General features: G+C 40.2%; 3 protein-coding genes and 1 pseudogene across 6 annotated transcripts in view; 2 read left to right on the top strand and 2 right to left on the bottom strand.

Moving 5' to 3' along the window:
- LOC308386835 (rho GTPase-activating protein 24-like) overlaps positions 1–2405 on the top strand; it is a 10286-nt pseudogene extending 7881 nt beyond the window's left edge. The window contains exons 8-9 of the transcript XR_013974731.1: positions 1–871; positions 1128–2405. The exon at positions 1–871 is cut by the window's left edge and continues 74 nt beyond it. The product of XR_013974731.1 is annotated as a rho GTPase-activating protein 24-like (transcript). The remainder of the gene's footprint in view (positions 872–1127) is intronic.
- A 2299-nt stretch (positions 2406–4704) lies between these two features.
- kiaa1191 (KIAA1191 ortholog) lies at positions 4705–13830 on the bottom strand. 2 transcript variants are annotated; one of them, XM_080866469.1, is made up of 9 exons: positions 13683–13830; positions 12373–12496; positions 12192–12258; positions 9147–9322; positions 8962–9073; positions 8535–8662; positions 6862–6965; positions 6559–6746; positions 4705–5525 (listed from the first exon to the last, which is right to left on the bottom strand). In XM_080866469.1, the coding sequence occupies exons 3-9, from the start codon at positions 12214–12216 to the stop codon at positions 5314–5316; spliced, it is 945 nt and encodes a 314-aa protein (XP_080722595.1). In that variant the 5' UTR covers positions 12217–12258; positions 12373–12496; positions 13683–13830; the 3' UTR covers positions 4705–5313. The 2 variants fall into 2 exon arrangements, with proteins under 2 accessions (XP_080722595.1, XP_080722596.1); XM_080866470.1 differs by having other exon boundaries at positions 4705–5522.
- A 1987-nt stretch (positions 13831–15817) lies between these two features.
- On the bottom strand, positions 15818–17185 carry LOC308387508 (general transcription factor II-I repeat domain-containing protein 2B-like; the record flags this gene model as incomplete). The annotated part of the gene is made up of 1 exon (XM_080867614.1): positions 15818–17185. The coding sequence occupies one exon, from the start codon at positions 17183–17185 to the stop codon at positions 15818–15820; it is 1368 nt and encodes a 455-aa protein (XP_080723740.1).
- A 1448-nt stretch (positions 17186–18633) lies between these two features.
- Positions 18634–56594, top strand: pof1b (POF1B actin binding protein). Of its 2 annotated transcripts, none has more exons than XM_080867762.1 (13): positions 18634–19232; positions 23855–23935; positions 37213–37481; positions 41186–41219; positions 41940–42020; positions 42609–42701; positions 43643–43756; positions 46484–46636; positions 46757–46876; positions 47723–47854; positions 50033–50103; positions 50739–50853; positions 51831–56594. In XM_080867762.1, exons 1-13 carry the CDS (start codon positions 18849–18851, stop codon positions 51849–51851), a joined length of 1668 nt encoding a protein of 555 aa, XP_080723888.1. In that variant the 5' UTR covers positions 18634–18848; the 3' UTR covers positions 51852–56594. The 2 variants fall into 2 exon arrangements, with proteins under 2 accessions (XP_080723888.1, XP_080723889.1); XM_080867763.1 differs by having other exon boundaries at positions 18635–19232; positions 51876–56593.
- Positions 56595–71851: the final 15257 nt, after the last annotated feature.

Here is a 71851-nt window from a genome sequence, read left to right as displayed (position 1 = left end):
CCTCCCACCCGGGGAACTGTTTCTACCCCACACCCTCCTCCAGTCAGCCCACTCAGCACCACTCTGACAGACATAACGTCGACTGTCACCAACATAACACTCACCAAATAGCACCCAGTGGAAATGTTCAAGCCTCTGAAACCAGCTTCCAGGTGCCAGAAAATTCTAAGCCCAGACCAGAGCTCATGGGCTGGACCAAAGTTTGGCCAGGCCCAGGAGAGGCCAGCTCTGCTTTCTGGAGCTCTGCTGGTGCTGAGGAAGAGGGTGCAGTGCCAGAAACAGCCAGTGGGGGCAGCAGTGAGGGTCAGGAGGAGAGCACCCCTTCCGCCTATGACAATCTGAGCAAAGTGTCTCTACACCCACCAATGATGGATGTCACTGATGGACATTTGAAAATGAACTCTTCCGGAGGCCACATTGGAACTGGTGAAGATGAGGCAGAGCTTGAAGAAGTGGAGCGCACGAGGGATTCCTCTTCATGGTCTTCCTGCGAGGTTTTACCATTGGATGAAAGCAGTGATGATGTCGGTGTAGTTAGTCCAGTCAGAAATGGAGGGTTGCCTTCAAATCAGGAAGCAGAGAAGGAAAACAGTGACAAAGACGATCATGAAGATAGCAACGAGGATGATGATGAAAACAGTGATAACGACCATGACGACCACACCCACCACCCAAACTCTCCAGCCTCGGGTTCAGTACGCAGTGGCAGCCCTCTTAGTACAGGCAGCTCAGATGTCTTCCTTCCCTCAGGTTCTCCTGATCTCCAGGGGGCTGAAGATCATCTACAACCCAGGGACACCCACTCACTCCTGGATGAGCTGCGGCAAAGGATGGCCCAGCAGAAGTCTGAGTACCAGACCAGGATACAGAGGTGAGACACCTTCAGTGTATTCAATTCAGTTTATCTATATAGTGCCAAATCATGTTGCCTGAAAGCACTTTAAGATGAAGAGCCAACAATAATGGAAATCACAACAATCAGACAACCACCTATGAGAAAGCACTCGTCGACAGTGGCAAGGAAAAACTCCCTTGTAATAGAATCAGCATAAATGATCCTATATAATGTGTGGCGTGCCACCAGTGTTTGCTTAAAGCCTTCACCACGTTTTATGGTGTCTCTGCAGGTTGGAGCGCTGCAATGACGTCCTTGAGAGGCAGGTTGCAGTCCTGCGGGCCAGCCTGGAGCAGCAGAAGCGCAGCCAAAGTGTTGCTGAAATCAAGATTCGCAAGATGGAGCGAGCCAAAGCAGACGCCGACCGCCGAAACACCAAACTGCAGAGAGACATGGAGCTGTTTTTCCAGATGTATGGAGATATCAGGAGAAGTGAAGAAGACAAAAAAGGGAGAGTAGGAGGGAGTATCTGAAGATGTGTATTGACAGATCTGGATAAGCCTGCAATGGAGGGCACTAAACAGTGTGAAAGGAGGAGGGGGAGAAAGACGCTCTCAGCATGGACGTCGACCTTCTCCAAGTTGAAAACGTCACAGATGACCCACACATCTGAGATGCTTGGATTACGATGTGTTATGACCACATGTCAGAGAATTCCAGCTTTGTTCACTTTTTGTGTCCATGTAGTAGAGGGAACACTAATGCTGGTCTTCTCTAAAACTATGCTTAGGTGGACTGCTCGATCTATCGCTGCCCAGTTACTCGACTTTCTTCTTGGATTTTCAGGCTGCTGCAGAGTCACAGATACACCTCAGAGATATTCTAACACGAGCTTCCTGACGTGGATTATGACCTGACATATGAGGAATATGTCAGGATATTCAGAAAGACAGAACTCAGGTGACCAGATCCCAACAAACAAATGTAGGACAAAGACTGTTTGTGTGGAACAATGTGGGACGCATAATCTAAAATTTTGATATTGATTTGACTTTCCCAGCGTTTCCTGCTGAGTAAACAGTAACCATAAAGAGAAGCTAAAGTGGTTTTTCAGTGATCATCTCTAGGTTGTTGTTGGCATGCATCCATAAACCACATAGATCTTTTTGAACAAGCTCACATGCACTTTCATATTTTTCATCCTACAAAATTAAAAAACCTTTCACCAAAATGTCTTTCATCAAAGTGAGCCGGTATCAACTTTGTTGTCCTAAATGGAAAGACTGGTTTGAAATAACATTTGTTTCACAGGTCAAATCATCAGAGCAGTCTGGGTTACTTTGTAAAGATCTCTGAGTCAGGTGGACCAACACTGGCTGACAGACTGTTTTACGTCATGTACGGACTGGATGTGGTTAAACATGACTTCTGTTTTTTAGGGAACTAGACTGACACACGCTGCAGGAAATCTCTGAGGCTCGAGATGCACTGCAACAGAAGCAGAGGGGAAATGTTTTTCTTTCTACAGTGTAGTGTGCCAAATAACTTGAAGACTGCATGATGATGCATTTCCAAATAACAATAAAAAAAAAACAAACTTGTTAAAATAAAAACTTGATTTTTTTTTTTTCTTTGTTGCCCGTCAGTCAGCCACAGACTTTCTATAAAAGGAAGATGTAGCACTTCTTCAGAACTTTAAAGATGTCAACTGAAACAGAGTGGATGTTAACTGAACCTAAACCCAAACCTTAGATGGGTTACAAGTTGGCATCCTAACATCCACCAGCTAACAAAAAGCACCAACAACAGCTGTATATAAAAGACCGTAGTTGTTTCTGGATCTATAAAAATTAAGCTAAATTAAATTCATAGTTATAAAACAGGAGACCACTATAACTGTAAATGGATCTATAATTGCAATAAACACTGCTGTTGAGTGTATCGTCTCAATCAGGAGTTTAAAGTCTGCAAAATGTTCATTTTAGAAATTATGGTAACATTTAGAGCTTAAAAGCACGATAAAGCAGAATGTGGGAGATAAACAACTATTAAGTGATGTCACTGTGCGTATATAACTGTTTTTATTTTAGATATAAAATGAACAGATAAATGTAACTGTTCTGGCAGGAGGGTCCGTTTAAAATGTTTGACGAAACAGATTTTAAACACACACAATGAACACTTGACTCCTGTGTGGCTGATGAGAGTTTAACATTTATTCAGGAAATCCAGGAAAACTTCTTTGAACCATTAATTGGTAAAAAACAAAACAAAAAACCAAACAAACATTACTTCAGTCACTACTACAGAGTCACATGTACATACAGAGGAGGTTCGGTTCTGATGCTTCGGTCTGGAGGAAGATTCAAAGGGTCACACTTTAAACACAAAGCACTTGTGAACATAAAAATAACAGCAAAAAAACAAAAAAATAGCTACACATTTAACAACAGTGTGGCGTTTGCTTTTGTGTCCAGGGTTGTTCACACAGGACCAAAAGGAAACAACATGTGACTAAACACCACAGCAGAGTTACAGGTGGCAGATGACATGGACTTTGAACTTTCCACTTCATGAAATCGTCCACTGCTGTGTTACAAAACACGCCAAATCTATTCCCAACAAAGGGACCGTTTCCACTTCATAACAAGAGTGCATCATCAGTAACTCCAACCAGGATCTACCTTTTCATTTAGCGGTGGAACTACAGCGCCCAGTATTTTCTAAGAAGCATAGCATGCATCATCCTGCAGAGACTTTGCATATAACATCGATAATTACCAGTAAGCTAGCATTGTAGGACCACTAAGAGAAGTAAAATAAAACCTTGCATTACATTTACTTCCTTGTATATTAAGGCCTTTTAGAGATGAAGAACATTTGTTTGCACACTGTTGCAACTGGGGAGAACACCCCCCCCAACAAAAAAAACTGCCAAAAGCAGAAAGAGCATCGGTGAAGGTTTCTGCAGGATGCTCACTGGGCACACATCAGCTAATAAGCACTAACTACAAACAGGAATTCTTCCCATCGTTTAGCTTTTCTTCCTAAATTTACTAAGATAGTTTTTTCTCATACCCAAAAAGGGAATAAAATCTTTTGCAAAAGAGGAAGTGGAAAAAAAACAAGCAAACTTCAATCTATACATTAAATATCCCACAAAACAAAACAAAAACCATTTTCTGCAAAAGAAATAACTGGAACGTTTGAGGAGCCTGACAATTTTCCTGAGACAAAACTTGTTACAATATAATTAGAGAATCGTTGTCTGTTTATTTTGTCTGATACTGAACTGCACCCGAGAAATTTATTATTTATTCATCCCAAAATGGAAGAAAAATATTTTAGTGACAGGCAGAACATATCAGAGGAAGCTTTAGCATCGTTACCCTGGAGGGCTGCGTGACAGCAGAGGGTCTGGGGTTGAGTTAGAAGTTATGATGAGGATAAAGTGCGTTAGTATATGATACTTATAAACTTGGATCGCAACCATCTTCAGTTTCAGCTTCAGCTTCACCAACATAAGCTCCTCACTTCATTGTGGGGTGATTCATGCTGACCTGGTTGGTCAATGCGTTTGATTTTACATCCAAGAAACACTGAATATGCATCACGGTTTTCTTTTTTGTTTTTCAAATGTATATACCATGTTTGTTTTTAAATGGGAAAGATGGTGGACAGCACAGTGGTTATCTTAAGTGGTTAGAGCTGCTGTTAAAAGGTCCCATGAAATAGTTTAAGTTCCACAGTTGATATTTCAAAAATATTTACATAAAGCTGCTCACCCCCAAATCTATGGAGGAATGGGAAAAGTCATTACCAGCATAATTTCAGGTCAGAGACGTTTAAGCCTTTGGATAACCGGGGGGGGGGGGGGGGGGGGGGGGGGGGGGGGGGGGGGATCTAAATTGAAACATGATTGCAAGAGTTCTTCTCTGGCAGGTCAGATGATAATCAGTCAGTTAGTCAGATTTACTGGTTCACTTTTATTTTGAGGCAAAACCACAAGCTTGGATTAACTGACCAAAAACCAGATTATTACAGTAATTAAAGGTCAAACGTGATTAGGAGGTCTGTCTGTAAATTGTGATGTTTGACCGTCAGTTTGGGTGCTTAGCTTACAGCTCAGCCACCCTGCCACCTAAATTAGACTAAGTGGAGGTTTGTTTACAACGTTCTCCATCAAACTCCTGTGTGGCAAATAGTGTTGCACTTGCAGATCCAAGGCAGGTACTTGGTGGGTTAAATTATGGCTTAACGACAGAAATTTATACAGGACTGTTTAGGCAGTGCAAAATCTGTTGGATTTATATTTGGAAGAGTAACCGGACCTCGTTAATAACCTAAATACGGTAACATTTGAAAAGATTTGGACTTAAAAAAAGAAAACAAGGAGAACTGGAATACACTGAACTAAGCACGAGGACGTCATCATTTCATGGGACCTGTGGTGTCTGTGCGTCAGGCAGCTTGCGTTCTCAGAAGCCGGAGGGCGTCAGGATGTTCATATCTCTCGGTTTGAGCTTGTGTGTTCGGGTTCCATGCCGCCGACCCTCCACCGTGGGAATCTCCATTGTTGGTGGAGACACCTTCTGAATGGAAGCGCTGTCGGCCAGTCGAGCCTGCGTCTTCATCACCTCCATCGGGGTCGGCTTCTGAGCGCCACGGTACGCCTGCAGAGCAAAGCCTGCTGGGAAAAAAAGATGATAATACAACTTGCAAGAGGCTCAGAAGGTGGTTGATATAAAGTGACAATATTTTAAAAAATAAAAAAATAAAAATCAATACATTTTAAACATTTTACAACATGTGTCCATAAATAACGGTTTCTTTTTAAATTATTATCTCTTTGAATTCATTGTCAGAGCCAATTAATAAAAATAAATAATTCCCATTATAACACAGACACACAACCCACACCACCAAAACCCCCAAAATAAAACAAACACACCCAAAACTACTTCTCCATCTTCAAGAAAACCCCCTCAGCCTAATTTAATCTCTTACCCCCCCCCCCCCAAACAAAAAATAACAATAGTAGTAATAATAATAATAATAATAATAATAAAGAATCTGATTCTCCCACCACACTATAAATATAAAGCAGCTGTCTGTTTTTTTGTTTTTTTTAACAAACTCTATAAAAGTTGTGAAATTCTGAAAGAAACGTCTTTTGAAAGAAAAAAATTCTTTAAGCTGTAAAAAATCTCATTCACTCAGGTCCCTGCAAACATTACTTTTCTCGGGTTACCTACCGAAAGTCATCCTGGGAAGAAGATTTTAAAAGTCTCTGATTCAAACTGAACATCCCACATGTAAAGACCTAAACGCAGTTTCTCAAAAGTCATCGGTAAGCTGTAGTTTTATATCAATGCGATGAAGAAATCTCAGCTCGCCATTGCTAAAAGTCAATGACTGATCAGTCTCTCAGGGTTGTCAGCCCTGAATGTTGTTCAGTGTTTACTGTCAGTCTGAAGTTCTTTCAATCACCCATTAACCCCACTCCTGGACTGAACTGGTCATATGGGCCTTTGTTCTTCCATAGTGAGGGGTTATTTTAGTTTCTTACCGCAGCGCTTCATGTTTGTACTCTTTATTTTGTTTATTGAATTGAACACGTCTCATGGGAATTCTGAGGAGAACCTTTTTCGAGTTTTGTTTACACAAGACAAGCAAACAGTCAAGTCATTTCCACAGGCTTCAAACTGAGGCTGTGCTGTTACCTGCAGTTGTGGAGTCTGATCCCAGGTCAGAGGTCGACTTATGGACAGGTGGTCGCGGTCCGAAGACACCCCATCGTTCCACTACACCTCCTCCTCCTCCTCCCCCGACGTCTACTCCAGCCATGTCCAAACTGCTGTTGGAGGAAGAGGCAATACTGAGCTCTGAACTCGAACTGCCGAACCAGCCTCTTCACAAACACACAAAGTGTAAACATGGTTAGGTTTTTAGCATTTATCACATTGTTGGGTTTAGATGGGCAGGCTGATAACCTGAGGACACTGAGTGTAAGTGTGTGGTTGTACCTGCGCTGTGATTTAGGGGAGCTGTGTGGTGTGTTGGATGGAGTGGAGTGGGCGGAGGAGCTCTGGCGCTCTTCCTTGGCCTCCATGCTCTGGATCTGGAGTTTCTACAATAGAAATAACAAAACACACTGTAAACCTTTGACCTCTGTGAAAATGTAACAGTTACTTTACTCACTTTGAAACAAACATGCTGCTTGCAGGGCAAATGCTTTTATTTGTATTGTATTTATTTTTATACCAGGGACAACACATAAATAACACTGCATTTAAACAAAAATGCAACCGACACAGTATATGTAGGACTTCTAGCCACAGCTAATTTGCAGACTATGACCCTGGTTAGGCTTTTTAAGGATTTGTAATAACAAGCAACTAAGGCAGAACACCCTGAAGCACGGGAAATTGAAGAGAAAGAGGAAGTGTTTGAAACAGCAGTTCCTCCAAAGGCAACGTCAGGTCATCATTGGATCCTTGCTAAATCCAGAATCAATATTTAAAATCCTCCTCCTCACATATAAGTACTTGAATAATCCTTCCCCATCTTATCTTAAAGACCTTGTAGTACAGCATCACTCCAACAGAGCACTTCTCTACAGTGTTTAAAAGTAGAATGGGAGGCAGAGCCTTCAGCTATTAGGCCTTCTATTCTGAGGAAACGGCTCCCAGTTTAATTTGGGAAACAAACACCGTCTCTACTTTTAAGATAAGGCTTTTGTTAAAGCATATAGTTGGGGCTGGATCCAGTGACCCTGAATCCTGTCTTAGTGACGCTGCAATAGGTCTAGGCTGAAAGAGGTTTCCCATGATGCACTTCACTCGCCTCTTTCACTCACTAAGTGTTTATACACCTCTCTGCATTTAATGATTAGTGATTATTAATTTCCACCTCACTCCTACAGTGTCACTTTTGTCCCGTCTTCCTCCCATCATTCCCAACTGGTCGTGGCAGATTGCTGCCACTCTCCGAGCTTGGTTCTGCAGGAGTTTTTTTCCTGTTAAAAGGGAGTTTTTCCTTCCCACTGTTGCCAACTGCTTGCTCATAGTGGGTTGTCTGATTGTTGAGGTTGTCCTCTCTGTTATTGTAACAATATAAAGCACCTTGAGGTGACTGTTGTTTTAATGTGGCATTATATAAAAAAAATTAAATAGAAGTTTTATTGTTATTTTCTTCCAAATATTATGGTCTCCTGCACGTGTGCATGCGCATTGGCTTCCTTTGTTAGTTTTCGGTTCCCTGCTGGGTATCATCTATGTGCAGTCTATTGTAATATCATTCTAAAAACAGCTGGAGCCCTTTGATAATAAACTCCCACTAAAACAGTAGAACTGGTGAGCCAAACAAGAATTAAATGATACAGCCTAAAACCAGTAACAACAGGTGCAGCAGCTTACTTCTGATGATCACGAATGGAGCATTGGATACGGCCATAAATGATTTTTTTTTGGTTTAATGCATATTTGCTGATGACTGGCACTGGTCTTTTCTCAGTGGGAATTTATGGATTCTGTTCCACATTGCACATTTAATTGGTGGAAACAGTTATGCGAGCAATCTCGTTAGCCATCAACCAGGTTGGTGGCATAAAGTAAAAATTCAATTCAAGGCTGATTTAGCAACCATGAGAAATAATCAGCTGCATTTTGGGTGCACACGGAATACACGTGTGTCTGACCTGGATTGTTTCGGGCACGCGATGGGGATGTCTCGTTTCCTCAGCAGTGAGGCCTTTGTGGGGTGTGTAGCCGGTGTCAGAGAGCCCTGCCGTCTGCTCAAACTTATATACGCTATCCTGAGTTTGCTCTGAAACAGAGAAAAGCAGTTTGATTCTAATGTGAATGCATTTTCATGCACAATTATTATAAATTCAAACAATGAGTAAACAAGCTACTTTGTACCAGAACTTTTTCTGTAAGTTTGCACATTTTCTTCTTCCAAATTAATCCTAAAGTATTTAATTAAATTACATTGTCTGTACCACTTCGTCCAGTCCATGATGTAAAATTATTTCTGCTATAGTATTTGATCAAACTTGTCAAGAACACTCACTCAGATAAATGCACCCTTAATACAGAATATCATCATTAACAGGAGTAACATACTGTTGATGAGAGAATTCATGATGATGGAAGAAGCCTTGGTTTTCACCACAGCTTGTGGTCTAGAGGCTCCAGTGTCCTGCGCTGCAGACTGACTCGCATCACTCTCATCCTCCTGGTGAGAAAACATCATCAGCACCCACGCACTGAAAATACGGGCAGTTTAATAGTAAAGCAGCGTGTGTCACCTCAGCCAGGTGTGTGAACTTCCTTTCGGGTATGATTGGTCGTTTCCACAGGTTGTTGATACTGATGTCATGAGGCGGTGTGGACATGGGGGCCTCCAGATTATCGTCATAGCTGATGGCACGCCGGGTCATTCCGACAGGAAGCTTCATCCCACCCATCCCAGATCCCTCGATGGCTGCAAACACAAAAAATAATCCCAATGGGGACTAAACACCAGCTCTCCCTCGTCTAGTGCAGTCTCCAAAATCATTCTGAGATGCGTTTTAGCAGGATTTCCCACATTCACTGCTTGAGATTGTGGTTCAATCTTCATATTGTGTCAGACTGTAGCCCTGAAGCTTACCTACAGGTTCATGACAATGCATGTCCCCTACATGGTCAGTTCAGACATAAGCTGACCTTTTACCTGCTCAGAACACGTCGTGTTAGACTGTGCAGTTGTGGAAACGCCACAGCTAATTATCTATCATGTACCCTGCCTTCTGCCCTCTCCACCATGCCTAAAACACATGGATTATTTAAAATACTATAAATATTGCTAAGGCAGAAAATCCTGCTGTGTGAGAAAAGACACCTGTGGATACACCCTGACCCAATTCTCCCAATCCCCCCCCCCCAAAAAAAAAACCAAACAAAAAACAAACCCAAAAAACATGTTTGGTATATAAACCTTAGAACAGTGCGTATTTATAGGTTTTCTAATGTTTACATCATATTGATTGACTGTTGAGAAATATCTGCTACTGCTGGAAGTTCCAGTTTCAGGCAAATGTTGTGATAAGCATCTGTTTTGTTAATGTTCGTGTCAGGAACAATAATAAACCATAGTACATACAGATATTAATAGTTGATGAACGTGTGTGATTCAGCGTGGGACTCACTATAAATGTGTTAACTTGAAATCTGCTCAGCTGCGTTTGGTGGGGAAGACAAAACAATGTGTGCAATCCTTTTATATGTGAACAGGAAAATGCTGAACTTTTTGCACATTAACATGCAACTGAGAATTAATCATACGGCATCCTGGCAGTTACCCTATTCACTTCATCCCAGTGATGTGAAATGAGTGGGGAAACTATTTTGGACCTACAGAAGTTACAGTCTATTACATCAATTTACTAATAAATCAGTATCTCAGTATATTTGTATATGTGTCTGTTCTTTGCCTACTTCGACAATCATTTAGCTTATCAGCTTCAGATAGAGAATGTGGTTGCCGAGGGGGGCTGAGCATGGTTGTTTGGATGAGCTGCTGTAAGCTGTTCTGTTACCAGAGATATCTGGAGAGCAACTGCTCAATGCACCACTCTGTGTGCAGGGCATTGACTCCCAAACTGTAGGGTGGGCGTGAAGCCACTGTGAGTGCCTTCATATGGACAATGAAGTGGAAAACATGGAAGTGAAACAAAGGCAAATTATTTGATCATTTTTTAATTCTCTCCCTGTAAGGATGAGAGATGCCAAAATTATGCAATTTTTCTCAGCAATATGCTGCAAAGACAAGCGTGCTGATTAGATATTCAACTTCATTTTATTCAATTAAGCATCTGTGAAGTATGGTTTGCTGCTACAAATCGAAGCTTAAAATATGCCACATTTCTCCCCAAGTTTCATTTATTCTGCATGACTCATTTATAAAAAATATCATGCTTTAAACTAAACTCTGTAGAAAAACAAAAACAACTCCTGATCTCTTAACCACAACTAAGAAACCATGACTGGCAACAGTCACATGCCAACAATTTGCATTGGGAGGAAAACTTGAACATATGCAAAAAATAAAATAATGAAACAAAGCTCAAAAACTGTATAAAGAGGAGAAAGTTACGAACGGGTTGTTAAAATGTAACTTTCAGGAGCAATGACGTCAGAAAGCCCGTCATTACCCGCAGCAATTTTCACACCTTAAAAAAAACGAAAAAAACAAACAAAAACAAAACACTTTCGTAAACATAGTTAATGTTTGCAAAGAAAAGGTAAAAAAGGTATAAACTCAAATCCATGTCCTCTCTTAAACCTGACCTTGTTGAATTAAATCCACCTGACACTTTTGCACTTAAGCAACAACTGAAAATTAAATTTAAAAGCATAATTTAAAATATATAAAGTCTAAAAATATTAAGCCAGCACTGACTTTTTGTTTTGACCCGGACCCAAATGACAGTCTCCCGTGTTAAAAAGGGTCCATTCATCCACCGCAGCCTGCTCCTTACACTGCTTCTCTTTATATCAGCTCACCTGACTTCTGAAGGCAAAACTTCAGAAGAACGCCCCCCACCCCACAAACATCAACCATGTGTTAGAAAGCTTTTTCAAGTTTTCCTTTTGGTAAAAAGCCTCGAAGATAATCATCTGTAACATGTTAAAAAAATAAATAAATAAAAAGGGTTGTGTCATCTGTGGACACAAAATATTGCATTACACACCCACAATTACCACTTGCGACACTAGTTTTAACGTTTTTAAGGTTATGACATCTCAACTATGTGGCTGGTATGATATGTAGCGCTGATCCTGGAACAATATTAATCATCCAGTTGCAGGAACAACACAAACATGGGGAAATCCAGTATGTCATACTGGCACCATGAGAACTAAACCGTAAACCTAAATGTAAGGCTAAGGGTAAGTCCAAAAAAAAAAAAAAAAAAAAAAAAAAAGAGTCTAACTTTTAACTTTGTCTAACTGACAAATGGCTTCATTCATGTTGCTTGGACAAAGCTTGTTCAACCACCTTTCAGCAGGAAAAAAATGATTCATGTAGCCAACAACTGCAGGTGTCCTCTTATCAAAACAGCAACTTCATGATTGCCTGCATGTTACACATCTAGAGGAAATATACTTGTAGCTAGAAGTATTAAAACAAGGCTTACACTCTTCCCAAACAGGCAACAATACAACGAAATAAAAGCCTTATTCAGATGCTTCTACATAGCTGCAAGCGCACTATTCTTTCTGCATACATGAACAGAATGGCCCAAATCTAACAATGGAAAACTAGTCCTGACTGAAATTTGAATACTCCTGTCATAGGAATTACTCACCTGGTAAATCTCCAGAACCAGACATGGTTGGAGTAAAGATGAGGAACAAGTTAGACCAGAATAGGACCTAAAAAAGAAGAAAGGAGATTCAACATGTGTTTTTTCCATAAATATTTACCCCCCTCTGATTAAAACAGCAACTCATAAACAAAGAGTAGAACAGTGGTTGACAGGCTCCTACCTTCCCGTTTTGCTGCACTGGTGTAAACTAGGTGGTTTGGTGGGTTTTGTTATGATGGTTGGTGAGACACACAGAAACGCCTCTGGCAATGCATTGTGGGAGAGCAGCAAGGCCAGCAGAGCAACTACAGAGACACCAGAGTTCAAAAGGTCAGCTGTGAGAAATTTCAGTTTGAAGGCAAACCCTTGTTACACTAAATTAAGAGAGGTTGAACATCCTTCGTCGAATACGACAACAATACTTTATGAAACTGTAATGTTGTAAAAAATGTATTTTAAGGCATGAAAGAGCGCAAAACCAACTATAATCTCAAAGTGAAAGAGAAACATCTAGTGCTACCGAGAAAGATAGTGAAATGAATGAGCACAGACCATTATCCTGTTCTGTAACACTGACATAGCCACCGCTTGCCTGCAGGATTATTCCAGAGGATGATTGCAGACAGGCTGCATTACATAATCCCTGCTGCAGCAGCAAGGTGCATGCAACACCGGTAATGACCACTTCAAAATAAAAGCTTAGATTTCAATCAGGCACACGCTGAAGGTTTCCTTAAACACATATTTCCTACCACATGGAACAAAAACATGCACGCCATACCCTCCAACACTGTAAACACGACGGCTGGGAGGATGCAGAGGTGACTGACTGGTGATCTTGGAAATAAACAAACTGCGACCTCTTCCGGGACAATTTCTCAAACTATCATGCAGAAATTTATCTGTCTAAGAATTTCAATCACAGGGTGAATTAAAAGAAGCTTAAAGCAGATATATGGAGAAATCGTCACAGGGTTAGCCGTAATAAAGGCCACTGCCCCTGCACACGCAGAACTCCACTGAGGAAATTCGTATTTTATAGTCTAATGTTATAAAGGTAACCGCCCCATGCCTGTACAATTGCTTTTGGGATAACATATTATCATGATTTTAAATTCAGAAGCTAATGAGCCAATAGCATGCCATGAGATTCCTGCACGCCGATAATGTGCAGGTCAAAGAGAATAGGTCTATAACAATTTAGCACAGCTTCACTAAAACTGGTGCAGTTTGGCACGTTTTAAACCTTCCCGAATTTGAGAGTGGTTGTTACATATTCACAAAAAGCCTAGCACTGAGTTTTTCACGTTTACAAAACAAACCAAAACCTGCCGCATAGTTCAGTTATTTATTTTCTGAGTGGAGTCTGGCGGAACGAGATAGCGGAACCAGTCTGAGCTGGACAAAAAGACACAAAACAGCTGACGACTGACGGTATTTTAAAACGGTTTTATCAGCAAAGTTAGCATTGCTTTGTTTGCCTTTTCTTACCGGAGGTAATGACGGCTTCAAAGTGACGATTGAAATATGGATGACCCTCCAATGTCGACCAGCGCGCGAAGAGAACAACAGACTTGTTGGGTAGCAGCCATTATTGGGTTCGATAAATAACAGCCGCTTCCTTGACGGTTCCCTTTGCTTGTTCTCGCGCATTCTCATCTCATCGCGAGAATTGGCCATCACACGTGTGCCTTTCCGTACTTGAGAGGACACTGTCACAGTCATTGGGTGTAACGCAGTACCTGTAACAGTACCGGTAACTACAAATAAAAACAATTTCTACTTCAAAAATCTTTTTTTTCTTTGTTATGTTTTATTAAAATAACCTCTTATATTTTGGAGATTAAATATGCAATAAAAATCCTAATAATAATAATTATCTCAGAAAAGTGTTGCCTGCCCACCTCTCCCATAAAGGGAATTTATACATACAACAACAACAACAACAATAATAATAATAATAATAATAATAATAACAACATTTATTCAAATAAATATCTTGAAGTTGCACAGTAAATATAACTTACAGGATATATTACACCAAAAAAAAAAAAAAAGTCCAAAAGCTACATCTCAGACTCTACAGGTTTCGGTTAGCATGCTAAATGTTAATGAGAGGGGAATTAGAAAAATACTAAACAAGTATGGTTTGTTTGGGAAGGTTTCAAGGAGAAATCCTCTTCTTTCTCTCAAACTACAACAAAAACAACAACAACAACATGGCAGCACAACTTAGGTTTCCAAAGTTACATGTGAGCAAACCACAAGACTTGTGTGACCAGACCAAAGTGGAGATGATTGGCTACTGTCTTAATTCAGTAAGCCAGCAAAAACAAAAATAAAATAAGGGCAAACATTATGAAATAAATAGTATTGTTAAACAGAAAGGAGACAAGAGGAGAGGAAGTGAAGAAGAGAGTGTGTGGAGAGTGATGATTTGTGACAGACAGCAGCAACAGTGAAAAGAAAGGTTTACAACATGGTAGTGAGAATTGCTATGATGGATGGTTTGGAAATGGTTTTTACACTTTGAAGAAGACAGGAAGTCGAGCTGGAGGTTGCAGCGGTGAAGATGTTAGAATTTTCATTGGAAGTAACCTGAAGGGGGAAGGTGGATACATCAGAGGGACAGCCCAGGTAGAGCAGTTTGGTGACAAAAGATAGAGAGGCAAGCCTGAGCTGGTTTGGACATGTGCAGAGGTGGAACAGAGGAAACACTGGATGTAGGATGCTGAAGGAGGACACGCAGAAGGTTGGTGTGGCACAGGAGGATGCTAGGGATAGGGCGGGATAACCTGATGATCAGCTGTGGCAACCCAGTATTACAGGAAAGAGTGCAACAGCATGGTTCAAGATAATGCATCTTATTAAAGAGTTATATTATTAAATTGTTTAACCAGCATTTAAATGCTAGAAGCAAAGAAATATCTGTTATTTTGAGTAAAGGCAAGAGAAATAATGCTACAAAGATTAATTTGCAGAGTTATTATTATTTTTATTTTATCAAGTCTCCTTTTGTATAAATTTAAAAAGAAAGTAAAGTTACACTTTTCAAATATGTGATTATGTAAATCAGGGGTCACCAACCTTTTTGAAAGTGAGAGCTACTTCTTGGGTACCGATTAATGTGAAGGGCTACCAGTTTGACACACACTTCTCAAATAACAAATTTCCTCAGTTTAACTTAATTATGTGTTATCATTAATAATTAATGATATTCATCTATGTACGGACACTAATTATGTTAATTATTTTTCACCATAATTATAAAGAATGCAATTAGGAAACAAGGTAGGAAACATAAATATCAATATGCAACGCTTTATTTCTATATATCTCTGCAAGTATTTACATTTTGAAGTGATCACTTCTACAACATTTTCACTTACCACTAACAAATTTTAACAAATCGTGCACTGTTACATACATTATTTTTGTATGTATGTAACATACAAAAAATCAACTTTCAAATTTTACAGAACTTTTCACCAAATTGGCAGCATTTTAAAGCAAATTGTCACATGTTACACTTAACAAACACATTTGTTTTTCAATAATTAAATTCAACTTTGACATGACACTGTAATGTTGCCACTGAGAACATCTAATATGGCTTTCTTTGTCTGTTAGTGGGAAACCTGGCATTGCATGCTGTTCACCAGTGTGTTGTAATCTGGGGTATAACGTGACACTGCAACTCTGAGTGAGTCTTGCAGATGTGCATCGGAGAGGCGTGTTCTGTGTTTGTTCTTGATGAAGTTCATGTCAGAAAAGGCTGATTCACAAAGATAGGTTGAACCAAACAGGCTGGCAACCTTCATAGCTGCTGTGCACACACCACTGTACTTTTCTGTGTCAACAAGGCACCAAAAGTTTGGTGCACCCAGATAGGCTTTGAGGTGGACGTCATTTTGCAATGTTACAATTTCGATTTCCACCTGTCCAGCATCCAAGCTGAACATTGAACTTAGTTGCTCAGCAATGCATGTTGTGTCCACATTCATGAAAGGATTGGAAACAAATGAGACACATGGCTCAAGCTGATCAAGGTCACAAAACCTGTTCTCAAACTCTTGACCAAGTCGGTTTATGACTTGAGTGTACTTTTCTGCAACTTTGTCAAAAGTCTCAGATGCAGAAGCATTGTCTTTCAACACCATCTGCACAGAGGGAAAGTGCAGCACCTTTTTTCTCTGTAAATGCACAGAGAAAATGTTCATCTGGGCTTTAAATCCATTTAAAGCACTTATCATGTCAGCAACAGTCTTACCTTTGCCTTGCAGCTCACAGTTCAAATGGTTCAGTTTCCCAGTAATGTCTGTTAAAAACACAAGGTCAAGTGTCCACTCAGTGTCCTCCAGCAGAGATGTGTCTTCCCCTTTGGATTGCATGAACTCCTTGATTTCACCCAAAAGTGACAAAAAACGAAGCAAAATCCGTCCCCTGCTGAGCCATCGGATTTCCGTATGTAGTAGCAGGTCACCATATTCAGCTGACAGCTCCTCCAATAGCACCTTGAATGTTCTGTGCTGTTTAGCTCTGGAGCGGATGCTGTTTATGATCTTCACGACGGGAGTCATGACGTGCTCGAAGCCGATCACCTTTGCGCATAACGCCTGCTGGTGAATGATGCAGTGGTAATGCATGAAGTTTGGGAACTCTGTGTCACCTTTACAGTGAGCGATGAATCCCGTATGTCGGCCGAGCATAGCAGGAGCCCCGTCGGTAGTCACTGATACCAGCTTTTCCAACGGTACCTTTTTCTTCGCGAAAAACTCCTTCACCGCGTTATAGATGTCAACTCCCTTCGTTGTTGTCTTTAGCAGCAGTAGTGTCAGAAGTTCTTCTTTTGTGGAGAAACCATCAAATACCATCCGGATAAAGACCATCAGCTGTGCTGTACTGCTGCTGTCGACGGACTCGTCACACTGGATGCTAAACCAACTGCACTTTGCCAGATCCTGATCCAACTGATCGGCCAAGTTCCCGGACATAGCCGACACTCTTCTAACAATTGTAGTTGCTGGGGGCAACTACAATTGTTAGAAGAGTGGAGAGTGGCGATTACATCGTTTCCATATTTCTCGTCTTTAAGCACAGTTTTTGCAATTATCATCATTGCTTCTTTGAAATACTCCCCGTCTAAAAATGCCTTCTTTTTCTTAATCATGAAATGTGTAGCTCTAAATGAGGCTTCGGTTGCTTTTTGAGAGTTTTTCACCGGTCTCGTGAAAAAAGACTGCTGTTTGCTCAAACCTGCCTTTAATTCGCGGGCCTTTTCCGCTCGCAGTGTGCTGCCCTTCGGGTAGTTAGCATGGTAGCTTGTGTGACACGTTCGGAAATGTCTCTCCACGTTGTGCCGCTTTGCCGTTGCCACAGTTGCCCCGCAAATGAGACACACGCATGAATCTTTCACAGAGGTAAAAAAGAACTCTTCCTCCCATTCACTGTGAAAATTATATGTTTTCTTCCTTTTTTCCGCCATGTTTTCCTCATCTCCTCACCTTTGCCTTTGCTGGTCTTCACGGCAACTGTTTCCGTGGAGACCAGCTAGCACTAAATATTAGATCATGATCTAATATTTAATAATAAACTTTTTTTTTTATATATTATCTCTAACAAATTAACGCCAATGCAATTGTGATTAAAAAAAAATAGCAAGAAAAAATAAAAATAGATGCAGCTTACTGGTAAGTTGTTATGGTGAGCTATTTTTAGAACAGGCCCGCGGGCGACTCATGTGGTCCTTGCGGGCGACCTGGTGCCCGCGGGCACCGTGTTGGTGACCCCTGATGTAAATGTTAATAAAAACACAGCTAATGAGTAAAAAATTGTTACAAAACTAATAATACTGCAAACACTTCTACACTCTGCCTTTGGTCAAATATAATTTTACAGCCGTGCTGAACATTTTTTGCAACCAATTTCACATAAACAAAAACTAAGCAACATCTTATTGTCATGAGTTTATATATACTCACTGATTTACTAAAACCTGTGCTTACATTTGAACTTACATTATGTGTAATTGTTTTAGTTGTTCAGTGTTTGTCTGTAACATAAGTGAGTGTTTGTCTCCGCCTAGCGGCTGACTTGCATCATTTTTAATGTCTAACTTCACTGGCTACCTGCATTTTCTTCAGGTACAGCCTATATAAAGTCCAACCTGACATACAACACATTAATAAAGGGAGAACACCTCTTCAGCATTTAGCACAGGTGTACAGGTAAAGTGTTTGGCGGTGTTGGAGGAGCATGCAGCACACATTCCCCGCACAGCCAAGATCAGGGCGTGGTGGTAACTCGTTTATTACAGGTTACAAACTATGTGGCCATTGAGACGAAGCGCAGTCAGTTTGAACTTTGTAGGTCGTGAGCAGCGTTTTCGCCCTGCGCCCTCCCACTTTGTGGCGCGCACACCAGGATTTGCATACAGAGGAGTAGAGCGCCCGCCTCCCTCAAGAGTTTGGTTTTCCTTTCCAAGCAGTACGTTTCTGACCAGACTTTGCTCGGCAGAGGTGGAAGTTAAACTCGGGTGGATCGACTCCTCCGCCCAGCCAGCGCTGACAGACCTGCTCTGTTTTATCCCGCTGTGCGTTTTCCCCACTTCAGCTGTCGCTCCGTCGGTTTTGTGACGTTCTGGGCCGATCCATCAAGATGTCTCAGATGAACAAGAAAACGATCACGACGACGACCAGCTTCAGGAATCTACAGGCCTCTCCGGAGCCGATGGTTACAAGGCTTGTCTCCCCCAGCCCTGTGTTCTCCGGGAGCTCCGTGTCGTCGGTGACACCGATGTCTCAGGTGTCTCAGGTGTCCGCGGTGCCGTACGCGGTAAACGGCGCAAGCTATGGGACGTTGCGGTACCTGGTCCCTGTGCAGCAGCAGCAGCAGCAGCAGTCCTTCGTCCTGATGCAGCAGCCTATGATGCAGCAGCCTGTGATGCAGCAGGTGGTGTCCCCGATGTACCTGCAGAATATGCAACAGCTGAGCATCAGCAACCAAAACGACTACATGTACCAGGATCTCAGCATGACAGAGGTGAGGTCATGCGCGCATTCAACCAGTATTCCCCCCACAACTCTTATTATTTAGTCAGTTCAAAAGTCTAAGAAATACTGGGAGTCAAACCAAAAAAGGAATATGGTTTACTGACAGCAACTAAGAATGAAGATTTCTTAAGATATGTTATTTGCAATACCCACAATAATCACCCACATTAAACTCTTCTTTGTTGGTGTGATGCAAAACACCACAGAGAGTTTCCAAAACATGAGATCCTTGCAGAAGCTTCATTAGAAATCAGATATCTTCAGGCAGCACTTTCAGGGATTTCTTTTTAATATAAAAATTACTTTTTTCCACCACTGCTTTTATATTACTTGTGTTTGTTTTCCATGTGTGTTTGAAATTAATCATCTGACATTTTAATGACCACTAAATAACTCATTATTGGTTAACACAACAAAACACACCTTTCAACTTTTCATGTATTTTGAAATGTATTTTCTTTGGACGCCTGGAATGTAAATGTGTCTCTAAAGCACATTCGGTTATCTTCTGTTATTTACATTAGATATAAATAAACTAGACATTTTTCATACTGTTATACTGTTATATGTTTGCATTTCCCCCAAAATAATTTATTTAACACAGTACAGTGGGCTACGTACTGACTGATTTCACTCACTAAAACTAAGCGTTTTACCCATTAGAGATAAAAACACAAGCATAAAATGCTAAATATGAGTATCAGTACAGATTTGGTGGTTTTGATGCAATCTACTAGATCTTGTGTTGGTATAAATCAGTTTCTGCTCACACATGGCTGTTAAGCATCTTTAGATGGGTGATTGGTTTAAGTTGCAGTCAGCTATCAGAGCAGGGAGGCTGCTGTGTGCAGATAGTATGGGTCAGCCATCAGGAAAGCATTAGCCATGTAAGCATGTTCCTAATATGGCATCAGCTTCTCATTTCTCTCACTGTGCTGTAAATTTTCTCAAGGCTGAGGTGATGTTTGTGCAGTTGAAGACACTTTTTCTGATTTGCTGGCATGAAGGAGGAATTTATATTTTTACTATGTAAATATAAAATTGAGCCTTTCCCATTTAATACGGACGATCGTGGCTCAAAGAGTTGGCAGTTTGTCTTGTAACCAGAAGGTTGCGGGTTCGAGCCCCGGCTCGGACAGTCTCGGTCACCTATCACCTACTGGTGATGGCCAGAGGGGTCGATGGGGCGATATGGCAGCCTCTGTCAGTCTGCCCCAGGGCAGCTGTGGCTACAACTGTAGCTTGCCTCCACCAGTGTGAGAGTGAATGAATAGTGGAATTGTAAAGCGCCTCGAGGGCCCTGAAAAGCGCTATATAAATGCAATCCATTATACTGCATATTAGTGATGGGAATTCTGGCTCTTTCGGCTTGGCTCACTAAAAAGAGCCGGCTCTAAGGGCCGTTTCGTTCGCGACCGACACATCACTACTGCATATGCTATTTTTTTTAAGTGGGGTTTAGCAGAGTGAAAATATGTCATGTGTATCGCTTCATTAGATTAAAAACAATATGCAGAGTAAAGTAAATATCCAGAATAAAGCCAGAAATCATTTAGTTGAAAATTCTTTAACATTATTTTATGTCTTTAAAGAAATGCATGAGTACATAAATACTTACTTGTATTACAGCAAGAACTTCTGTTAATTATATACAAACACAGAGAGCACAACCAACCGCTCACATTGAAGCTACACATGGAGGTCGTCGTACCGTGTCTGCAAAACATCTTCTAGAAGGGGGCTAGTAGACTTGTTGAATAACTGTTAGTAGTTGAGGTGGGGGTCTTTTCTTTAGATTTAGATACTCTGATTACAGTATTTAGTTTCCTTAACTGATTACCCAGTAAATTATTGCTGTGCTGAAAAGGCAGATAATGTATGACCCAGATGTTCAGGCTTCAGGCTCCTATTAATGCTCAGGTAAAGGCACTTTTTTCTGCTCTTAGCTCTTTATGAGGTCAGTTAGAAAGGAAAATAGTCATCTCAGGCACATGACTCTGGCTGTGAGAACAGCAGCACCATCCACTTGTAGTTAAAATCATCAGTTTGTAAGGTGAAGCCAATTAGAAGAAGCCACGGGCTAACTGATGAATAACTTTAATGGTGAAGTATACAAAGCTACTATAGTAGAGGTAAGAATAAAGTGCTTTAAATGTCTTGCATTATCTCCCCACATTTATTCAAGGATTAAGGAACTTTTGCCAGCTCGGCCCATTGCCAGTAAAACAAACAGCCTAGAGCTCGGTCGCTGGCAAAATACGATATGGCATCATTAGCAGTACGTCCTCATGATCACTACCAAGTGTGCTCTAGGTCTCTTGAGTTTTGCCACCTGAGTACACTCAGCCTGAGCTCCGATTTCTCTGAATCTTAATCTTCCTTGATCATTTGTTGATTTACGAGACACCGGTGTGGTCCTCCAATTCCCAAAGTCTTGCCAGCGAACATTTCCCTGCTCCAGTAATTGCTTCCTGAATATGTTGGCCTCTGTGCCTGCAATGGTTTACACAAGGTTTCTGCTGCAGGCTGAAAACATTTGAATTATATCAGCTTTCTACATTTTTATCTGCCTCTTTAATGATGATTTTATTTCATATATCTAGCGTCAAGTGCAGCAGAATTGAAAAACTTCCTCTGCGTCTTTTTTTACTTTGGCTACTTACAATTTCAGGCTCATTCTGCTGCTTAAGCCACTGCATTGAAAGCTAAGTGCTCACACCGTGTGTGATAAAGAAGTGCTGCCACACCCCGTCTGACTGCTGAGGCGGCACGCCCTGACTTTTGAAGACTCATTTATTGTTCCACCTGATGGGATCTACATCTGCTCAAGTAGACTCTGGTGATCGAGTGTTTAACTTCGTCTTTCGTTTTTTTAATTATTGAAGGAGCTGAAGCTGATTTGTTGTGCCAGTAACTTACAGGACTTTCACTTTAGAAAAAGCTGCCATGCTCTATAGTTAGCTCTTAATGACTGGAGGCTGTGCATGTAGTATAGTAATGTAGTAGTACTACATGCTGTATTTGACCGTTTATCATTTTTATGTTACTCTTGGCACTCGTTTGCATTGTTTATAGTTCAAGTAATCATCAAAGGTGTTTGTTAACCCTTTATTGACCAAGATTCATAAAGGCCTCAAATACCTATTTTTTATCTTGGCTATAAAATTGTAAAAAGATTAAAATCTCATCATTCAGGAAAGTAAGGGAATAGAAGCAGACATAGTAAATCTAGGCAGAGGGGATTCGTTCTGTCTGTGTTCAGACAACAATACCTTCTGAATGTCTTGCACTGTCATTATACACTGATTATTCCCATACAGCCTTCTTTCTTAAACTGTTTAATTTTATCTCTGTTGGAAACGGTAATGAAGTTGCAGTCATTTAAAGAGGACTTGTAAAATGGGCTTGCTAGCAGGCCCATGGTAGATAAAGGGTTAAACATCATTTTTGAAACAGTTCGTTGTCCAGACGTCTCACTTTAATAGGACTGACTGATTAGGAATGGGAATTCGAGTAACTTACAAGAGCATCCTGGAGAATTGCACACAACATATCACAATTCAATGCCTCAGTGGGCAAGAAAGGAAAAAATAAGAGCCACAAAGTAGGGATTCTCATGGGTAAAGCATGTTTCATTTAAAATACAACATCTGGCGCTGGTGTATTGGTGTACCGATTTGTTTTCTGATTTTTAAAGCATTGCAAAACTTTTAATTGGCGTGTGCATCCGTGTATACTTTTATTATCAATAGATTCATGGGGAAAAATAGCTGAGCATTTCAGATTTCTACTGTGTCTTAGCTGCAAACCTCATGACCCATGGACCGCTTTTTGTCTAATTCACAGCTTGTTTGCCTCATTGGAATGTATTTTGATTTTTACTGGCTCGGATTCAATTTTTGGTTTTGTTAATGCCTTCAGAGTGAAAAAAAAAACAAGTGTCAACAATTCTCACAATGTCAGGAAGCCCTTTTTTAAAATTTCTAAAGCATACAAGGCTAAAGCAGCTGTATTCAAATTTCTGGCATGTTGTTGCTGGGTAGACGCCCTCAAATGGGAAATAATAAGCTTTCTAATTTTTCCAAGTTGCACTTAACTTCCCAATGAGCTCCATTTATTTTGCACTGTTATTTATTAGTGCTCTGAACTGGATATCCTGAAGGTCATGATACAAAATCACAAATTCAGATTTATTTAAACACACTGTATGTTGGACATAGAGTTTGTATACCATGTAATTATTTATTTGAAGAGTACAAGGAAGAACCTGGGAAACGAATAAGTAAAATGGGGTTGAGTGTTGTAGGACAGTGAGGCCATGTTTGGGTCTAGCAGAGCAAGATTCATGTTACTAACGGGCCTCAGCTTCTGACTGCTCTGATGGCTCAGTTTCAGATTCAGTTTTTTCTACTAGTGGATTCATATTGCATCACAGAGTGGTGCAGCTTGTTTCAAACAGGGCTTCTCAAAGCCCAGTATAAGATAAATGATGATTATTTTGATGGGGTTCAATGGGTTTTATGGGTGTCCCAAGGACTGAGGTCTCTTGTAGTTCTCTTTATGTCTGACAGTCTCTTCTTTCTTCTCTCCCTCTTTTGCCAACTGTTTCAGAGCACCAGCAGGAAGTCTTCATCTGTGTTCAGCCATTCAACCAGTCCTATCAAGAGCCCTGCGACAAGTGTTGAGGAGGAGGTAAGGACCTCACATTCACCCAGTCACAAAAGCCTCCTTACTGGGTACAAAATGCTCTATAAAGCAGAAGTCTCTGTACTGCCTAAGCATTAGCTCATCACCAGGGATGGGTTTTTCACGATTCCGATTCCATTTTCGATTCTGTTTAACGATTCGATTCTTTATCGATTCTTTTTTTAAAAAGGAGAACACTAAGGTCGATTAGCTTAGAACTTTGTTTTATATCTTCTCTTTGAACAAGATAGAAATTTAGAGGTAACATGGCCTTACAAACCCAGCAGTGAGATCTTAAGAGATCCACAGCCTACGGCTCTTCAATGGGTGTCACAGGGTCCCCAGGAAAAAAATTGTAAATGTAAAATAATAAAATAAATATTCTTCTGTAGCAATAACAAAGTATAACATAAATTATTCTGTAGCAATTACACAAGAATATCCAGTAATGTCCCTGCCTACAATTAAACACATTCACTTACCGAAAATCGAGGGCATCTGCTGTGGCAACCTTTGACCACAAACTTAGACACTGCTCGGTGACATTCGTCTATCCTGGCCTGAAAGGAGACGCTACCGGTAGACTGCAGTGAGAACTGCCAGCATCTGAGCCAGCCAAACTCTGTCTCTCTCATCATAGTCACCTAAATGCACAGTAATGGCAGGTTTTGTAATAAGGCAGATCGCGCTAACATAATATGCACTGTTAGTTGATTATTTACCTGCCGCATTAATGGGAGAGGACGTGCGAACGTTACCGCTGCTGCTGGGTTGGATTTCACGAGTCTGGAGCGAATTAAAAACATGACATTCATTTAAGGTCATCGTGTGTTTTGTGAGCAAATGCTTTTGCATATTCGTAGTGTTTCCTCCCTTAAATGAAATATCTACTTTGCAAGTATTGCAAGTTGCCCTGTTGTCATCCGTTCTCGTAAAGTATAACCAAACTTTTGAGCCTTTGAGCCGCTTAGCGACATGTTTCCTGCCAGGTAAATGACGCTCCGCAACGTGGTGACGTCATTCGGGGCGACTGGAATCAATAAGGGAATCGTTTGCAAAAATGGCAAACAATTCCAAGGAATTGGAACAGTGGGAACCGGTTCTCAACAAGAACCAGTTTTCGATACCCATCCCTACTCATCACTGATTTTAAAGCTACAAGAGCACAAGCTTCAAATCTATTTAAAGTATATTTAGTTTGTTTCATGGTGTTAAGATGAACGAAAAGTGCAAATAATGATAAGAATAATATTTGAAAAAAGTCAGCAGCAATAGGAATACAGGTCGAAACTCCACCAACAGACATTTCATGTCAGTGATGAACACATCATTAGGCAAATGAGACTGTAGCTTGTTATAACAAGTCAGAGGTGGGTCCATTGTCTGACAGTGTCATTTCAAGATTAAAAAGAAAAACTTAGAGAGAAGAGGTTTTGCACCACACCACAGTCTAGTTCAACAGGTTCATGCTGCAAGCATTCAAGAGCAAGGAAACCCCCAAACTGTGTTTGACATGTAAACGCAAAGGATGGACTGCATTACAGTTATATACAAATTAAATCAACAGTAATTCAACATAAATGTGAAGTTGTGAGGCAGAGAGTGACTGGACAGTTAAAACGTTTAAATCTATCTTTTGTTTCTGCCGCATTTCAGCGAATATTTAAACATGTACATTAGTTGTGTGGTTAGAAACATGCTGCACATTGATGTCTAATCACCGAAAGACTGTTTGCTTGTACCTGAGCATCAGCACTGATGCAACAAAAAAATAATCAAAATTTAAACCCAAAAGACAAGACTTCAACTTGTTATGAATCAAATTATGAATTTGATAATCTGAACACAGAAAAATCTGATCATAGTCCAATATTTTTGATACAACAATTGTTGGTTTCTGTCTGTAGTTACAGACACTTTGAAGTCAAAGCTGTTTCTTCAACATGAAAATTGAAAAAGACGGAAAAATGCAGAAGGGGTGTGGAGTTCGTCTGTCAGTTAGGCAGGGACACACCCATCAGTCTCAACATGGGAACACTAGTTCATCAAAGTACAGTAGCATAGCAAGTGTTTTCTGTTTTTTATCTGGTTTTGTTTTAAAATGAATTCAGCCAGGGGCAACTCATTGCACATGCATGCTTTCTGTGCAGGCAGCAACGCCCTGCTTTACAGTCACACTGTTATCACAGCACTTTGTTCGTAATCACAGGACCAGAAACGGTCACAACATTGACAAACCATGCTGGGTGGGTGTGAAAATTGAGGTGTGTCTGGCCACTTCCCAGAGGCCTTTGCTGTAGGTGGATGCATTCTTTTGATTTGAACCTGCAGTGTCATGTATATGGCTGTTGTTACAGGAGGGAGGATCTTTGATTTATCGAGCTGGTGTGGCATTTTTTCTTGGCACAGCCGAAGAAAATCCTGTGTATCTAAACACACTGTTAAGTCTGTTAAGTCCACTAACAAATTAATCAGCCAGTCCACAGTTATGTAATACTTTATCACTGACATATTTCCACTTTTATGACCTTTGACTTGTTTATTGTGAAGGTAAAGCTGCTTTTGACCACTTGATAAAAAAGAAATGGCTTGTGTAAATGAAACCCTAGTTAACTATTCCAATGCTGTAAAACTTTGCAATTCAACAAATATTGTACCAGCCTGATTATAGGTAGCTACATTGCCTTATAAGCTTACAGCATTGTCATTTGCATGTTTTGATAGTCTGATGAAAATATCACAAGCCACTTTTTATCAGCATCGGTGAAGCCCGTCTGGTCAAACTCATTCACTTCCTGTGTTCTTTCTTTGCTTTTATGACTTTTTCATCTTTTTCTATGTCTTCTTTGGTATTTTTGTCTTTTTCTTCATTTCTTTTCACTTAATCTTAGAATAAAATGGTTTGATATGAAAAGGTAAAACTTCGTAATCACAGTCTTTGCTCGTACATCAACCATCTGCAGAGTGTCCTGGAGTTACCCCTGCCTCTAATCTGCTTTCGCTCCAACTTGCTCGCAGCGTTCTTTCCCGTCAGCTCGTCAGTGACAACTTATTACTAATCAGCTTTTCTTGACCTGCTTGAAGAATTCTTTCTTGATGATTTCATTTTTAGTGAGGATAAAGTGACATGAAGCAAATTGTGGTTGACCTGACTTTTTTTTTTCTCAGAAAAAGAAATGTCTGTCAGTCTGCTCCTGACTTTAATGATGGTTTTCATTTTTAACATTTTTTGAAGTCATTTGAAGCCACTTTGAGCACAAACGCCACTCTTACTGTGTGACACATTCTTGGAAATTTGACTAAAACATTTCTCAACACACAGCGTGTTTGTAATGAACACGGACCCACCGGTGAGGCCGGAAAGATTGGAGGGCTAAAATTGTCCATCTCCGTGGGAGGGGAACAAGTTCAGAAAACAAAACCCAAAACATGATGGATTCTTGTAGTGTGCAGAGACGGCTGGAGTGCTGTTGAATGTCACGGAGGCCTTTTGACCTTTGTTATCTGAGGACTGAAAGACATTCCCTGAGCACTTGAGAGCGGTGGGGATTGGTTATTAGATGCAAATGCAGATGCTAATTGGCAGACTGGTCATTTACCTCTCACCTTTTTCCATATTCATCATCAGCCATAGCGCAATGAGGCTGCACAGTGTGGATAAGAGGTAGAATCTGAAGCGTAAAGGGAAATTCACCCATGAGCTGCAACCTCCAGGCCTGAAAAGTGAAGCCAATGCATACCTGCTAGAAACTGCAGTTCTGCAGGCTGACTCCAAAGGCACATCAATCTTGTTAAAATGCCCATCTATACAATAGAAATATGCACACTTAAAGCACGATACAAAGAGCTGTAAAGGGCTTTTACTTTAGGGTAAGGTAACATATATACATTTAAATACTATGATCTGACTGTTAGATGCACAGGCGGTTACCTCACATCTGTTAGATTCTAACAGATGTGAGGTAACTGCCTCACATCTGTGTAGGTTCTACATCATCCAGGTAATCGTTGAGCGCTTGAAATGAAGAGAACTGGACTTGTGTGTTTCACCTCTCATCCAAAAGGCTTCTTCAGTTCTAAATGAACTGATAGAGAGTCCCAGCTACTCTTTTTGGAGGCTGTTCACATTTTTGTTTTGGTTTGAATGAAGTCATGTTTCATAGGCTGTACAGTGTGTGACAGCAGCAGATAAAATGTTTCCAAAAGCAACACGACGCGACTGATTAACAAAGAGTATCAGTTAACCCTGAATGGAAGGTGTGGCATAACTGAATCTTCTCAAGATCAAACTCTGTTTTGTAGATCTGACTTGTATCAGGCGCCTACAGAGAAGAAAATGAATATAGCGCTTCCTTTGCACTGACCAGGTAACCATTACCGCTGTGACCTACATCATGTTTGTCACCAGCCAAGTCTCGGCTTAAATTCTAGCGACAAACACGGGAAGATCAAAGGAGAAAAAAGTTGCCGGACCAGTTTTGAAAATGTTACCCACAGTGAAAAAAACATTTAACCTATTCTCTCTCACACACACACACACACAACATAAACAGACTTCCACAGGCACGCAAGGGACGCTTCTCTAAAATGCATCACTACCTAAAATGCTGCTGTCACAGAGCCAATCAGCGTGCAGTGACTGTAGGACACTCTACACCGCTCCACTGCTTTGCATGCAAATGAAAGTTTACAGTTGCAGGTCTGTACAGGCTGAAGTTAAAATTCTATATATTAGCATATTTATGACCTGGGAGCGGGTTTGACTGTGACATCTGGTGCAATGAAACGCAAATTTCACATGGTAGCAGATTCATGTGTTACATGAAGGCCCCAGCTTTTGCAAGGTATAGTAAAAAGCATGTCTGCACATGTGTTTCTTGCTTTATTCGAAGCGAAATCTTGTTGCTTGAGGATAGGATTCATTTTTATTAAACAGAAGGGCTTTTGTCTGTGTGGCAGTAGTTTTGGCCTGTTCATTCACCCTGCCAGGTTCATGTTTTCCCACTTTTGTGCGAAAGCACTTGGATTCCCTGCACGGAGCAAGTTTTAGAGCATAACACGGTTCTCTGACGAACGAGAACAGGGGTGCAGCTAAAGAATGTTTTCATAATTACTCTGATTTTTTCTTCATGAATTAATGCTTATGACAGAAGATGTTGCAATCAGTTTTTTAACAAAATAAAGAAAAAATGAAGAAGAAAAACAGTTGTCCAAAATAAACAGATATGAGCTTAGAATAACAGGGGAGGGATCTTAAGGTTTGGAGACTCCATCTCAAAGGTCATCTTAGGGCAGATTAGCTCCAAGGAACTCCTGTTCTGACTTGGATGAATGTTGGGAAGGAATGTCGTAATTGTTTTAACTTTGAACCTCAAATTTAACATATTTGTCAAACTGTCTCAACCTTTATGTGTCAGTAGAAGGACGAGGAGGGTTTTTACATGTGTCCCACAGGACCAGACCGTTAATAAGGAACGGTACTGTGGAGTCCTCAGGGACAACATTTGGCTGTGGATTTGCCTTCCTGTGAATTTTTCATGTGCTTGCATGGAGTGATTTAAAAATAGCAGCAGGGCTAGAACGGGTGCAGAGGTGCACAGAGACGACCCCGAAGAGGAGATCTGTCTGATTTAATGACTTATGATTCAGCAAGCACATAGTAAATTCTCACATAGTAAAGGTCAACGCATTAATGTGTGGCTTTATAGTTTCTCTTAGGAAGATATCTGATGTGGAAGCAACATTCAGCATTTTTTCTGTCTTTTACAATGGATGGAAACTTCTAGATCTCTGATGCCGTGTAAAGAATCAGATTTCAAGGATTCCCTGAAGTATTTCGTGCTCTGACAAAAATTCTCTGCCAAATGAAAAATCTACAGGTTCATGGGTAATTAAGCAGGATGGTTGTTGACAGACATGTTTGGTGTGGAGGATGCAGTCTTTGCGACTATCTTCTGTGAATGTGATTAGCTGTGTTTGAGCTGAAGGTTTCTGAAGGTTTATGCGCCGATGCTTCCTTAGAGGGTTTTTCTCACAGCTGTGTGGTATGTGAGGTTTTCAAGCCTAATTATAGGATGGTGAAGAAGGGAGTCACATTGAGGTGAAGCAAGAATGATGATATCATGTTTTAAATGTTTAAATTTAAGGAATCTCTTAGGAATTATCACTGTCCACTTTTTTATCTTGTTAAAAAGATCAACAGCTGATCAAACAGGTGATCCACACAGATCCAGCCTGTCTGACGTGAGTTTCCTGTCATATTTTCTGCAGTGTCAACTCCTTTCAAACATCAGCAAGTTTCAAAGAGCTGAAATGCATCATGTTTTTTATCATGAGTATACCATCTGCTCCTCAGTCTTCTCTGCTGATAAACACCCACAGACACAGAGTTATAACCTTATGCTGCAATCACTTTGGCTTCAGTGAGGTTTTCAGTTGAGTTGACTTCATAGTCAAGTTCAAGTTTTCAAATTTTTTCGTTGTCAGTGTCATGTTTTATTTTTTCTTTGAAGCTAATGGATTATACATTTTGTTTTGGTTTGGGGTTGTGAAAGTTGAACTGCCATTAAATTAGCAGATTAAAAGTCATTTATCAATTGTAGTTCAAAAAGCCGGCACAGCTATGTTGATCTCGTTCATGCTTGTTGTCTTTTTTTCTCACAATTTATTGAAGGCACATAAATGAGAGAAATACAGACTGGTGATCTGTTCAGAGTGAGCCCCAGCTTTTGCCCTCTTCATATCCAAAAGCCCAGAGATGTTTTTGTAATTATAGTCATTATTTGATGTACACGTTGTGTAAATAATACTTTCTGGTGTAGCTGGATTCTTGTAGGATATCACTATCACATGTGAATCCGTCTTGCCTTCAAGACAAACTGTGGTTTGGCTGGCCTTTTTTGTTTTCAGTGACTGAATCCATCTTCACGAGCATGCACTACATGTCAGTGCTGTTGCTGAGCTACAAAACTGTGGTTCATCCAAGCATCTAATCATTAAGGTAACACAGTCTGTACCTGTTAAAGGTCAAACTTAATAGTCATAATCACAGAAGCCCCTGCACTATAATTGGAAACCCAACACATGCAGTGTTGCCAGCTAACAAATATCCCACCTGTTCAATGCATCCTGTTGAGTTCCTGTTTTAGTTTTACTCGGTGGCTTCCAGTGTAGGAGTTATTTATTTCCTACTGAGGGAATCTGAAAACTGTGGACAAAACTGTGAACTAAAGGTCTGGCTTAAAACAGCATTAAACTCTATTGTAATAATATCCCATTTTAATGTTTATTTTTAATAAGATTAAAATGTCTCTTGTCTCACTTTTGTGAATGAAGGATTTTACACGTCTGATGTCTTTAAAAATTTAATTTAATGTTTGTTCAGGCTTGCCAAGATGTCGACAGATCAGCAGGTGTCTCTGCCGTTCACATGATGGCCGATTGCTCAGCAGAAACTTATATATGAGTCTCAATAGGAAGTTCAGTTTAGGCTGTTTCAGTCTGCCAACAGTAGATGGCTATGTGCAAGCAGCTTTGCAACCCACCTTCACCTCAGTTCCACATTTTAATGCGGCTTCTGACTTCCTGGCTCAATAATTCATAATAATTTAAAATAATTAAAATTATTTTTTAATTAAATAATCATGCATGATAAGGATTTTTTCTTCAGTATGCACACACAAAGGCACTCACAGAGACTCACACAAAGAGGCTTGTGTGGTAACGTGACTCTTCTCTCTCCAGTAACAATCTCTAGTGTTTCTCAGTCACTCAGGCTTCTGAGAGCCTGTGTGGCTCATGCACTGACCTGCACACACACACACACACACGGACGCACACACACATTGACCAGAAGGCCTGCCATGGTGAAGAAGTGAGGTGATGATGTATTGAGTTACTGCTCTTTGTGGAAGCTCCATTCATAGCCCGTGACAGTCAGCTACTGAAGGCTGAAAAAGTTTTGTTTGCATTCAAAACAGGAAGCTGCTGCCTTTTCAACTTTTTTTTAACCACGTTTACTTAAAATACCTGATTTCTTATCACAGGTAAAAACAATCTTATCTCCAGTTAAGAAGAAGAAAATCAACCTGGAGCACCTCAACCATTTGAGATGGTAAACATGAAACGCAATTACCCTCATACTGCTGAAAGGCTGTAACTAATGATTATTTGCATTAACCTGTAGTGACATACTGACTGGTATTATTTTTGAGTAGCTAACACATTTTTAGGCTTTAAAATAGCACAAAAAAAGTGAACATTGTAACAAACACTGAGCATTGAGCTCAGGGGTCAAGTTTAATTTCAGGCTCTTTGAGCAAAAAACTGGATTTTTGCTCAAAGAGCCTTAAACTTATTGACCTGATATATAAATGTATGCAATTTGAAGATTTTGTTGCAGTTTTATATCTTTTTGATATCCGTTTGTTTTTTTGTTTTTTTTAATCTAAGACGTGTGGGAAGTGGCTTTAAAAGACTGTTGAATTAGTGTGTGGATCCACCGTGACATTCATACCAGTTGTCTGTCGTGCATTGTGAGAGATTTTATTCATTGGAACTACCCACATTGCTACCAAGCTGTATGTGCATGTTTACAGATAAAAGAGATCACAGATCAACTCATTTAAGTCACTTTAAATGGGACTGGTGAGTGTAGCTGTGGAATATAGTTTATTAAAAAAAGGAGGATATTTACACTTTTGACACTAACCTGTGAAAACTAATAATATTATATAGATTACACGCCATTACCAGCATGTCTGCTGATAGCAAGCGGCTTGTTTTAGAGTCGTGTTTGTGTCCAGAGTGATCTGCCCGTCAGTCATTTCTACACTCCTTTTCTCTGCAGACACTCCCACCTCCACGCTGTTATAGTTTTTGTGTAGCCGCCTCATTCCTTTTGTTTCCCATTTTTCTCTTACTGTTTAAGAATTAGAAACAGGAGAAAGTAGTGCCAGTCTTTGGCACTGCTGTGACCTTTGAGCTCTGTGTGGGATCATTAACCAACCTCGAGGTTTCACAGTGTCTAGATAGGATTTACAGCCTGTCGAATACCAGAGTTGTGCGTCATCTGAGTCGCTTGTTTTTTCTTCCTCCGTGAGAGCTGGACCTGTTTTAATAAACAAAATCGCTCTTTGTGTGATTTATTATATAAAAACGTGCATTTTACTTACTGTTTATCATGCTTTTGTGCTGCTTTCATTGTCTGTTGTGCCTCACATCTCATAATACAATACAATTTTATTTATATAGCACATTTAAAAACCAGATGTAGGCCAAAGTGCTTCACAGAAACCAAATAAATACAAGTAAATAAAATAATAAAATAAAATAGGTACAAATAAAATATACTAACAGGTGGGAGACTTAACTTAGTACGTAACACAGATCATGCGCATGAAACTTACTGTGGGTTTTTTCAGGATTAGAGGGATGTTTATATTTTCACTTTGCAAAAATTAAAGATAACATTGAGATAAGCCTTTCTTTCTGTTGAGGGATTAAAGTTTTGAAACTTCAGCAGTTTTTTTTGGTTTAGTCAGGCTTGTCTCACACAGGTAAGCGATTGTCTTGCATTTCTGGCTTCCCAGAGCTTGTGAGAAGTTACCTGAGCTTGTTGCTGTCTTTCAGGCATTTAAACAGTTTCACTACATGTGTTTTTCTTCCCTTCTCTGGAATTTCCTTGACCCTTATTTTAACAATAGTAACACCCACCTCCTGTGCCACTGTTTCCTGATAGGACTTACACAGCAGTTTATTATATGAGCCATGCATAAAGGAAACCTGCCGCATTACAACCAAGGTTCCCACTGGTAGTGTTTATGTACCGTATATGCTGAAATACTAGTTCATCAGTAAAAGCTGTAAATTATGATGTAATCTGTTGACACAACCTTGCAGTAATGTCTTTCTGTATGTGTGCAGTGTTTAATCGTGTGGAGGGAAAAAACTATTTTTTGCATGAATTATAGAAAAATCCTGCAGAGTTCTTTTGTTTGTAGTCTTGTGTATGTCTCTTTTATGAGCAAAACATTTTAAAACACCTTTCTCTTTAGCACTGTGCAACACAGTATTAGTGAATAAACACCTCTCTGACAGTGGTGAAAGAAGCTGCACCTGTAGTGCTCTGTGCAGGACCTGCTGACTCTCCAATGGCACAATGCTTTGAACTTCACTTGGTGGGAAATTCCAGCTTGTGATCTTCCCTCGAGCTTGTGTGGAATCTGGCTGAACCACTTTGCTCAGCCACGGTTTGGATGTGTAGGAAGAAATATCTTATCTTATCCTTATCTTTGTTTAGTCCAACGTATTTAGTTTTAAAAAGAAATTTCTGAGTTTACCATTCCGGAAAGATCATTCACGCAGGTGTTTTTAAATAAATAAATGCAGAGAAATCTTTAAAAAAGTCCTAGAACATAATAAAGTAGCTGTTTTTGCAGCTTTAATGCCATGATTTTCAGTGTTAGCGCCAGTGTTGGTCGTCAAATAGGCCAAATTGCTGTGTTTAAATACCTGAGTTTAAAAGTGCCATAAGTAGAATTCAACACGTAAAAATACTTTTTAAGTAAGAACTGGAGCGTTAGTAGTGGAATGTACTTTAAAGTACCAAAAGTAAAAAGTACTCGTTCTGTACTAACAGAATGCATAAGCAGGAATAGGAATTGTTTTAGCTGTGGTGCCAGACTCTTTATGTTGATGCTGGCATTCTCACAGATGTACATTGCAAAACCATGACATCACACTCATTGCAACTTCTGTGCACCTAAGTCACAGGTAGGCCTTAAAAAAACCTGCTAGTACATACTGTGCTCAGAGTCAGGCAATAACATGATCACACTGACAGTAAAAACCTGTGTAGGGTTCTTTTTTCACATAAAAGTCAGGATGAATTATACCTGTGAACTGTAAAATAAAAAGAAAAAAACTGAACAGTATGTGCCTGTTGATGAGTCTTTATTAGTTTTATTACTGTTATTTATAAGGTGTTATTAATTTAATTGTTAATACTGAGCCTTTAAGCAGTGGTGGAAAGGGTGCAACTAGTGATTTATAACATTAAAAACATGTCAGACAGTTCAGTCTAGTTTTAGTTTTACATTTTAATGCATGAAAAAAAGTTAAAACTTTAAAACGTAAAACTCGTCACAGTTTTAAGTTTTCATATTTTTTAAGTCAAAACTTAAATAACGGGAACATCACCTCCCTGTTTGCTCTTTGAAACTGTAAACAAAGAGCCCCAGCTGTACGTTACTTTTTACTAAGCAATTTTAAAATTCACCCTCTTCCGTTGTGGCGAAGAGGGAGCTGAGTGTAAAAGCGAAGCTCTCAATTTACCGGTCGATCTACGTCCCTACCCTCACCTATGGCCACGAGCTGTTGGTAGTGACCGAAAGAACGAGATCGCGGATACAAGAGGCAGAAATGAGCTTCCTCCGAAGGGTGGCTGGCCTCTCCCTTAGAGATAGGGTGAGAAGTTCGGCCATCCGGGAGGGGCTCAGAGTAGAGCCGCTGCTCCTCCACATCGAAAGGAGCCAGCTGAGGTGGTTCGGGTATCTGACAAGGATGCCTCCTGGGCACCTCCTGGGTGAGGTGTTCCAGGCATGTCCCACCGGGAGGAGGCCTCGGGGCAGACCCAGGACACGCTGGAGAGATTATATCTCTCGGCTGGCCTGGGAACACCTTGGTATTCCCCCGGATAAGCTGGAGGAGGTGGCTGGGGAGAGGGAGGTCTGGGCTTCTCTGCTTGGGCTGCTGCCCCCGCGACCCGGCCTCGGATAAAGCGGATGAAGATGGATGGATGGATGGAATTTTAAAATTGTGAAAAAGTTAAAAAACTACAGCTTGACTATTCCTGTAAAATCTGTATCCCTGTGAAAATGCCTGCCAAATATTGTATTAGTGAAACATATCTCTCCTGTAGTGGACAGAAAGTGAAATTAGATATAAAATCAAAGTGCAGTTATTATGTTAATGACTGGTTGTCCATGTACATAATAGCTCTTGAGCAATAACATGTTTAAAGATTTAATATGACAGTATCGACTCATTTGGTTCATCTTAGTTTTTTTCTCCTCGTGTGTAAACTTGAATGAAATATTAATGTCTCGAATTATGGGCAAAACACAAACATGCCTGAAAAACCATTTAGTGTTTTTTTCCTCTCAGTCACTCTCTGTTCCTCTGTAAATAATTATAGCCACTACTTGGGACTTTCCCTCAGCTCAAAAGATTCAGAGATGAGATTGTCTTGTTGTAAGATGTCACTGAAGGTCTGGAGGGTTGAGTTGTGAATAAGTGCTTTTTAACAGCCAGCATTTTGCAATTCTCTGCTGTTACATGCACATAGCTGCAGCTGACAGATGTGTTTGGCTTTGATTGAGTGTAGTTTGGAAGTGCAGCATGGTGAAGGCCAGCAGGTCAGGGAAGCCCCTTCAGCATTTCAACACAATGGTTCTTCTTCGCATAAAGCCATAAAGACAATTCTGCAGAAGTATTTAAGTGTCCTGCACAGTCTTGACCTTAACCCCATCAGCTTCAGACATGAACTGGAATGCAAACTGCCAGCCAAGCCTTGTCTCCCCACATATTTAAGTAATCCTTATGTAAATAAAAGAGTGCAGCCTCCTGGTAGTTGGCTTTTAACCCTTCCTAGAAAGTCCTCTCAAGAATAGTGGGGCCTTTGAAGCAGCAGTTTAATAAGCTGCAATTTTTAATGTGTTTATTTAACCTTTAAAAAGGTTTAAGATGTCGTTTAGTGCAGCTGTGATTCGGTCTGCTAAGGATTTCTTTTCTTTTCAAGCGTGATCCCTGTTGGCAGGTGTTCAGCATGTAGCTGAGAAGAAAATTTACTTAAAGCACAAAATTGCATTCCTTACAGTTATCGGCTGAGAAACAGACAAAAGATGACAGATTCATGTCATCATACTGACTCGTCCTGAATTGCTTTGTGTGGCTTATTTCCTGCTGTCTTTACATTTGTGTTAAATCACTTCTGGTGATTTTCTTTGAAAATGTTTAAAATACCTTTCTGGAGCAAGAACCAACAGGTTACCTAACAGACTTATTTACTTTACTTGTGATCTGAACGTTATTTACTCATTGATTGATTTGATGTGTGCTGTCCAGATTTGCAGAAATGTCTGCTTTCTCTTGAATACGATTCAGTGTCTGTTTCCGAGAGCCTTTGGCTAACTAACCATGAAAAAAGACTGAAAAAGGACTTAATCATGTCATTCGGATAAAACACAGTGCTTATGGATCTGTTTCTGTCCTGGTACTTCTAGGTTGAATTGGAGGTAGAGGAGGAGGAGGAAGAGGAGGAGGGGGATGCTGTAGAAGTGGAGGAGGTGGAGATTGTTAATGTCATACAGTCGAAACCACCTCCAGTGATAGAGAAGATCTCAAGGAGGGAGGTGAGGACTGAGTTGAAGGAGATACCAGAGCCAACAAAGCTGGACACACGTTACTTCGGCGAGCTGCTGGCTGATGTCTACAGGAAGAACTGCGACATCCACTCCTACATCTCTGAGCATGTGTCCAAGATCCGTGGACAGTAAGTAAACTTTAGGCATTTAAGTTCACATCTACATCAGTGTACACACAAGATTAAAATTACTTTATCTATTTGGTGCTAGTTTACAAAAACAGCTACCTCAAGATGCTTTATATTGTAAGTTACACACCCCACAAAATTAGAGGGAAAATCTCAACAATCAATACATCCCCTATGAACAAGCACTTGGCAACAATAGGGAGGAAGTACTTCCTCTTAACAGGAAGTAACCTCTGGCAGAACTCGGCTTAGAGAACGGCAGCTTTGCGCCTCAACTAGTCGATGGGAGTGAAGGAAAAGAAAAGAGAGCATAGGGAGAGGGGACAAAAGCCACTATAAGAGAGAAGACAGTAATAAAACACATGGGGAGTGAATGACGTGAGCACAGAAGAAACCTTCAATGCATCATGGGAAGACCGCCAGCAGCCTGAGCCATAACTAATGGATGTTTCTGGGTCATCTGATCCAGCATTAATGATATGCTTCATTCAGTTCATTTAAAAAACAAAACAAAACAATATACTTTTTAATATTTTTTTTTTACTGTATAATCATAAAAGTAGATAAGATGTCTGTCGTCTGAATTCAAACTTGAAGCTGTTTTCAGAGGAGAGGCTCCGCCTCCCATTCTAAAACTTTAAGAACCACTGAATAAACAAGTAGCAAATGGCCTGTTCGTGCTGGTGGTTGTGAAATGAAAATGATGCAATCCTTTTATAGCAAAGTAAAGTTTGGTAGTTTTAGCCTGTTGACATATCTTGTTCTTTGTTGCAAATTTGGATTGCTCAACTTCTGATTGTGTAGGAAGAGTTGGTGAAGGAACAAATCACAGCAAAAATGACGCGTTGGTCAGTCAATAAAATTTTTCCTCTTCCCTTAAGTGTTGCAGGAGTTCCTGCATTGGAAAAAGGAACAAACACAGACAGATTTCAGGTATGATAGTAAGATATGGTACTAATCCTTTAAGATATAATGGAGCCTGATTATTCAAGACTTTGTAGGTGAGATGAAGGATTTTAAATTCAGTTCTGGAGCCTACTATAGTCTCTCCTTCTAGACTGTGTTTTTTTAAAAAAAAAAAAGCCTGATAATAAGGAATTCCAATTGTTCCAGATGTGTGGACTAGTTTCTTAGTATCACAGGATGTGACAGGATGTTTCTCATTTTAGGAATATTTTTGGCGTGAATATAACTGGGTATCATTTGCATAGCAGTTAAACTATATGCAGTGTTTTGTAATAAAATAGCCTAAGGGAAGAGTCTTCATAATTTGAGGTTAAATCCAAGCTTACATTTGATTTTTATTTAATTTTAGCATTTTAACCTCTATTCTTATATAAAGCAGATGCAAGAACTACTTGAAAAGAATGAGTTTATGAAAAAAACTCACACAGCGTTCTTGCTCCCTGTTTCAACTTCTTGCACTGCTATTTAAGCAGTGATGTGAAATGAAGACATCTATTGTCTGGTTCTCAGACATGCTCTGCAACACTTTTAGTGCAGAATGCAAAGCTGGCCATGACCTAGTCAAAACACAAAGCTTTTATTTTGTGTGATATGCTTTTAAAAAAAGAAAAGTTTTAACTGAGAAGTATGGATTTATTTTGAAGAGGAAATTTCAAATATCTTACTCTGGAATAAGTAAAGTACCAGGGGACAAAAGGAAACCCCGGTCCTTATTACCAGACAAATAGCCTTTCGCAAAGAAATCTTCCATTTCTACCAGATTTTGGAGTTTAGCACAACTGAGAAACATCTGTGTCATGCTTTGGTTAAATTACCCAATGCGTCATGCTCCACTGCATTAGAGGGAGTTGTCTTTCAAACCATTACGGAGTTGTTCACCTCCACGTTATGATGAAACCTTTCTATCATGAGGGGAGGGGCCTCCATGATGACTCCAGTCCACACAGACATGAAAAACTAAAAAACCTGTGGGAGATCTTTTACTGACACCTGCACGATCTGCAACCCCATCGTCAAGCACCAATCATCTAACGGAAGAATTGTTTTCATTCCTCAAGTGAACTTTGAGAGATCAGAACAACGAATGATGATGTGTAATTTTATGTTGGATGTTTCTTTAACATCACACCTTTCTGTTTGTCCACGGAAAGGTGAGATGTTATACGCATACATCGTTTTGACTTGGACTGCTGTACACCATTTAGATAAGCTGTGTGAGATTGTCATGGAGACAGACACTGGGTTTGGCAGCTTGGATTAGTTTCATGTGCAACATGCTCAAACAGGTTGAAGGCGAGTTTCGGGTTGGCTTCTCTCGCTCGTAACTCCCGCAGTTTCTCGTCTCTGATCTCCTTACAGTACCTCGCAGTTCCCCTTCAAATTCCCAGGTGAGGTCATGCAGTACCTCTGGTGAAGCCCATTCAGATATCCACACACCCAGCATGTCGCTCCCCATTTTATAATCAATATACTAAAGATGGAGATGAACCACAGCACTGGATCTATACAGTGTGTGAGCACTGTTTGCAGCTGCTGTGGGAGACAACAGAACTGTGGTGATCAGTGTCACCTGCAAACTGTGTGATTGCTCTGTCATTTGGGAGAGATTCGGTGCTTTGGACACGAGTGTGACAAGTTGGAGTTTTGTTGGAGATGGTTTACATTAAAGAAACAGGAAAGCATTTTCAAATCAGATTGAAAACTTGATCAAAAGATTCTTCGTGCTGTGTTTGAGCTGTGCAAGAGTGATAATAGCATTCTGGATCACGTGTTTTGGAATTTTCTTGTGCTTTTGGGATTGCTGACAGTGGATTCTGCAGTTTTTGATTTGTATTTTTTTAATTGTGTATATAGCTGTACACATGTTGTCTGTGAATCATAAGGAGTGCCTGCACAGTCTGTACACCTGAAAACGTAACCTGGTACAGCACGTGTATTTTAAATCATCCATGCTGATTTTGCACATGTTCACCGTCATCAGTTTCTGCTTAATTTTCACATCACTCTGCATGTTAGTACAGGAAACCAAGGTAAGAAAAAAGGATGAACTGTAGGTCAGGTTTGCTAAAAAGGCCAAATGGAGTGAAATGGAGCTCCAATAAGTTAACACCCAGTTGATTCATGAGGTGTGGGTGAGTGAGAGGGTAGCCATAACTTTTCACCTTCCTGCCAACCACCTACATGTCTCTAAATCACCGAGCACAGATGTACTTACTTGTTCCACACTATTGTACGTGCGCTGACTCACAGTCCAGACTAAGCAATTAGGCTGAAATAAATATCACGCTGACAAGTCTGATGAGATTCAGGGTGTTTTCATATAATCAAGAAATGTTTCCATGAAAAGCTGAAAACCTCTTTAAAATGCTGCAGCTGTCATTAGCCAGATCGCACACCTTGATGAATATGGATGGGACAGAGGAGCTAGTCAGAGTGGCACCAACAGGCGCTCCTCTGGGCACACAGGAAAACACACGAACTTATCCACACATAGAAAAGCACAGCACCAGGAAATGATCCTAAGATTTCATGTGACCTTAAGTATGGTGCCTAATCTCAGTATGGTCCTAAATTAAAATTTTCAACCATAAAATAAGTTTGTGCACCAAAAGGAGCCCAAATCGTTGATGCATCATCAGAGATGAACAGGTTTTTGTTCAGATAGAACAAAACACGCCTACTGGAGCTCTTTCCAGTCACGCTGTTTTACTCATTGTTTTCCTTGCTTTGTGTTCCAGGAAACACCAGATGGATTTGGGAAAAGATTCCATGGTGAGAAACAATCTTCCATCACACAAGTAACTGATAAGTGAATCTGAGGAGATCTCAGAGAGACACAACAACATTAGCTGCGGTCAAAATGAGTCACAACCTTGAAACTAATCAGATTTCAGACATTTTCTGCAGAATATGAGAGATTTTGACTAAAGTCCTCGGAAACAAAAACTAAAGTAAAAGTGTTTTTTTTTGTGATCAACATTTTATTGATTTAAAACGGGGTTTGGGGGGGGGGGGGGGGGGGGGGGTACAGACATATACAGCACAACTGTAAACTGCAGTAGCAAAGCAAACATTAGTCACAAGGCATAGGGACAGCAAAGAAAAAACACAAAAACACAAAGTTAAAACCAATTATTGCCTCTTCCAGGAGATAACTCTGGATGAGTCAAAACCAATAACACGGATAAGACATCGTCTCCAGAATGATTCCATACAAATGTCAGGACTGAACCATTGCCTCGTAATAGTCTTCTTTGCGGATGTGAATCCAGCGAACAACATTTTGCATTGTATTTGTTTTAAGGAGATTTCAGAGGTATCATTAAGGAGACAAAGACCAGGATTGGGAACATAAAAAACTTCCAGTACCTCAGATAACACAGAGTTCACAAAGACCCAAAAATTGGATACAACAGGACAGTCCCAAAACATGTGCAAAAACGTGCCAGGTGATGAATAAGTAAAAGTGTTTTTGTCATTCTTTAACTTCAGGTGGATAAAGAGGAGGTGGAGGCTTTGATTCCAAAAGGAGCTACTGAACTGACCAAGCAACAAATGCGCTACCTGCTACAGGTAAGTGACAGACAGAAAGATTCCAATAATACACAAGTTTAATTAATAACACATTTTGCTATCAATGAGAATATAATCCCACAAATTCAAGCCTGTCACCTGACGATGCCTGGTCTCGTCTTATCTGAGAAGCAAAGCAGCGTCAGGCCCGGTTAGTACTTGGATAGATGGGAGCTGGGATTCCTCCAGCTGTCTTAGCTAACCACATGTCTTAGTTAATTATAGGCTGAATTCCAGCCTTCCTCTTATTTAAAAGGTTCTTGAAAGAAACAGGACTAGTGAAGGTTAGCTTGATCTTCTTATGGCCTCTGACAGTGGATTCAGCTCTGTGTTTATCCTGTTAGACCTTAGTAAAGCGCTCAATACTGTGTATTGGACCTCATAATCATATCCAGACAAGATCATTAATAAGGTCAAACTAGTTACCGTTTGAAATTCTGTCTGTACCAGTAGCATCTGTGTTGGGCCGCCTAAAACAGCAGAATATGTGCTTTTTAAATAATATTTACGACTGCAAAGCATTGAGCTTCACACCTTTGTTTTTTCTGTCCCCTCTCTGGTGTTACCTTCTCTGTGTTTGTGTGTCAGACTCGTCTCACTGCAGATAAGAGCATGCGTCTGCTGCTGTCCACCTTCAACAGTTTGAGAGAGGAGCTCATGCACATGTCGGAGGACCTGCGGGTAAGAAGGAGAAAAACACTTCAGACAAGTCCCAGCTCAGTCACCATAACTCAGACACTGTCCTCTGCAGCACAGTGCTTGGTATCTGGATAAAAAGTAGGGTGGATCGGCTTTGTGTCTTCTTGGAATCTTGGAGAGAAACTGGAGCCGCTAGTTTGACTCTGCGGCGACAGCAAAAGAAAATAAAAAACTGTGGTAACAAACACAAACAGGAGTATAAATCAAAGCTGTCAGATCATCTTTAAGCAACTGAGAAAACTCCAGTACATGACAACAAACAAGCAAACATCTCCTAAGAAAGAAAGTCAAAGAAAAAATGCTAACACTTTATAATATTGTAGGGGAATAAATATAGTGGTACATTCAATATGCTTCTATATTAAACGTTCAAATTTCGGTATTAATGGGTTTAAGTCAGGAGTGTAAATGTGACCGTAACATCAACACCTCATGGTTCTGCCATGTCCACTTGAACCTATTTGGTTGATAACGACTTCAGTGTAACATCAGCACTGAGGGAAGAACATGACAGAGGGTGTGGTTACATAAGTAACATTCAGATCTGTACAGCAGCGTCTGTCAGGGTAGAACAGTATGCGCCCAAAGGCTTCACGCATCGTATATGAGCTTTTTCACAGTGGTGCGAGTTACTTAAATAGTTTCAATTAGACAGGCACGTACAGGACACCAGAAAGATAGTATCAAACTATTAATGAGGTGTGGTGAGTCACATTCATTGTGCTTATATTTCTGAAGAAAAACAATTAACGTTTTAAACTGACAAGGAATCAAAAATGCAAATGTGTGTTTTCTCTGATTCCAACAACAAGCCCAGCGTAATGACTAATCTGAATCCAGAAGCAAAGAAGAAGGCATGTCAGCGATCATGAAGTATATGATTATTACTGTTAAAGATGTGATATGTCTGTCTGATATTACAGCGTCTGGAGAGTGAGAAGGACTCTTTGGAGAGAGATCTGAGTTTCAAAACAGACCAGGCTCGGCAGTATGACTCCCTCCTGGCGACCGTCCGAGAAAACAACAGACAGCTCCAGGTACTCCACGTGTGTCTGTCTGTTAGTGTGTGTGCCAAATATTCATGAACAAAATTTGTTTCTCCAAATTGTGCTTGGAGAAACCACCGTTTTGATGAGTAACTTGTATTTGGTTTGTTTCATAATACCACAAAAACACTGGAGGGGAAAAGAGCCAGTTTAATTCCAGTACAGTTTCTTTTAATGTCAGTGTCTACATACAGAGACAGAACCCGAACTATCAGACAATCATGAGCAAGCATGGCAGGGTTTTGGAAGAGGAGACCTGCAGGCAAAACCAGGCTGAGGGAGAGGCTGGTACTACAGTATGAAATGGACCAATGAGAGGCTACAAAATTACTTTAAACAGCCAAAATTATTAAGATTTTCAGTGTCAGAGGTTTCTTTTAGTGGCCTCTCTCTGCTTAGCAGGTAGAACTTGGTTACCCAAGGCTAAAAAATATTAAATTTTTTGTTGCCTTTATCTTTAGGTCTCTACACCAGAACAAGCTACTGTAGTTTACCAAAGTGCTTGCAAAGCCAGCTGTCAGTCAAAGTGCCCATGAGTCCAATATACAGATGTAAAATTAAAAATTCACCACCATAGTGTTGGCATCCAGTGATGGGGGATCACAAGCCAGTGTGCTCCTAGTGCCTGTTCCCTGCATAAATGGAGAGGGTTAAACGTTTGCGTTAAATCAAATGTGCTGATCATCAAGAATGAGATACTGGAAATGGGAGAAAATGTGCTACTGTTGGGTGAAGACAGAGGAGGAAAGGCAGGTGTGTAAATGTGAGATTAGGGACACTAAATGTAGGGCCTGTGAGTAGTAAAGGGAGAGAGCTGGTTGATATGATGGCGAGATGAAACATAGATATGTTGTGTATTCAGGAGACAAGGGTGGAAGGGAGGTGGATTCAAACTGTTCTACGATGGTGTAGATAGGAAGAAAAATGGAGTAGTTGCGATCTTGAACCAAGACTATGTGAATAGTGTTGAGGTAGAGAGAGCGCCAGACAGGGTCTAGAGTTTCATGCTGGAAATAATAAGAAAATATGATGAATGTTTAAAGTGTGTCAAGGAGCTTGCAAAGAAAAGCATCTGGACTTCTTTAAGTTGCTTGAAGACGTTTCACCTCTCATCCGAGAAGCTTCTTCAGTTCTAAGGTCAAATGGTGGAGAGTCCCAGATATAAACCTAGTGGGAGTATCCCCCCACAGAGGGACAAAAGGACCCCCTGATGATCCTCTAATCGCCTGAGCCAAGGTGGGAAACTGGGCGTGGGTCCCAATCAGCCAGAGTTTCGGGTGAGTTCATTGTGAAACCTGGCCACACCTTATCATAAGAATTCCTGAGGTCAGATGGCCCAGGATGTGAGTGGGCGTTAAGGCGTCTGGGAAGGGATCTCAGAACTGGATTATAGATGGCAGAGAGTTGGTGTCGTAAACCCCCGCCTCTGTTCAAAGATGGTCGCTCACAGTGGACATAGATGGCTTCTTTCACTCCTCTTTCAAACCATCTGTCCTCTCTGTCCAAAATGTGAACATTGGCATCCTCGAAAGAGTGTCCTTTATCCTTAAGATGCAGATGGACTGCTGAGTCTTGTCCTGTGGAGGTGGCTCTTCTGTGTTGTGCCATGCGCTTGTGAAGTGGCTGTTTGGTCTCTCCAATGTAGAGGTCTGGGCATTCCTCGCTGCACTGTACAGCATACACCACATTGTTAAGTCTGTGTTTTGGCGTTTTGTCTTTCGGGTGAACCAGTTTTTGTCTGAGCGTGTTGCTGGGTCTGAAATGCACCGGGATGTCATGCTTGGAGAAAACTCTCCTGAGTTTTAAAGTGTGTGCCCCACAGGTTGGAAGTCAGTTGAAAGAGAGGATTTCTGGACTAAGTGTTAGAAGAGAGTCTTCATTGAGGAGAGAGTGGTGATTGGAGCGGACTTCAATGGACATGTAGGTGAAGGGAGCAGGGAGCAGAGGAGGTCCTGGGTAGCTATGGTGTTAAGGAGAGAAATGTTAAAGGATACATTGCGGTTGTTAAGAGTGACTGCTGTCATTTCCACTAATAGTCACAGAGAAGTATTTTACTACAGTTGAAGGCTGTGTGTAAAAAAATCAAAAAACGAACTTTACGTATTATCACAACACTATGAAAATTGCCAGAAAAAAAGGCGATTCCATTCTTTCACGCGTGCCGACTATGAAAACAGAATTCCAGAAATCCAGAGTTTTCTGGAGGCATGTTTGCAAAGACAACAGAGAGCTATGACCTGTTTTGCCTTCAAGCATGGGCAGGACTCAGTTGCACTCTTCATAGAAAGTGTTTCATTGCAGTCACTGGCCAGCGTTACTGTGCAAATAGTGGAGATGTTTCACTTAAGGATCAAAATGAGGAAAACCTGAACAACCCAGCTATTTTTTTTAATCTTTGAAAATGTGTGCTGCTTCTGTGAATCTATCTGCATGGGTTCATGTATCAGAGAAGGAGAAATGTAAGTAGCTTTGCTACTTTTGCTTGTCAGTTCATCTAAAAAGGCAATTCTTTATTTGGAATGAGGACACGCAAGATGTTTGTAGTGATTCCTCAGAGTATGGATTACTGCATATGCACAAATAGCAGGTCGACATTGAGGCAAGAATTTGACCTTCAGTTTAACAAATAATACTCTTCGACACAGTCAGGTACTGCAGTTTCTGACTGTGTTGGATTCGGGCGTCTACATAGCGTCTATGTGTGTTGTCTTTCTGCAGCTGTCTGTGAAGGAATCCCAGGCCGCCCAGCGTTCACTGGAGAGCCAGATCATGAGCAAACAAAGTAGCGACTCGAATCGTGACTTCAAGCTGAAAGAGATGGAAGCAAGAATGAAAGCAATGGAGAATGAGAACAAGATGCTCCGACAGAAGGTAAAGCTGGATATGCTTTTTTCCCCTACATCTCTTTAAATAAAGAAAGTTATGCAGTTATTTAGCAAAATGTGTTTTTGAAATCTTTTGTCTTTTTGTCTTGTCTGTCCCTCCTATCAGCTGGCTGGACAAGGTAGCAGCTCCACCTTTCAGATCAAAACAGACGAATTATCCCGTCAGTACAATGAGCAGCTCAGCACCTTGACTCGAGAGAAAGATCGGGAGATCGAGAGGCTGAGGGTAAGACAGGAAGAACTAGATTCTCATCAAAATGAAAAAAAAAAAAAAAATAGACCACAGAAGTTTGGTTTTCAGATAGGTAAGTGGCGAGCTACAGAAGCTGCACAAAAGTTGATTTGTCGCCAAAGATCTGCCTGCCTAATATTGCATTGGTCCCTGTTCAGCTGCCAAAACAGCCCTGACTCATCGAGGCATGGACTCCACTAGACCCTTGAAGGTGTGCTGTGGTATCTGGCACAAAGATGTTAGCAACAGAGCCTTGTAAGTCCTGTAAGTTGCGAGGTGGGGCCTCTACGGATCAGATGTGTTTTTCCAGCACATCGCACAGATGCTCGATTGGATTGAGATCTGGGGAATTTGGAGGCTTGTCGTTGTGCTCCTCAAACCGTTCCTGAACCATTTTCACTCTGTGGGAGGCCACATTATCCTGCTGCAAGAGGTCACAGCCATCAGGGAACATTGTTTCCATGAAAGGATGTACGTGGTCTGCAACAGTGCTTACGTATGTAGTATGTGTCAAAATAACATCCACATGGATAGCAGGACCCAAGGTTTAACAGCACAACATTGCCCACAGTGTCACAATGCTTCCTGTTTGCCTGCTTCCCATAGTGAGTGCTGGTACCAGAAACCATGAAATAATGATTAATGTTAGATGACGGTGCATCCCGGTGCTTGTATTTAAGGAAGGCATTGTTTTTCGCTTGCACGTTGTTGGCAGTTTCAGTTGCATGTTATAGGCCAGAAACATAAAAATATATCTTCTAACATGCTCCCAGTCGTAGTCTTACCTAAACTCATTTTTTTTCCTGGTTTGCTCTCCGTCTCTTGCTCTAATCTCTCCAGACCCAGATAACAAGGATTCAGACAGAGGTCACCACTGACAGGTCGTCCTCAGAGAAGAGTCTTCAACTGAAGATCACAGAGCTTCTCACCATGTTGGAGCAGCAGAAGACCACCATCTCCAAACAAGAGGAGGTCTGCAACACACAACACATCAACACTGTGTTTAATTTTGTGCCAGTCAAAGATGGAAGACTATCAAAAGGATCAGTCGAGACAAACCGGCGCTCTCAGAATCAAGAGACTAAATAGAATCAGCTGGATATTATATAAAATAGCTGTTTTTCAGTTCGTTTTATAAAGAATCTGTTAAACCTTAAATACAGATCAAGTATTAATTATATCTGGAGACCTGGCTGTGATGAAAAGCAGACCAACAGGTTTGTAATGATGGACTAAAACAAAGATGAGTGGGTACAGCTGCCTGTGTTCAACTTTGAGTTCAAATAGCCCCACCTCTAATTTCCACCCTCTCACAGTTGTTAAGAAGAGGGAAAACCTATAGAAATAACTTTTTTCTACAGGCTCTGACCCTGCCTGTTGCTGCTGTAAAAGTTTGGTATTTTGACACTAAAAGCCATTTGGGAATGGAGATGGAGTCAGTTAGCAGCCTCATGTGGCCATTTGAGGTACTGCAAAGCCATTCAGTTTGAATTTAACTAAAGTGGGGTTATTTTTCCACACAATATCAGCTTCAATATCAATATAGTCACAAAGTTTAATACTGAGATCTGCATATGCGGAAGCAGTCTGATTAGATGTTTCTAGGTAGAAATAGGCTTTTTATATGTAGAATATAAACTGATAGTGAAGGTAATGATTTTACCGTCTGCCATTTTTCACATCCGAAAAAAAGGGTAACTTGTGAAGCTCCTGTGAGATCGTCCGACTCATTCTGTTCACTGATCCTGCTGTGTTTCCAGTTAAAACCAGTCTGGATTCAATTATGTGCAAACTGCAAAAGCAATTTTAGTAAACCACAATTTTCCTTTATCACCATCAGACTTACTACATTTTGGATGATCAACAGATTTGTCTTTAGTCATGCAGAAACAAACTGAATGCTAAAAATGAAGTTTGTAAATGAAGAAAACAAAGCCAGCACCTTTCAGGTCCAACTACATTCCTCTGACTGAAAGATGATAGTTAATTTAATTTCAAAATCTGTTGCTTTCATTCTAATTCTGTTCTTTTCATTCTAATTCTTTTCTTTTCATTCAAATTCCGGTGCTTTCATTCTATTTTTTTGTTTTCATTCAAATTCTGTTGTTTTTATTCAAATTCTGTTGTTTTTATTCAAATTCGATTCTTCTCATTCTAATTCTTTTCTTTTCATTTTAATTCCGTTATTTTCATTCAAATTCCGGTGCTTTCATTCTATTTTTTTGTTTTCATTCAAATTCTGTTGTTTTTATTCAAATTCGATTCTTCTCATTCTAATTCTACTCTTTTTATTCAAATTCCCGTTGTTTTCATTCTAATTCTTTTCTTTTCATTCAAATTCCGGTGCTTTCATTCTATTTTTTTGTTTTCATTCAAATTCTGTTGTTTTTATTCAAATTCGATTCTTCTCATTCTAATTCTTTTCTTTTCATTTTAATTCCGTTGTTTTCATTCAAATTCCGGTGCTTTCATTCTAATGCTTTTGTTTTCATTCAAAATCTGTTCTTTTCATTCAAATTCTGTTGTTTTCATTCAAATTCTGTTGTTTTTATTCAAATGCTGTTCTTCTCATTCTAATTCTACTCTTTTTATTCAAATTCCCGTTGTTTTCATTCTAATGCTTTTGTTTTCATTCAAATTGCGTTGCTTTAATTCAAATACTGTTCTTTTCATTCAAATTATTTTCTTTTCATTTTAATTCCCGTGCTTTCATTCTAATTCTTTTGTTTTCATTCAAAATCTGTTCTTTTCATTCACATTCCGTTGTTTTCATTCAAATATGATTCTTCTCATTCTAATTCTGTTCTTTTCATTTTAATTCTGTTGTTTTCATTCTAATTCCATTGTTTTCATTCAAAATCTGTTGTTTAACCTCAGGCGCGTTTGATTACCTCAGGTGGCTCACATCACATACCAGCGCAATTAAAACTGCACAAACTGCAGGAAATAGTTTTGCTCGACATTCATTTGCTGTGAAGTTAACAGTAAAAAAGACTATAAATTCCATACCATGTGTTGGTACTCGAGTTCCATTTTACTCTGACACATTTAAAAAATTGCCTAAATGAATGCAAAGTGACTGGAATGAGTGTGAGCTATCTGTGTGGAGCACAATGTGCCGTTTAACTGACGGCTTCTTGTGGTCCTCAGGAGATCAGAAGGCTGATGCAGGACAGGAACAGCAGCTCCAAGAATGTCACTAAGACCATCATCACCAAAAGGTACGAAATAACTATGACAGATTGCTGCCAGACAAGATAACTTTATATCAAGTTAACTTATGTTAAGTGACCCTTAACTCTGCTGATTCTACTGACTGAGTTCTTGCTAGCTCATGCTGAAAATGCTTTGAAGCAACGTGACGTGTAGGACTAACCCAGCAACCACAGTCAAAGCCTGACGTTATCTTCTCAGGTCTTTGAACGGTGGGCATCTTTTACATAAGGCAGGTCATTAAATGTGGCACTGAAAGACACCCATTTGGACACACAGTAAAAGAGTGGGATTTATCTTAAGTGGAATGACATGAAAACCAAACCTTTAATAGCCTTTATTCTTGATTTTTAATCACAAATTTCACAGGAGTACTTGTACAGCTTGCCGGTGTGGCTCTTCTTAATTAATGCGATTATGGAACGTGTTGTTTGGCCGAAGAGAGAAAAAGGAGAAAAACACAATAGAACAAAATTATTTAATCTATTGTGTTTTGGGGAGATCTGTTTTTTTAAACTGCCACCTATTACACTTTCAAAAAGATAAGTGACAGTTGAATCACTTGAATGCAGTATATACAGACAAATTCTAACCATCCACGTGACTCACAATCTGAGAATAACAACTAAATGTGCGTTTGCAGGTACAGGAACCAGTACCCGATCCTTGGTCTGCTCAGTGATGATTACCAGGTCACCTCACCTGTCAAAGAAGACAAGACCATCGTCATCGAGAGAAGTGGACAGATGATCAAACAGGTAAAAACAGGAGGCGAGAGTGAAGGGTGAGAGTGAGCAGGTCACTTTCACTGAGCTGCTCTACATTCCACACTGATTTAATGAGCGACAGCAGTGCACCTGTACATACAGCTGCATTAAAAAATATTAGGTTTGTTGAAAAAGAAATTACCAAAAGTTCATATGTTCTTGAATTTACATGTATGTGTTTATAATTCGACGTGATTTGAACTGAGATTCTGACAGAAAAACTGACAAACTGCACAAAATGTAAAGACTTTTGTGGGACTTTAAGTTAATTTTGCAGATTTACAACCTGATGCAAACAAAAAAAACTGACAAAGGTGAAAATAAACGAATAAAACAATCCACATGTGGGCACACGGCTAGATTTTATATCAATTGATTGTCAAGCAGCTTCATTACATGTGCAACAAAGTCTATCATCATTATCGGCTCTTAAGTGACAAATAGAATGTTAAAAAGGGGAAATTCAAACTTCAAACTTGGAGTTTATTTCATGCATAATGTCAAATCTTAAAAGAGTTCAAGTAAATCAGTGTTCATTATTCAGAAATAATAAATATAAAAACTGCACTTTTTGCGTGCTGTGAAAGCAAGATATCTTATTTTATTATTGACCTACACTGTTTGAAGTTTTCAGCTAAACAGCAAAGCCCTGATTATACTGTCTGTGTCTGCATGTGCCAGTTTTCCCGTGACTACATCGACTTGTCAAGTCCTCCTGCTCATATCTGAGATTGTTTTTATTTTTCTGATCATGAATTGTAACATTAAAGTATTTTGCAATGAAGCAGTAAAGGAGTAATCTACTGTGAAGGAATGTGATAGTCGGGACTCTGAGAATCCGTAAGACCGAGGCTGTTCAAATTGTGGAAACTGTGTTTTCTTTGCATCTTCTCCATTAAACAAGTGAAGCGTTTGCATATTTAAACTGAATTATAACAGCTCTACCTGTTTTTTTTATTTTGAAACAGGAAATCATTACAACCCCTTAAAGACACACTGCTTCTCTCCGACAGGAATGAACTATGACCAACCAGAAGATCCAGATGTCACCCCCTATTCCCCTGCATGCTCCTCCCCCTCCCCTCAGGGCTCCCAGGGATGGTGGTGGTTGAAATCCCCTTCTTTGCCCCTAAATTTGGAATCTTTGCTTTGACCAAATTGTTTAGGGTGACAATTTTATCAAAATTTTCATTTTTTTTCCTTGTAACTAATAAAAAGGGAATTAATAATCTACTAATCACAGGCCAAATCTGATCAGATGATGCTACAGCCAGTTATGGATTGAGGCACGGGTAAAAAGAGTCACGACAACTGGGAACACGCTGAGATTAGAGTTGAACTGTCCGACGTGGATGGACGCTTCCTCTCTTTTCTCACCTTTATAACCTCATTCTGCTGGTTTCACTAAATTTAACATTCAGTCTTATTTGGTTTGACTCTGCACTTTAGCACATTAATACAAAGCACTCAATGGAATCACTAAACAAGTGATTCTGCAATATACTGCAATACAGTCATCTGTGATACCTCACAAAGTTGGTATTTAAAGAAGAAATGGGAAAGATTGTACACTATGACCTGAAATTTAAAATCTTTCAGGCTTAGTCTGATATACAAGAATATTCACAGGAGATTGTATTGTGATATATTGCTCTGTTGATGATTATCTGTCCCATCTCTACCCAGCTGGGGCAAGATAAGTTTGGATTTGGTTCCACGTGGATGTTTGTCTTCCCATGCTGTAAAATTCTTGGATGGAAATAGTTTAAGTTTTGTTTCTAAGGAAGTAATATTCTTATTTATTTCCCATTTTCTTTCTAGAGGAAGGAGATTGTTTGAAATATATATACTTTATATGCTCTCTGTTCAGTTTATTAAGCCTACCTGTGCATCCTCATGCATCATAGTACAACGTGTCCGTTTTTGTTCATTCTTTGAACTGGCTGCACTAGACAGATATACCTAATAAAGTGACTTCAGTATTCTTAACTGTGAACACTATGAATAAGCTTTTCTAGAAAAGCTCTCCTGACAGAGGTTTGCAAATCTATGCTTCTGTCTAAACACGAGAAGTTGTAAAAGAAACTGTCAAATCTGCTTAATTACCTTTGAAATCACTAAATGTCAAAAGATTGGATCAACGAGACAAGAAGTCTGCAGCTAACCGAAGGAAAACAATGCACCGCTGTGGAACCAAATGCTAAGTACCAAAGTGTCAGCCTCCAGTTGTCACCGATGTGTGTTTTGCCAAGACTGGTACCATGTAGCATGTAGCATGTAGCATGCAATCCTCCTCAAAGCCACCACAGCCATTCTTGCCCAGGGGACGAGGAAGTGGATGCATTTCTATGACTGCTACTCTGCATGTAAATATTTGTGTATATTTGTAAGCGCGTGTGGAATAATCCCCCTCTGCACTGCGGTTCTCATGATCATTTAACAAACGTTCTTAACGGGTAGTTTACTTCTGTTTAGTGCTAAGTGACTGTTTTTTTTGTTCAGTGCATTTTACTTTATTTGTAAGTTTTCTATGACTCAGAGGTGAATGGGTTCACATGTAGCTTTCATGTGCGATCTCGGGTTCGGGGTGTGTGATGCCTCACATTCGTGTGAGAAAATTCAGGCTTGATTGGATGCCTCCGGGTGCGAAGCATCACATTGGGCGGGAGGGTGGGAGGGGAATATAGCTGGAACTGAAGCATGATTTTGGGAAGGGGGGGTGTTAAGATGGTGCAAGAAGATTTAAAGCACAATATCATATAAACTTTATGCCCGAGTCTGTTTCTGTTTCAGCTTCTTTTTTCTACTCTTCTTACATACAAGCAGAAGGCTTTGTGTCTACTGGGTAGCACTCATACCCCTTTTCCACCGATGCAGGTGCCCAGTTGATAGCCAGTTCCGTGTGTTTCTACCAAGGAAAGACCAGTGCCCATGCCAAAAAACCTGGCATCAGAACGGCACCACAAAATTTCCCGGCCGAGAGTTGGGATCACTGACATCAGTGGTGTGGGAGGGGCTACCACAAGAAAGTGAAGAATGATTGGTAGGTACAGCCCACAGTTTCTGGCTGCCATGATTTTCTTAAAATAGAACTTACCTCAACTCCCTGACACTACATAGTCGGTCCTAAAACCTGTTGCATTGTGGTGCTGAAGACAGAACTGGCTCAACACTATTACTGGCACCAGTATCAGATGGTGTTAAAGAGGTATTGAAGGCACTGTAGCCTGCTTTACTGGCTCATCAGCAGCTTGTGGTTTACATGAAATAGAACACTGAAACTACTGACTTTAAACTGAGGCTGTGTATTTGTTACTGCGCCACAAGCTTAAAAAAAAATCTGCTAATAACCGAATGTCAGGGTTGGATGGTAATAAATTATATTAAGGGCAAATGTATTTGCAGAACTCAAAAGAAAATTCAGAATTTTAAATGTATGATTTTAAAGTAATTAAACAGTTTTTGGATTAGATTTGTTTTTCTGTTTTGAATTTATTGTAAGACAGTTCTAATGAAAAAAAACAACTTCCATACAAAATTAATTTTCAACATAATCTGACCCAAAATGATGAAAGCATAGAGAAGGTCCAGTTATTGTTTTCATCCTCTTTTTAAAAAACAACCACCAATCCGTGATTGTCTACTAAACCTGCTTATGTTGTCGTTGATTTGTATTGTAGTATACTGATGCTGATGATGGGGTATAAAATACAGTTAATGATTGTTTGTAAGTGATATAGACAACAGTGAAGTAATATTACAAGATCTTTGTAAAACAATGTGTAGTTCTTCCTTTAAAGAACAGCACAAACTGGCTACAACCCGAATAGAAAGACGTGAGAGGTAAAAGTGATGGTGACGCCTCGACTGGCAGCTTTATTTAAATGCATTTAAATCAACTCCAGTGCTCGAGAGCTACTTTTCCTTTTTTTTACCCCAACACAGCTGAATCAAATGATTGGATTATCTCTTCAGCATGCCATCAAGTTTGGCAAAGGCCTGGTAACAAGCCATTCATTTGATTCAGGTGTGTCGGAACAAGGATGCATCTAAAAGCTGCAGGACAGTAGCTCTCCAGGACTAGAGTTGGACACCCCTGATTTCCTTTCAGTGGTACAAGCAAAACAGCAGTCTTGACCATCAGCAGTGAAAAGTGGCTTTATGCAGAGCTGTAGAAATAAAAGCATTTTCTTCTCTTTGATCTTTGTTCTTTGGCCAGTCTCAAATATGACTTCTACTTTACAATCTACTGTGCTGAAAACTGAAGTCACCGCTTTGACAAGTCGAGACGCATGTTTTACGGGTGCCATTCAATAAAACATTTCTTGAATATGATGAAGGCAAGCTGAGGAGCTGTGAGACACACGTTTCCTTAATTCTGATACTTGACTTCTTGCTCATTTGGGTACTGAGGTTCTCATATCTGTTCTGTTCTGGTTGGAGCTGGTTTGTGCTCTTCTATGAAAGTCCAGCACACACATATTGGAGTATTTTACTGCAAGGAATAACTGATGAGGTTTAGTTTGTGTATTTTCAATATTTTGAGGGAATCATCAACCCCCAAATGCTCCTAGCTGTATTTGGTGCTTATGTATCGAGCGCACCAGTTTTCGTTGTGGTAAAATGCAATGCAAAGCAGGTTTTGTACTGATCAGTAAGGCTTTTAACAAAGTGAACTTAAAACAGGGAGTGTTATGTCCCACTGGAACACCACAGTGAATAAATGAGCTCCTGCATACCTGTATATTCTATTAAATGTCACAAATTAATAATGATTATATTGATATATCAGACCAATTTATCTATAAATTGAAAACATCTCCATTTCTGAGTCCAAACTTTAAAGAAGTTCTGAAGTAGTACTAACCCAAATTAAGTACGGCTCCTCTTGTGGTTTGCTGCTAAGTAATTTTACTGATCACCTGTTTTGCTGTCCCTCTAGTGCAGAGGTGCCTCGAACTCTTGAGGCCTGGAGTTCCCCACCTCTGCTCTAGTGTGTACAGGACTTGCAGCGTATAAACTGTACTACAGTCTCTGACTATTACATATTACATATTCCTCTCTTTCTGTCTCCTTGATTGTATATTTCTGCAGTTTATCGTGTCAAAAACATGTACAGATTTTTTTTTTTTTTGCTGTGATGTGGTCTCAATGAGTTTCACACTGAACTGAATTCCTAACTATTTTAGTGTGTGCAACACATTCGGGTACTATAACTGGTTTTACAGGCTGCAGCTCTGATTTATAGCCTACTGAAAAAAACGCAAAGCCTCACACAGTGTCAACCACACTGCAAAAAAACTCCTTGCACTAAACATCTGATTGACTCTAAAGACAGAAGAGTCGCCCAGTGGACACTCAGCTGCATTTCTGCAGGAAGCCTGTAAAACGATTTTTGACTTTGTGGAACCTGAAGTGCCTTAATGTGTTTACCATGTTAGCTACACGGATCATTTTAAACTTTGTGGTAACGGCTCTCTGATCGCCAAACGAGGTGCCTTCATTTGCTTGCTATCCTGATTAAACCCTGCCTTTCTTTTCCAGCAAAGGATCATCTGTGTGTTGAGCTAAATTAATTGGTTGTAGCTAATATGCAAAAAGATCTAAATGTCTAAATATATTTTCATATGCAAACTGTTTTCTTTATTTTTTCATTCCGAGAGAATTTGCCTCAGTCCTGTTTCAGCTGAGGTGGATTGCAATTAAAATGAGTAATATATCTTTGAAGAAGTGCACTTGTGTTTGTACTTAAATTAAGATACAGCCTGAACGAAGCATTTATCAGATTATGGTCTTACTAAAGGGTCAGTTCACCCAAATGAAAGCACAGGTGTCTGACTTCCCTCTGTCCACACTGCTGGCTTTCACTTGTATGTATCTGGACTTTTTAAAAATCTATTCAGACTCCCTGTAACAAATTATCCAAACCTGAAGCTCCACATACTGGGTTAAGAAACAGAATACAAGTCACTTAAACTGGTTTAAAGTCTACAATGACAAGGATAAAAGCAGCTCTTTTTACTTTAAGCCCTTAAAGTTGTTTCTTTTTTTACTGTCTTCACAATAGAAAAGCACATTTGTGCTCCTTTCCCTCCTTAAAGGGTATAAGAATGTCAAAACAACTGTATTAGTACTCTCATCTTCAAGTCTCATGAGGCTGCTGGTCCAAGAATGGTCAGCAGGGGGAGCCAGCTCCCCTGAGCAGCTCTCTCTCCACTTGGGGTCAATGAGTGGAGCTGATGGAGCAGAGAGACAGAGAATGAGGTCATGGCAGCTCTGTAGGGCTTGGCTCACTTGGCTGCAAGTCAACCATTTTGACTTCAGTCAGTGTTCTCAAAGCCCACATGGTCGCAGAAAGCAGAAACCATCTCAGAGAACAGTCATTACTGGGAAGTTTTAATGATTACATGCAAACAGGATTAAAGCGATCAGACTACAAATAATCGGATTTTCTAAATTGTTTATTATTATCATCTGATTTTAGACTCTGAAAACATGTTACTTAATGGGCAGGACATTTATTTAGGATTTTGTTTGCGCAGATTAAAGAAACTTTTTTAAGACTTTGGTTTCCCGTTTTAATATTACTGTTTGTAAAGCACTTTATCCTGTCTATTTATCTTTCTTTTTCTTAGCTAATCTCCAAGCATGGAATTCTATTCGCTGCAGCATGGGCTGAATATTATTTGTTCTGACTGATAACCATGCTAGTTTCATGATGTGGCTCTCCGTGTTTCCTCTTTGCTCACTGACACATTTCTTGACTCGATTATGCAGCTCTTTCCGTGTGGGCATTATGAATTAAATATGAGGAAATATATGGAAAAAGAGAAACAAAGATGTTATCCAAACCTGGGTTCAGTCACAACAAGTTCCATTTTCTTTAAAATAATTTTTCAATGTGCTGCACCACAGAAGAAAAGACCGAGGAACAGAAACTTTAATTTTGCTAAAACAAACGTCACCGGTTTAGAGGTTTGATTATATGCACTAACACAACTAACAAATGAATAATCAGCTACAAATTAGCGTTTTTTGTATTAAATATTCATTAATAATTAGTATTAATAATGTTAATAAACCAGGGGATTTAAATGTGAATTCATGCAAATCATAAGCTTAAATACAATTTAAACTTTATGGCCATAAAGTGCATGAAACTGTATTTACCTTTCCTTTCTCTGATGTCAGCAGGACAATAAAAGTTAATGCTAAACAAAGACTGTAGCTCTTACAAAACTGAGTTGTTGTTAACAGTTACACACGCTTGTTTTCATACTTGGTTCATAGTATGACTTGGCAAAACATTCACCTGCTCGTTGATTATTTATTATAATACATTTAAATGAATTTAGTAAATTCTCATTTATCAATGCAAACTTAAACAGCTAGCCATTTAAACATCCAGCTGATTCAGATCTAGTAAATTTTCCAGTTTCCACCAGCGATTTGCAAACCTCATTGGAACAATGTTGCTGAAAACAGGTGTTTATTAATTCTGGAGGAAAGACGGTTGGTAAGAATGAATCACAACAGTGTCAGTTTGTTGTAAACTGAAGTGTTCTTTGTTGTATTTTAAATAGATGTTGATCTGCCACAACATCAAAACCACATGTCTAATATCATGTAAATCTCCCTTGTGCTGCAAACCCCAGTGGTGTTTGGAACTGAATGGATCCTTTGGCCTAATGTGGATTGGAGGGTGGGCCTTGAGGCTTGTTTTAGTACATCCAGAGATGTGGGGAGTTCGGAGGCTGGGTCAATGTCTTGGACACTTCATCGGGTTACCTTAGTCATTCCTGAGCATTTTTCACAATGTCAGGGCACATTGTCCTACTGGGGGAGGTCCTTACTGGTGGGGAATGCTGTAGCCATGTGGTGTGGGAGGGTGGGAGTAGTGGCGTCAGGATGCCTGGACCAAGCAGAACATCAGTTTGTTACAAGATCATAAATGTTAGTCACCGACTGTAGCTTTTAATGTTGTCGATGACTCATGTGGGTTGTAATATGAGTATATAGGGAATTTCTTGTAGTAGATTTAAAGTTATGTAAACATTAGATAGTAAAAATTAAGACTAACAGAAAATTTAATCAAAACTCCTGTTTCAACGTTGTACTGACCCATCCATCCTCCCTGACCTCCACTAGTCCTAAAAAGGCAATTTCTGCTTCTCTTTTCTCAATGTTGGCTTTTGTCGTAACATAAACACTGTTCACCCCCTTGCATTTGCACAATTATTTTTTTTTCTATGAAAATATAATCTCATGCCACATCTCTATCAAATTCAAGCTTATGCATCATGTACAAACACACACACTCTCTTTCTCTCTCTCTCTCTCTCTCTCTCTCTCTCTCTCTCTCTCTCTCTCTCTCCCTCCCTCTCTGTAAACCCAATATCCTCTGAGGCCCGGGGGTTTCAGAGTGTAAAGGCAGTGGAGAGACAGGAAGAGAGTGACTGCATTATCCACATCAAAGAGCCAGTTATCAGCCATAATCAATGTTTTCCCATTACGCACTCCAGTCATCCTTTCTCGTTCACTCTCTCTCCCTCTCTCTATCTCTCTCTAATCAGATCAATATGCTTTATTGGCATGAATGGATGTACCTTATGAATATTGGCAAATAATGGTGAATTAATCAGCAAGTTGCCAATATACAGGAGGAGGATGATAAATGTTTGAAAGTAATTTGGGACTCTTTTGTAAGTTGTACTTTTGGCTGCGAAGTATAAATACCACATACTCTGAGGGTCTTGGGGTGTAACGTTTCTTCTGAGACAACATCTGTGGTCGAGAGGGGTATGACGGTCAACCAACTTTGTTGACTCGCTTCAAATTGGTTGACTGTTAAGCAAAACCTTTGAGAGCAGTGGTTTTTCAGTGGGCCACAGTTCCTCTTGCAGACCAGCCAGGAATTTGAACAGCTTTGATTCAGCTAGGTTTCAGTACACTACCCGTGTCAGAAGGGTCAGTGGCTGATTATTGGCCAGTATATGTAAATGGCTATGGCTTGGCAATCTTTGTGTAGCACCTTATTATTCCATAGTTTGATGGTTGAAAGAGGCACAGTTCCACTTCCATTGCTGTGATAGTTGAAACATTTGTTGTCAAACCATTTTACTACAATCACCCTCCAGGAGACATATAAGCAAAAGATCCTTTCTTCAGTCACTTCTTTGCTTATCATCAAGGGGAGGCCCACTGATCCAGCTTGATCACATAAGACATAGTTGTATGTGTCAGAATCCATTAGCGCCTTAATAGTCACAAGTAAGGTGTTCTTTGGCATCAGCAGACACTGGTCCACCAAAAGTGGTTGCCCAAAAAGAATGGTCATATTTAGGTTCCCAGAAATGAGAGCATAGTTCCACAAACAGAATAAAAGATGATGTGGGTATCCTAATGTCACCCATTTGCCTGAGGATTTGCATTTTTATGTCCAAATATGCTATATTTAGACAGTAGTAGTAGGTTATCACCTAACGTTAGTAAGCTTCATATTGGTGCATTACCCAAAAACAAATACAATAACTAACTAATCGCCATAACTGAAGCACAGTCTGTTTGGATAGTCTGTGCCACACAGCGAGCCTATTTTCTCTTCTCATTCCCATCTCCCCAAACCGGTGGTGAGGTGTTTACCTCACAATACAAGGTGCCTAGAGGAGACTATTGTAGTAACATGGTGTTATAAATTTAACATTAAACATGAAACATCTATGTCTATGGCAAAGTCCTCACTTTTTTAAAGACGGCCTCAAGTGGGCAATACAGGAAATTCAGTTTTTCTTGGATCAGAAATATATCAGTTTACAACTGTTTGTCGATACCATAGGTAAGAATTAATTAAACTATAGTTTAATAAATTAAACTATTAAATTAAATTATATAAATTATAAATATATATATAAAATATAATATAATATAATATAAATATATAAAATATAAATTAAAGAGTAAAAACAGAACAGTAATCTCATCGAAACTAGAAAAGGAAAAAATTGTGGTTCTGCGATGATTTGCAAATAATTGCGAAAAAACAACTGATTGAGCAGAGGTTGCATGTGCAGCACTCTCAACCTCTGAGGGACCGTTTTTGATTGCAAGGCCACTGCAGAGGACATTGAGTGGGAGGCAGTGGGTTGGATTGTGATTCTTAATAATTGTCGTCAATCACTCTTAGATTGGCTAAGCTTTGCCAATAACTGCTTTCTAATTTGTAAATGTATACATATTGCCAACACGTTGCAATCAACCTGAGTCAGTCTACACCACAATAAGTGCAACTCGTCTGCAACTCGTCTGCAATGCATCTTTTTGCAATAGGATAATTGCCATGCGGTTGTATTTGTGTATAAAAGCAAGGCCATTTGTGAAGACATTTCTGTTTCAAATCGTTTTAAATCATTGACTTTCTGACTGGAATCTGAATATAAGTTGAACTTGAATTGTTTAATGTTTCTGCATACAGAAACAACAAACAAATTGAAAACAGATGGCAGCAGATTTGCAATTTTTGCCTATTTATCAGAGATAATCACTGTGTTATCCCAAACTAATTGCATGCAACTCTATCTTATTGCCGTTTCATCACCGTCTTGATGCAGAAAGTCACTTTCAAGACAGCAACTGCCTGCAAGTGGTTGCAGACCTCGTCTTCAAAGCAATCATTTTGAAAGTCAAGTTCACTGCACGCCATTGCAAAAATTATGGACATGCTGGTCTCCAATTGCTGTTTTCCCTGCTTTAACTGTATCATTAAACAACGCTAGAGGAGAAATTCTTGATCTACTGCCTCTAAACAAGAATATTACAGTGGTCTTGGATTCATGTATGATTTAAGTGTTAGTTAGTTAAACTAGATATCTGTTTTTGCCCACCCAATTCAAATAAAGGATTTATTTACCAGATAGGATAGCAGCCATTGTCACAAAAATAATAGAAGAAGTTGTTCTGAATATTGAGAACACATCATAAATAGATAATTGTTAAACAATTATATGATGATAACAATAATTGTAATTATATAACTAATAATATGAGAATTCAAGAATAAAGCAAATTTAAAACAAACAAACAAACAAACAAGCCATAATATTCACTTTTTTTGTCGTTTATCCATATAGACCTCTTTACTTCATACAACCAGGCCTATCGACCCCTCTCTTTGACTAACCAGGCATCATGCCTGGGGTCAATGACCTACTGAAGCCCCCTGCTTGGCTGTGGGGTCGGGAAGTGCGTGCAAGTGTGTGGTGGGTACACAGTAAAATAACACATGATCGCCAACCCCCTGCTTCCACACTGGGTCACAGCCAGGCATTTAAGTAGGGGAAAAGGCTGTAGCTCACAATGATGCAAATCACACTGCACTGCACTGAAAAGCACAGATTGATCTGCCTTGTAAATTTTAGCTATTATATTTCCATTGTTCTGTTCCTACAGTTTAATAATTTCGTTTTAAATGCTCGGACCTAACATGGCTTTATTTATATATTTGATCTGTTTTCAGAATAAACAAGAGATTCCTACTTTTACAGGGTTAACATCACTCAGGAACTCTAGTCATATAGTATATATATGAAATAATTTTTCTCACTCATTCAACACTACTGAGTAGTCTGGGTGGATCTCCAGGTTGTGTGTCAGCCTGGATATTTTCAGTTTTCCCCAAGTCATGGCAGTCACCACTCTCCCTGCCTCACGCTCTTCCTTTGTCTCTCCACCCTGCCAGGAAAGTGTTGACAGCTCTCATCTTTCATCCATTTGATGTAATTATGCTTCTCAATCCACATTTGAAGCTCTCCATTCACATTTTATGGTGGGATAAAAGGCCACATAGTGTTCTCACACAGTTCTCAGCTTCCCAACATAAACTTAGGTAAAGTTATGGTTCCTAAATTGCCTTATAAAAAATATCCTGAAAGACTGATCTTTTGTTTTCCTGTTTTTGAGATAAAAGAAATATTTGCATCTTATTTGTGACTCATTCTTGCATCCACTGTGAATATGTGTAACAAGTTTTATTACAAGTCATTATTAAGCCAAAAGAGGCTGTAAGCATAGAAAACCTGCTAGAAAAGTCAGTTTCAAATCTTGAACATAAAGCTTAATTGTCACCTGTTAAATACCACTTTAAATATTTTTGTTTTAACCAACAGAAACTTTCATGTTTGAAATATAAAGCCTTCTAGTTCCAAAAATAACTTGGGTTTATAATGCCAATTTCCCACCTTCATCACAGATGTACAGGTAGTAATTTTATTTTTGGACATATGCTTTGGGGAAGGTTTATAAAATGGTAGTGAAACCTGCTGTGATGCATGGTTTGAAGGTGGTGGTACCAACAAAAAAGCTGAAGGTACTACGATTTTCATTGGAAGTGACGGGGATAAACAGCATAAGAAATCAATACATCAGAGGGACAGTTGAGCAGTTTGGAGTCAAAGTTACAGAGGCAAGGCTGTGATGGTTTGGACACCTGCAGAGGAAGGATAGTGGATATATCAGACAAAGGATGATGGATATGGAGCTGCCAGATGGAGGAAAAGAGGAAGACCACAGAGGAGGTTAATGGATGTAGTGAAGGGAAACATGCAGACTGCTGGTGTGACAGAAGGAGATGCTAGAGATAGGGTGAGATGGACTTAGATGACCAATTGTAATCCCCATAAAGGAAGCAGGCCAAAGAAGAAGAAGACAACACATGTTAAAATTGTATTAAGGCTTAAAGTTATTTTTAATTAGGGGACTGGGTACTCTGAATGACAAATGAAGGCAGTTTTGTCTTGTTCAAAGCTCAGTTGGTCTTCCCCTGAGAAGTTAATTTTCCAGTCAAAGAGCATTTTCTTTAAAAGCCAAAATCTTTTGTCCCATTTAATATTACACAAACCTACAGATTCCTACAGCAAATTCGCATAAACAATGTAAAAGATTCAAATTCTGGATGTAAAAAGCTGAATTCTTAATAATTAATAACAAGAAGTCAGGTTGTATTGAAGTCCATAGGAAAAGGAGCTATAATGCTATTATGATTTATAACCACAGTAAACTCTTTTTGGATTAGTTTGTGGTCTCAATCTCTAGTCTTATTGAAAAAACAATATATATTGTTTTTACAACATAGTGTTTATTTTGTAAATTGTTACCCTATTTAGAAAAAGATCTATGATAAAGCAGAGTATGCTATAGGGCAGGCCAACCCTGTGATGAGTCGTTTCAGACTTTGCTTGTCACCTCCCATTTTTAAAATGGCAATAATGGCAACAATCAAAATGAGCTTGAAGCTTAAGATCACCCACAAACCAATGCATGATGGTTAGGTCCTTGTTTCATATAACTTCCAGCTCTTCTCCAAATAACAGGTGTTAAATAACGTGTTCCAAAGTAATGTTGTAACGCAAAACTGTGCTGAACTCAGTACGTACATGTTCATGTACATTGAGGAGTAAAATGATAGTGGTCTACAGTGGTCCCTCGCGATAACGTTTCGCAGCTTTGCTGTTTCGGGGATTTTTTTTTGTGCAATTTTGCATATATTTTTTTTAAACAGCGCATTGTGTTTTGCGTCCTGATTGATTAACAGCCAATCTCGTGCTGTGTCTCCTGTACAGTACAGAATGCATTCAGCTTGTGAAATTTACATAAATCTTTGATTGCTAGTAGTGTGACTCTGAAATTCTGTAATGTGTGTTTGTAAGTTTTCTCCCCAACAAACAACAATGTCGATGAAATGTTTTGCACCGTCAAAGGCACCTGCGGGTTTCATTCTATAATACTGGACTTTTTTTTCTACAAAGGTTTGAACTTTGAGGGTGTTTAAACAAGAGAGAAAAGTGTGAAAATGTTCATGCCTGTCTGAGAAAAGTGTATAAAGTGTGTAGTGAGGGGTTTTACAGCTTTAAAACATCTATAATAATTGTAAAAAATAAAGTTGGCTTCTTCGCGGATTTATTTTTAGAGCGTAACCCCCGCAATAAACGAGGGAACACTGTACACCTTTTATGGTGTGCTAATATGGACAGTATTAAAAGTTAAAAAAAATGAAAATGTCCATGGACATTACTTTTATTTAGTAAAAATAAATGTAATGTCCATATCAACACTCCTCAAGAGTGACGAGAGCACAATGGTGAAATGCAAACTGTGTCCAGGACAATAAGAACTACATTATACTGCTAACACAGCTTGTGATCTTTGCAAACATCTGCATGGCTGACATGCTAAAGCAAAGCTAGGCAAGAACACAGAATGATGCTAAAGCTGAATGAATGCTGGCTCAGCTCAGCAGCCAGACCCTGAGCTTCAACAGGTAACAAAGACAGTGATGACCTGTCCACCTACCTGTTCATGTTTCTCACATAAGAATCATTGTGTCAGTAGCTTTGAAGCCAGCTAAAGCTTTCTGCTGGTTGCCAACTTTGCTTTGTGTTCATACATAAAAACTAATTGTGTGGGTCCTCATTAGAATCATTGTGTGTGGAACTGTAGCCTGACATTTAAATTGTTAGGTGGTAATTATGTGAAAATATTTTTTGATGCAAAAGTAACATGTACTACAATCTACTTTCGCCAGTGAGTAATTCAATAACTTGATATATTACTTTTTTCTGAGAAACGACCCCAACACTGGTCACAAAGGGTTTCAGAAGAAAATGGCAAAGGATAAAATACCAGTGCACATACAACGATTGACATCACAATGGTTTCACTTATCTTTTAAATGCAGTCTGCGATTTTGATTAAAGTAGTGGACAAGCACACCAAAACTTCCATTTCAATCATCCCACCATCATGGCCAAATTATTTCATTAATATTTATCACTTGGGACAAACTTCTTATTCCATCCCCAACAACTGCAATTACTAGAAATTTTAAAATAAAGTTTTGATTGACTCTACTGGACATTCAAGGTGGCAAAACTAGCCTACTGAACGCTTATTAAGAATAATGACAAATCATTTGATTCTATCCATCCATCCATCCATCTTCATCCGCTTTATCCGAGGCTGGGTCGCGGAGGCAGCAGCCTAAGCAAAGAGGCCCAGACCTCCCTCTCCCCAGCCACCTCCTCCAGCTTATCCGGGGGAACACCAGGGCGTTCCCAGGCCAGCCGAGAGATATAATCTCTCCAGCGTGTCCTGGGTCTGCCCCGGGGCCTCCTCCCGGTGGGACATGCCTGGAACACCTCACCCAGGAGGCGCCCAGGGGGCATCCTTGTCAGATGCCCGAACCACCTCAGCTGGCTCCTTTCGATGTGGAGCAGCAGCTGCTCTACTCTGAGCCCCTCCCGGATGGCCGAACTTCTCTCCCTATCTCTAAGGGAGAGGCCAGCCACCCTTCGGAGGAAGCTCATTTCTGCCGCTTGTATCCGCGATCTCGTTCTTTCGGTCACTACCCACAGCTCGTGGCCATAGGTGAGGGTAGGGACGTAGATCGACCGGTAAATTGAGAGCTTCGCTTTTACACTCAGCTCCCTCTTCACCACGACGGACCGGTGCAGCGTCTGCATTACTGCAGCTGCAGCCCCAATCCGTCTGTCGATCTCCGGCTCCCTTCTCCCATCACTCGCGAACAAGACCCCGAGATACTTGAACTCCTCCACTTGGGGCAGGAACTCATCCCCGACCCGGAGTGGGCACTCCACCCTTTTCCGGCTGAGAACCATGGCCTCCGATTTGGAGGTGCTGATCCTCATTCCCGCTGCTTCACACTCGGCTGCGAACCGTTCCAGTGCGAGCTGGAGGCCCTCACCCGATGAAGCCAACAGAACCACATCATCCGCAAAAATAAGAGATGAGATTCTGAGGCCACCAAAGCGAAAGCCCTCCGCCACTTGGCTGCGCCTAGAAATCCTGTCCATAAAAATTATGAACAGAACCGGAGACAAAGGGCAGCCCTGGTGGAGCCCATCACCCACCGGGAACGAGTCTGACTTATTGCCGGCAATGCGAACCAAGCTCTTGCAACGGTTGTATAGGGATCGAATGGCCCGTAGCAATGGGCCAGACACCCCATACTCCCGCAACACCTCCCACAGGACACCCCGAGGGACACGGTCGAATGCCTTCTCCAAGTCCACAAAACACATGTAGACTGGTTGGGCAAACTCCCATGCACCCTCAAGTATCCTCGAGACGATAAAGAGCTGGTCCAGTGTTCCGCGACCAGGACGAAAACCGCATTGTTCCTCCTGTATCCGAGGTTCGACTAGCGGACGAACTCTCCTTTCCAGCACCCTGGCATAGACTTTCCCAGGGAGGCTGAGGAGTGTGATCCCCCTGTAGTTGGAACACACCCTCCGGTCCCCCTTCTTAAAGATGGGGACCACCACCCCGGTCTGCCAGTCCACAGGTACTGCCCCTGATCTCCACGCAACATTGCAGAGGCATTTGATTCTATTTTATACATATTTGAGGTTCACATTATGAGTGATATTTCTGTGTCAGTCTGATTGTTAGTGGAATGAAAGGTGGACTCCGTGACCTGCAATGTGCTGCGACATAATTGAGTAACACTGTAAGTGATACGGTAGGTTGGGAGCCTATAGAAAACCCCCTCCCTATCTCCTTTTTCTCTCTTGATCTTTTAATGTCTCAGCTCTGGTTTGTCTCACTTAATTTTATCTTCCCATCTCCTAATCCATCCATCAATGTCTGTTTGTCTCTCACAGACACACACACCCTCTTCTCCCTTCCTTGACTTGCATCACATCGTTTCTCTTTGCAACTCATTTTCGCTTCCATCATCCTTTCTTTTTTTCCTTCTCCCGTGATGAGTGAGTGAATGAGGGGGTGAGGGAATGGGTGTGGGTGAGCAAGCATAGCCTCTGATGCACTCCTGGTCATTAATAAAAGTTTTATACACAGTCAGGAAATGCATTTGAGCTCCGGTGGCTGGAGCTCCTCTCAGACACACAGGAAATGAGCGCTTGGCCGACAGCCAATCCAGCTATTTCAGGGGTTTGTCCGGAGCCAATCAAGTGGGGCCTGGTCAGTTAATGGATGAGTGGCTCTATTCTTCTCTACACCCAAATATCAGCAACAATTAGAAGGTGTGTGTGTGCGCATTTGTGCATTTGGTATAACTGAGCAACACCTAAAAAGTAGGGACTCCAAAAACCAGCCATCATTTGCAATCATACCTGACCTGACCCAAATGCAGGATTGGATTAATCCTATGCCCAGGAAAGACTGTAAATGTCTCAAACATGTCATACTTAACTAGGGCTGCCACGATTAGTCGGCTAGTCACGATTACGTTGACTATTAAAATCGGCGTTTGAAGCTTTGTAAGATTCTGAAAGACGCAGGAATAAGTTGTAGGATTTAAGAGTGTAATAACGGACTGAAACAGAAGATGGCAGCACTGCATGTCCAGGGATGCCAGCTGCCGTTAAACCCCGAAGAAGAAGAAGAAGAAGAAGAAGCAGTGTCCGGTTTCATAGCGGTGTCCATATTTAGTATCCGCATCCTTTGTAGGCCGCAGAGATGGGCAGTAACGCGTAATGCATTACTGTAATCCGATTACTTTTTTCGAGTAACGAGTAAAGTAAGGGATTACCACTGCAAAAAAGGTAATTAGATTACTGTTACTTTCCCGTAAGCACGCTGCGTTACTGCGTTACTAAAACCGTGATTTGTCTCGCTGTCAGTACGTCAGTGTCTCATGACAATGACGCAAGCGAGTGCCCTGTTCGTGGCAACAGCTGTGTGCAGATCAAAAATGGATAATATATTGAGTGCGGGAGAGAGTATGAGCGTGCAGCGTTTAAAGCGTGGAAGTACTGACCTTACTTTGAGTTTGATTTTGTAAAAAGTGACAAAAACATTAGCGTCCGCTGCTCACCGTGTGGGAAGAAAACTTCTTTTTACAGCGAAAAAACCCCTAAATGTCCAAGCAAGCACCAAATATGCTGCTGCTGGAATGTGACATTCACAGAGAAACTCCTGTATACTTCCACTGACCGAGAATGTAGCTGTGTAAACTTCAAGTATCTGATCGGTTTATCAAGACGTCACACATTTGCAAAAGTGCTCCAACGTTTTCGGAGACATCTGTTATCCACCAGCTCGATAGCTAGCCAGGAGAGTTTATTAAAGTCCACCGAAACAAACTATCATCTTGTCTTTATTTTTAGTTAGCACATACCTTAAACAGTTCAAGCTGTAAGCTAATGATAGTTATATAAGTGCAGACGCATGCTGGTGCAATAACTGTACGTTTTACGTCCAATGGATGCATGATCTGATTAGTCAACTAATCGCAAAAATAATCAGTGACTAGTCGACTATCAAAATAATCGTTTGTGGCAGCCCTATATGAAACACTTAAAGGATGGGCATAAATTTAAAGGATTTGGATTACGTTGGACATTTATGTGACATTCCTTGTCTGTTCCATTCCACAGCATTCTATCAGTGTTGCAGTAATAATTCTGATATGATGATGTCCAGCGGATATAATGTTCACCATCACAGTAAATCAACATTTACTCTTTAACAAGATTTGAGCACACAGCCCAGCTAACACTGATATGCATGTATCCAGATGAAATGAGATGATAGATGCCTTTCACAATATATCATCAAGCAAGCAGGCTTCTTGGTTCTGGACAGTGAGTGTAGCAGGAGCACTGATGAGTTAAAAAGGCACTGTCAAGGTGAAGCACTCTGGTTGAACTCTTGTAAAGCTGTGCACCACAACAGGGCAGTTTTACTTTGCTTGTTTGTTTCTAGCAGAAACATTTCCTACTTATATACGGTATATAAACACATGTCTGTCCCGTCTGTGAGCGCAGAACAACAACTCACAAAGCCGCAGCTCGGAGATGACGTCACACATATGGGTCCAAAGTAGGAAAACCCGGACATTTTCATCAATCTCGAAAATCTCCCTGGATGCCCCGGACAGAAAGTGAAAAGTGGACATGTCTGGGGAAAAGAGGATGGTTGGTAGCTTGCTATTTTCAATCTAAAGATGATACACCATGTTCTGACTGAGGGATTTCTGAAAAACTGAATCTAAAGCATAAAGCTCTGTTATCATGTCAGACATAAATGAAGACAGTAAACTAAACTGTGGCAATGTTTGTCAGGTTACTGAAGTTGGGCTAGTTGGTATATAATGGTGGCTAACTAGAGAGCTATGTTTAGGATAATATAAACACATTAGCGCAGTGCGATGAATGCTAACTTTTTCCCCCACATAAAAGTTATTAACGTGGCGAATCCCAATGGACAGAGTAAAAATTACAATCTACATGGCAGGAAAAAGAATTTCAATCAGGAGAAGATCTGAGATCTTCTCTCAGTCTCCAGCCACACAAGTACTGGACTGAATCAGTCCAGTACTTGTGCAAGTTTGGGTTGAAATTGTCATCACTATGTTATGGAGGAGGTCATGAGAGAGGTACAAGAGTGGGTGTCTACAGTCAACTGTAAAACATGGTAGAGGCTGTGTCGTGGGTTTGTGACTGCATTCAGCCAGTGGTGTTGGGGATCTTATCAAAACTGATGGAATTATAAAAGCAGAAAAGCACCATCAGTTTTCATCCACCATACAATTCCCTCTGGAAAGCATTTGATTCACAGCTTCATTTTTCATCAACACAGTAAAAGGATACCTGGATAGAAAAAAACAGAACACTATCAGGCATTGGTTGACCTTTCCAGAGCCTGGATCTAAACACTAATGGAGTGTGAAATCATCTTGACAAGCATCAGAACAAAAGGAGACAAACACCCAAAGAGCTTTGAAAGTCTTTAAAGAAACCTGTGGAATTATTCCTGAAGACTACTTAAAGAAGTTAAAAGAAAGCTTGCATAAGAGAGTTCAGGCCTGGGTGATGAATAAAGGTAGTCATGCCAATTACTGACTTTTAAGACTTTTGTTAAAATGTATTTAGTTTTTTTTCAATAAATCACTGCACCTAGTTTTTCTTTTCCAAGAAAAATATAACGACAAAACAAGGGGTAACTCAAGGCCTTTGTACAGCACTGTACACCAACACATATATGCAAAGGTAGATAGAGATAGCAAACTGATGATGATACACTATGAGTAAAGGAAATCAAATCAAGATGATGGGAAGAATGCAAGACCATGTAACCATCCATATCTTTTAGTAGGATGGTTACTATAGTCATAAAAAGTCTAATCTCAGCTCCACCCAGTTTCCTTCCTTATAAGCTAAATTTGGAATTTCTGGCACTTGGCATTGCCATGAAGGAGGGTAAACCCAAACTTCAGGGTTCAAAACACATGTTCGGAAACCACACAGGGAACCACATGGCAGCACTCTTTTTACAGCCTGTGGTTTAACTATTCTACAAACTTTCATCATTCCTCACCTTTAACTAAAAACCATGTCAAGCAAAACCACTAAAATGACTCATCAGTCATTTCACATCGATTCATCAAACCCGTCAGCACTGCAGTTCTCAGACTAACCTTGAAGCATATGAAGTAAGGAGATATTTCCCCCTTGCTTCCTGTCTGACTGTTCAGCCAGGCACTTCAGATAAAAGCAGTGAAAGGAAAGAGTGTGTGTGTGCACTTCTGTTCACGTGACAGACATACTGTAATGTGTTGTGTAAGTTGATACCCATGTGCTTCATGGGTGGGACGCCTCTTCCATATCCAGAAGGCATTTGTTATTGCAGCACAATGTGACACATAACAAAAATCATACAGAGATACAAGTACACACACACACACACACACACACACACACACACACACACACACACAATTACAAAGAGTGCCTCCAGAGTGTGGAGCGCCGGCAGAAATGAATGACTTTGTCAACTGTGTGCTGTAAACCAGGCCATTTGGAATTGATCTCTGCATGACCCAGAACATCTTTCTATCTCTCCCCCTCTTTATCACACACACATTTGTAGTTATTTTCATCAGCTGGCATGCAACTTTCATGTTAGACGAGCAAGAGTTTGCATTTGCTACACATAAAAAGAACGTATAGGCCCG

This window comes from Rhamphochromis sp. 'chilingali' (genome assembly GCF_963969265.1).
Source record: "Rhamphochromis sp. 'chilingali' genome assembly, chromosome: 19".
NCBI lineage: Eukaryota > Metazoa > Chordata > Actinopteri > Cichliformes > Cichlidae > Rhamphochromis > Rhamphochromis sp. 'chilingali'.
Note: the sequence above shows the minus strand (reverse complement) of the source record. Positions and strands in the feature narration are given on the sequence as shown.

What these genes read in the sequence shown, in the direction of transcription:
- pof1b (XM_080867762.1), top strand. Translation starts at nt 18,849, where the DNA reads ATGTCTCAGATGAACAAGAAAACGATCACGACGACGACCAGCTTCAGG. An exon ending in ACATGTCGGAGGACCTGCGG is followed by an intron (nt 42,702 to 43,642) that starts GTAAGAAGGAGA and finishes CTGATATTACAG; the next exon opens with CGTCTGGAGAGTGAGAAGGA. An exon ending in ACAAGATGCTCCGACAGAAG is followed by an intron (nt 46,637 to 46,756) that starts GTAAAGCTGGAT and finishes CCCTCCTATCAG; the next exon opens with CTGGCTGGACAAGGTAGCAG.
- kiaa1191 (XM_080866469.1), bottom strand. Translation starts at nt 12,216, where the DNA reads ATGTCTGGTTCTGGAGATTTACCAG. An exon ending in AGTTCACACACCTGGCTGAG is followed by an intron (nt 9,074 to 9,146) that starts GTGACACACGCT and finishes TTTTCTCACCAG; the next exon opens with GAGGATGAGAGTGATGCGAG. An exon ending in ATCAGACTCCACAACTGCAG is followed by an intron (nt 5,526 to 6,558) that starts GTAACAGCACAG and finishes TTTTTTTCCCAG; the next exon opens with CAGGCTTTGCTCTGCAGGCG.